The sequence below is a fragment of the Pinus tabuliformis genome, chromosome 6 (genome assembly GCF_031772625.1).
Source record: "Pinus tabuliformis cultivar Carrire ecotype Pingquan chromosome 6, CPIR1, whole genome shotgun sequence".
Taxonomy (NCBI): Eukaryota; Viridiplantae; Streptophyta; class Pinopsida; order Pinales; family Pinaceae; genus Pinus; species Pinus tabuliformis.
This window is the reverse complement of record NC_142292.1, coordinates 950,505,289-950,577,377: the sequence shown is the minus strand read 5'-3', so window position 1 is coordinate 950,577,377 and position 72,089 is coordinate 950,505,289.

The window sequence follows — 72,089 nt, the reverse complement described above, 5'->3', positions numbered from 1 at the left end:
TCAGTGGGCGAATGCGTTGAGAAGAGAATGGTGCTGCGCCCACAGCAATGAGGACAAACCGGGTAACTGCTATGTGACTAAAATCTCTGGTTCTAGATCCAGAGTCCAGGACATAACAAAACGTCAAAATGAATACCGTGAAACAATATTCATAAGGTTTGAGCTTTGGATGCAGCTTCGCAAAAGTGGCAAGTGAACCGCAGGTTGCTCCGTCCAGAATACTCAGGTTGCAACAGCCCGGTTAACATCCAGATTCACCACCTCACAACACAGGTTCAGATCTAGCTCTGATACCATGATAAAATTGGCTAAAACAACACAATTACAGAAACTCAATCATATATTATGCACAAATGGTGTATGTGCAAAGACACTCACACACAGGTTTACATTCAGATTACTCTATTAAATAGTTTCTGAGATCCAACTTATTCCTAAATTAGATAGAGAGGTTGAGAGAATTTCTCAACCATCACAAACCAACTTCTTAAATATGGAATGTAAGCATTAACTCCAACAGTATGGTTTTACATTTTTAATTTTAGTGAGAATTATATATATATATATATAATTTGAGTGGCTCTGGCTATTAAGAATATGTGTTTTTTAATAAGAGGTGAGGGGTGTAGAGTATGTATATTTTTATGGATTTTAGCAATCAAATTACTATATAGAGGTGGGTCTTTGTCTTACAGGTAAGAGGATCTCATATACCAATTAAGTGAGTTCTAATTTTATAAACAAGAAGATCGCATATACCAATTTGGTGTCTAGCTTGATGATAACATTAAATAATAATAATTATAAAATATTCATTATTAATTAACATCATTAATTTGTCATGTAGAGACACGTTCCTATCTCCTAGCATAGATGTTTACCTTTTTGCAGTCGTTTGTAATAGGAGCTTGCTCCAACAAAGCTTTTGATAATATATCAACTACCTGACCTTGTTAAAAATAAATAAAAAAAATTGTCATGTGGAGACAAGACCCTTGCTTCACAAACAAAAAAAAGTAGCATACACTAATTTAGTTGCTAACTTAACCTTAACCTTAAATAATAATAAATTATAAAATATTCATTACAAATTAATATCATTAAATTGCTTTAATATCCAATTAAATAAATCCATTCATGGCCAACCCATAATCTATGACCACACAAAAGTCTCTTAACTAAAGTTTAGTTTCTGTTAGATTAGAATTTGGTGGGAAGGTTCTCTTATATGAGGATTTGGTTGAGAAGCCAAAGGGCATTCTTTTAGGAATAAGATATGAGCTCCATAGTTGGAACTGAGAAAACCTTTTCTTTAATATCAGTACATAGAAGTTAACCCTGGTTAATGAAGGAATATAGAGTGAAGAAACTTATGAAATGGTCTCTGCTCCAAATTTATAACGAGTGGCAATCATTATTAGTCTTTACCTCACCAGAGACTATAGCAATAGCCTCGCATCAAAGTGTGTTGAATTTCCAATATTTTTCTAATTTTTTTGCAATTTTAACCAAAGTTTCTAAAAAATGCTTAATATTCTTATTTTCTCATAAATTCAAAAATATTTTTTTAATTTTATGGAAATTTTATTTCTAATTTTTTATTAGTTTTGATGCAGGAGAATTCAGATCAACATCATCATTGTATTTTGGTAGACATAGGGGGTCTTGTGTTTCAAGGAAGTTGGTTTCCTAAGTATTGAATTAATGTAACTATTTAATGCTTTGAGTGATTAATTGAATATTGCGAGGCATAATTGTAAATGTTCTCGAATGTAGGAGAACATGAGAGATTTAGGATAGTTGACTGATGAGAGGATTAAGAATTGATTGTAAATCTTAAATTAGGAGTTAGTTCATGATTTTGTGGATTAAAGAGAATCCTTAGGAATGAGGAAGAGATATAGGAATTTTGTTGAGGAGTTTATGGATCTAAACCAGAAATTGGTTTTAGAATCCCTTTGTATAAATGTAAGCCTAAAAGGCATGATCAGAGGTTAGAGAGGTTAGATAGAGAGAGAGAGAGAGAGAGTTAGCTATTTAGTTGTGTTTGTAAGCCTACGGGCAGATGATGATCAGAGGCCATTAATTAGAAGATCAGGCCGAGGGGAGACAAAGAGTCTCATTATGTGATTGTTTGTTGATATATATATGTACAGAAATTCAATTTCCATTTGTATCAGTGTGTTGTTAAGTATCAATGGCGAGTGATGAGTGAGTTAATGTATTCTACATAACAAAGTTGCAGGCAGAGTTCGGCAAACACATAGAGAGAAGCATGATGAAGGGGATCTTGATGGATCGTTGAATCCATTAGAAGGATCAAAGTCAAGCTCAAGAGAGAGTGCGCAGTGAAATAGCCAAAGGACCAGAACCCAAAGAAAACCCACGAACCACGGTAAACATTGAAGAAACAACGAAAAACCAAAGTAAAGAGGCGGACGAAAGGATGAAGTATCGTTGAACAACAACTGTTGGATCTAACAGATCAATAGACAGGATCCAATCGCAGAGAAGATGGAGGAATATCGCATCGACAAATTTATACACAAAAGTGGTATATGGGGTGGAGCAAAAGTGGTAAGTGGTATTTAGAGGAGTTCACCCAATCCCACTTATTGGTTGACACGTAGCACGAGAGTGGAGAGAGAAAACCGCTTATCGGGTGGGTATTCTCTGTGCTTGTGTCTCACCTGAAATTGCTATGGACCGTTGGATCCACTAATTGCAGATCAACGGCGGAGGACTATCAAGCAAGTTGTGTTTGTTTGAAGAAGACATCAGCCATTGATCTGATGGCGGAAGATCAACGGCGGAGATTAATTCGCATCGCAAATGTTATATGGAGTTGGATCAGAGAATGAATGCGACATGCGATGAGGGCGAAACCGAAAAGGGTATAGGCGCAATTATATAGTGTTTGAAATCTGGAATATGATTGCATATCGAAGGCAGAAGGTAGAGTGTGTAGTGTGACCGCTGAGAACCTGATATTGCGATAGCGATAAAGGGAGCCTCGGGAATTGTGCAAAGTCCGTATTAAGGCGGAAAAGGTGAGTTCACATATGTTTTATGTGTATTCGTTTATAAATGGATTAAATCGCTGATATAGGGTCTAGATGGTAAGTCCAATATAACCAAAGAGTAAAGAGAGGGGTTTGGTTATATGTGTGGGCATAAGGATTAATAAAGGTTTTGGATTGATTAAGTTCCGATAGTTGAAAGGATTTGAAGGGATAGACTATGGTCGGCTTAATAGAGGTTTCCACGTGAGTTTTAATCAAGGGGGCCTTAACCCATTGTTATTTATAATGAACCTTTGACTAGAAGGTCATGTAAATTCCTGGGGGAAAATGGTTTATGCATATGAATATGCTAACTGTGGGTAAAGCAAGGGTAACCCTGCATCATTTGGCAGTAGGGCAGACTTGCTGTTGTAGAGGATTTAGTGCAGCTCATAGTGAGTAAGTGAGGAACTCAAAGAGACAAAGAGGATGATGACCAGTGACAGTCATAACAGAGGTTTTGAAAGAAACCACAGCCAAGGACAGAAGAAAAGAGATGCCAAGGCAAATGGCATACAAAGAAAATTAAGTAAAGAAGAATATGAGAGGGAGAAGGCTGAGATAGTAGTTCAACTTGAAGTATTAATGGCAATGTTGCAGAGAAATGAGATGGACCAGAAATATGGTTATGTCATGAGAAAGAAAGTGAAGTGGCATAGGCTACAAGAAAAGAGGGAACAACAGGTGAATATGCAGATAATAAAGGAGCTAAGGGAACTTGAACAAATTATAGATGTCAAATTGAAGACAAGGAAGCTTGAAAGAGTTGAGCTATAGCAAAAGGGAGATGTTGAAGTTTCAATATGTGAACCAGAACGTGGACCATTACTTTTAGAAAGTGATGAAGAGCCAGAGGAGTTGGATCATATGAATGATTCAAAGCAGCCAGAAGACTTGATGATTGAAGCATAAAGTAAGACCAGAAGCTCTTGTATTTTTAAAATTAATGATTTTTGTATGATTGCAGGTTTGGAAGAAGGACCATGTGATGATGGATCAATAACAAATGAAGAAATGGGAGATTGTGTAAAATTTCCAAAGTTCACTCCAAGTAAAATCATTGAGTTATATAGGGAATTAGACTTTCAAAGGAGGAAGTTAGAAGAGCAGAGGATGAATGTTCAGAATAAATTGTTGAAGAAGGATGACAAAGAAGTTGTCATAAATAATAATCAAGAAGAAGTTGACAGGTACAGAAAATAGAAGCAGGAAATTGTTCTAAAAGCCAATATAGCAGCAACTGAAAAGGTGCAAGATAACAGTAAAGAAGAGGGTAAGGATGAAAAGGAGGCGATCAGGATAAGTGAAGAACAAGAAAAAAGGAGAGTTCATCAATCAAGAGATGAAAGCAATTAGTAAACTGAGGATATATTGGACAGAGAAATTGAGTTGATAAGAAGGTTAATGATGAAAGTGTCTTAGAAGAAGACAACAACAAGAAAGGAGAGGAGTGACAACAAGAGGAAGACAATAGCAGACTATGAAAGCAGGGCAAGTGGAGCATTGCAGCATAAGGTATGGAGACCTGGAGAACAACAACAGACAACAACAATAATAGAACAATGGCCAAGAAAAGACAGATTACAAAATAAAGTTTTGGATCCAAGAGGAATCAATTATCCAGACTTATGACCAGGAGGTCATAAATTTTCTTACTTGAGGAGTCTGATGCAGGAGCATTCAGCTCAACATTATCATTGTATCATTTTATTTTAGTAGACATAGGGGGTCTTGTGTTTCAAGGAAGTTGGTTTCCTAAGTATTGAATTAATGTAATTATTTAACGTTTTGAGTGATTAATTGAATATCATGAGGCATAATTGTAAATGTTCTCGAATGAAGGAGAACATTAGAGATTTAGGATGGTTGAGTGATGAGAGGATTGAGAATTGATTGTAAATCTTAAATTAGGAGTCAGTTTATGATTTTGTGGATTAAAGAGAATCCTTAGGAATGAGGAAGAGATTTAGGAATTTTGTTGAGGAGTTTATGGATCTAAACTAGAAATTGGTTTTAGAATCCCTTTGTATAAATGTAAGCCTAAAAGGCATGATCAAAGGTTAGAGAGGTTAGACAAAGATAGAGAGAGTTAGTTATTTAGTTGTGTTTGTAAGCCTACAGGCAGATGATGATCAGAGGCCATTAATTAGAAGATCAGGTCGAGGAGAGACAAAGAGTCTCATTATGTAATTATTTGTTGATATATATATTTATAGAGATTCGATTTCCATTTGTATAAGTGTGTTGTTAAGTATCAATGACGAGTGATGAGTGAGTTAGTGTATTCTGCATAACGGAGTTGCAGGCGGAGTTCGGCAAACACACAGAGAGAAGCATGATGAAGAGGATCTTGATGGATCATTGAATCCATTAGAAGGATCAAAGTCAAGCTCAAGAGGGAGTGCGTAGTGAAATAGCTGAAGGACCAGAACCCGAAGAAAACCCAAGAACCATGGTAAACATTGAAGAAACGGCGAAAAACCAAAGTAAAGAGGTGGACGAAAGAATGAAGTATCGTTGAACAACAACCGTTGGATCTAACATATTAACGGACAGGATCCAATCGCAGAGGAGATGGAGGAATATCACATCAGCGGATTCATTCACAAAAGTGGTATATGGGGTGGAGCAAAAGTGGTAAGTGGTATTTAGAGGAGTTCACCCGATCCCACTTATTGGTTGACACGTAGCACGAGAGTGGAGAGAGAAAACCGCTTATCGGGCGGGTATTCTCCGTGCTTGTGTCTCACCTGAAATTGTTGTGGACCGTCGGATCCACTAATTGCAGATCAACGGCGGAGGACTATCGAGAAAGTTGTGTTTTTTCGGAGAAGACATTAGCCATTGATCTGATGGTGGAAGATCAATGGTAGAGATTAATTCGCATCACAAATGTTATATGGAGTTGGATCGGAGAATGAATGCGACATGCGATGAGGGCGGAACCGATAAGGGTATAGGCATAGTTATATAGTGTTTGAAATCCAGAATATGATTGCATATCGAAGGCGGAAGGTAGAGTGTGTAGTGTGACCGCAGAGAACCTAATATTGTGATAGCGATAAAGGGAGCCTCGAGAAGTGTAAGAAGTCCATATTAAGACAGAAAAGGTGAGTTCACATATGTTTTATGTGTATTCTTTTATAAATGGATTAAAGCGCTGATAGAGGGTCTATATGGTAAGTCTAATATAACCAAAGAGTAAAGAGAGGGGTTTGGTTATATCTGCAGGCATAAGGATTAATAAAGGTTTTGGATTGATTAATTTCTGATAGTTGAAAGGATTTGAAGGGATAGACTATGGTCGCTTAGTAGAGGTTTCCACATGAGTTTTAATCAAAGGGGCCTTAACCCATTGTTATTTATAATGAACCTTTGACCGGAAGGTCATGTAAATCATGGGTGGAAATGGTTTATGCATAGGAATATGCATATTGTGGGTAAAGCAGGGGTAACCCTGCGTCAGGTTGAGTGAGCTCTGATGGGACATAATTCCCCTCGTGGAGGGTGTTTTATTTTTTTATATTTGTTAGTGTCTAGCAAATAATCTTAAAACTGAAAAAAGGTTAATTTTGTAAGTGGTCATTTTGTTGACGAGTGCTCTAACATTAGCACTATTATGTTACTGCTTTGCCCAATGATGCCAGAACTAGTGTGGTTGCAATTCCTTTACGTAGATGGGATGGACAAAGGGGGAGCTAAATAAATCTCCAATTAATATTATTATGTTTCCTTCTGTGGAGATTCACAGTGCAAAAGAACTTCCTCCACACAGAAAAAGCTCCACAAAAGGAAATTTATTCAGACCCAGTTAGTACATCATTCGTCAATATATTGCGATTATGGGTTGTGCAAAGATAGAGAACACGATAAAGAGTTTGTAGGTTATAGGGAGATTGAGAATGGCTACCACGTGGATTGCAAACCAGAGACACAATCTCATGTGCATACATGAAGATCATCTCAGTCGTTGTAGTTGGTAATTTATTTGGTACATATAGAGACATATGGGAGATGGGGGCTAGACCAACGGCCATAGTGAGAGCTAAAGGTTTTTTTCTATTCCTCACTTCCCCCAATACCACATGCAATGACGAGAAGATGAAATTGATTTGTAAATGATCGATATGGAAATAATGGATATTTATAGAAACACCAATTCGAATGAAAATACATGCATAAAGCGACAAAAATAACTATAAATAATAGAAAAATTTATTACACCGATAGTGTTCAACTTGCAGCCATAGTTAAGATTAGAAAATGCATGGATAGAATATGGAAATAGTGTAACGAAACAAGTGACTTCAGTTAGGAAATGGTGTATGATGTCACATGGAATTTCAAATTTGTATTAAGTCATTCAATGCAAATTTAGAATTTATATAGGCAGGATCAATTCATGGAGAAAAGACACTTTTGGTCTGGGTTGGGTTGTTTCAACATAACCATTGCGAACTACCCTAGCTGAAATAAAATAAGAGCACCATAAGCACATTGTCCTAGTTGTTGGCTTAGGTTGTGCTGACCCAGGTTCAGAGTTTACTGCGCACCAAAAAAACCCTCAACCACTGGCCCTCTCGGCAACGACCTGCAAGCAGATCATAGTCTCACACGAAGTGATTATGGGAGGTTGCAGAACCAGGTTTTTGCAGCCTAAAGGATGCTGCGATGTGACACTTTTGTATTTTCTTTACGTTTTAATACTTATAAATTGCTTCACATATATCAACTACTTCACACTTATAAATTACTGCGCAAAATTACATTCATCACATAAACATAACATAATTATCCATAAACTTCACTCTACTAAGATAAAGTGCAAATATTAAGCAAATAAACACATGAGACACATATTTTATTGTGGTTCATCCCAATGTGGGGCTACATCCACAAGAACTATTGCTTATAATATAGAATTGGTACAACAAATATTTATTCCCTATGCACACACCTGCAAATGGTCCACACACTCAGTTGTAGACCTAGGTCTCCGCACACTCAACTGCAGAGCCTTTCTCCTTTCTCTAAAGTACAGATTAATAGAATACAACTATAAAACACAGATTTTCGATTAATACCCCTCCTTTTTATTATTCATCCCTATATATACTATTACATCGTGGGATCACATTGCTACATTATCATGGACCCAATACCATGGTTTCCAAAATACAAGGGATTATGGTCCAAAACCGTCAACTTTTTACAATATTATATTCCTTTACAAAAAGGGAGGGGCTTCGCCACAAAGCCCCCATACTATGTAGTGAGTTTGTTGCGTGGTCTTTTTTGTGCTTTGGTGCTCTGATGCGTAGTCCACTTCATACCCTGCGACAAATTTTCTACAACATGCTCTACAAAACTCAGGTTTCTTGCCCAAAATCTGGCCAAGTTGGGTTGGGCCCAATAGGCCCCCAACACTCACCTATGACTCGTCCTGAGTCACTTAGTTGTTGTGCCTCTGATATTTTCTGCAATGTTATTATAAGCCTGTTTGAACTGTTGGAGCACTTTTGTCATTTGTTTATCCTCGCAGTGTGCTTCCTCCAACAATGGTTTTGTTACGTTCTCTACAACCTATGTAGTAATGTTGTCTCCTTCTGTCAAAGCTCCTGAAGCTTTTCATCTACTGTCTTTGAGAGCTAAAGGGCCTCGTTCTGCCAAGGCTGAGTTATTTCTATCAATTTCTACTCTTCCCTCTTCAACTCTTCGATCCTCTTCTGCATCACCTTCGCCTCATTAATCTTTGCGAGCTTTTGTGATATAGGCAATGTCTTCCTAGTTGCTCGACTTTCCTCTAATTTTTGTTGCTTTCGCTACATCTCCTCCTGCAGTTTATGAACATTTGGATCTTCCTATAGCGAAGTCTGAATCTGCATACTCTTGTCTAGTAGTTTGTTGTAGTCTGCCAATGCTATGGAGATGCTAACCATGACTAACTTTAAGTCATCCTCCCTCTAGTCTCTTACATCTTGTGGCATAGTGTTGTAGGGAAAAGTATCCGACTCGGATGACCCTATCCCACTCTAAGGGTGACAGTTGCTTAGCAACAACTGTAAAACAAACTACTTAAGGTTTACTTCTTTATGAAAGCAAAAGAGAATGGAGAAAGCACTAACCGTTGCCTTGCGCTTAATGTCGAATCCAAACTCTTCTCTTTGGCTGCTTGCTCCTAGCTCTTTGTTCTTCTGCTCGCCCAGCTACGATGAGATCCTGCAAAATAACAAAGAAGGAAACTACAAGAGGCATGCAATCATAATTGGTTCATGGATTAGTGTAAACCAAACATGCAATCATCACAATATATAATTGAAACAAGAGCACATATAAGAACCTCAATAGCTTTTATTAATGAAGAAATAAAGGTTCTGAGAGTATTACAACCATTGAAGGCTCCAACCCAGCAACACCTCCCAGCAGAAAGAATTGCTCTTCTTCACCTCTCTCAAACAATCACCCAATAACTCAATAGTGAAACCAACAGCATATCATTACTTTGCACAAAATTCCAGCCTCTTGAGCTCATAGGAGAGAGCTCAATATATAGATGAATTGAGAAAGGATGAGTCAGCTTTCAACTGATGTGTAGCTGCCTTGTGTCCTCTCTCTCTTCAGTTAATCTTTAGTTGATCTTCAGTTCTTGAGTCCACTTGGAGAACTTTGCTTCCACTTGGAGAAACAGAGCCTCTGACTCATCACAAGGCGAAATACATGATCCAAGTGTCATTTTTGGAAGATTCCAAAGCAATGACTCACTGTGCCACTTGTCTCTTCTCGCTCAGCGCAGGTGGCCTTTGTCCCACTTGCTTTGCAACGCAGGTACACCATGGAGCAACTGAGTTTCAGCGCAGAAACCTAGTGGAGCACCTGCTTTGATTTCAGGATTGCTTGTTTTTGAGTGTTTTCAGGTGGAGAACTGATCTGAGAGCTGTTGGTTTGCTGACCTTGTTCCTCTAGGGGTAGGAACATCATGTTTAGGGAACTTTGGATCCCTTGGATTATTGACAATTCATGCTTGTTGCTGTAAGGCACAACATTGTCTATAACACATAGTTGGTTGCAGCTTCAATTGAAGCTCACTAATTTTGTCTTCGTATTCAAAATGTACCACGACAATTTGTATTTCTTCTCCTTGATTGCAAAGTCGAGTTTTGTGACATTTTATTTTGTGGATTCCTCTTTGCGGACCTCCATGTTCAGAATTGCTTTGCAAGTTATTTCCACTGCGTCCTTCAGCTGTTGATATTCTTTTTCTATCTGATCTTCTATGACAACATGACCCACTTCTTTTCCACCTGTATGTTGAGTTGCGATGTGCACTTTTCCCTTAGCTTCAATTCCTATGTAATCTCTTCATGTAGCTTATGTAACCTTGGCAGCGGCATTGCTGCGATGTTCATATTTATATGTGTCCAATCCTTATCCTGCTACTGAATTTCTGTTGATTCGAATTATAAATCCCCTATAGGTATCTATGTCAGCGTCACTGCAAGGGTAGGCATGATTTACCTTCCTTCCGTAACCCTTTCATGTATTTGTGCAAGTTGTCTAATTCACAATTCCAAAAGCTTCAAATCTGCAATCCTTTCTTGCACACTTCTGATAATCTCGCCATAGCGATCTTCCACCATGTTCCACAATTCTGCTGTGATCTCCTAAACCTTGTCTCCAATTTGGTCCAAGTCTCCCTTTGTGAGAACCATTGGTGTGACCCCCTTTGACTTTTCTGCCTTATGCTTCTTTCTGGCCTTGGAAGCTTCACCCTAGCTCTTCCTTTTCTTTGCAGCAAATTTCTTTGTTTCTGCCTTCTCTATCTACTTCATCGTATCCTTGCCTCCTTGAGGATCCTCTTTGTCATGATGTTCTTCTTCATGGTGTTATTCTTCCTCTTCCTCTTCCTCTGCTTCCTTCTCCTTGTCTTTTCCACTGCCTTCTCCATGGTGCGAAGTGTCCATCTCTTCTTCTTTTGTTGTGTTGTCTCATGCCTCCTCCAGTGGAGTCATCCAATCTGCAGGCCATTTCTACACTACTTCTATTAGATCATCCTCTTTGACCATAAATGGAAATGCATGCCATTTCTTCTTCGCATCTTTGCGTGCCTGTATGTATAATCTATGAAAATCTACCTTGAACCTTGCCACAACATTGTACTGTTTGTGCAAACTCGGTGAGAGGCGCAAATACTGGTTTACAATCATGTGTAGGTCCATTTGGTATAGTATAAAAAATATCTTGTTTTTCTGTGCGCATGATGGTTGAGTGGTATGCCATAGCGAAGCATACCTCGCGGCCTCACTTACATCTTCTTCAATCAGAGGAAACTGTGTATCCTCCAATTCCTTCCATGTTAACATAGGAATGACCAATAATAACCAGGCATAATGGAAAGATGTACCTTTCTCCTAGACCTTGCGGTAGTCAACCAAGAATTCCTTTCATAAATACACAGTCCAGTTATACTGGACTCCATTTGCACATTGCGCGGTTAAAGCCACCACCGACGCAGGGACTTCATTTGCGCGACACTTCCTCATAATTTTGCTAGCTAGAATATGTGCCACAAAGTGGACTTCTTAGTGGCTTATGGAGTTTATGTCATAGCCGTTGTTTCCTTTCACCAGCCCATACTTATGCTTCATGCTTTTTGCCAAGGCATGGTCCTGGTCCTTCCCGAAAAACTCCTTCACAGGGTTTCACCCTTGGTATGGTAATCTCGTGATTCTCCATATTAACATTTTGTCTATGGGGATTTTATTCCCCATCCATAAGTGTCCGTCATGTACTAACATCAACAATTGTTGAACACACGTTGTGTTCGATGAACTCCTGCCGAAAAGTGATACATTTAACATATTGAGCAGTCCTGACTGTGCTAACCCATTCGCTCATCATTGTGGTTCTAATCTTGTCACTCAGCTATCTGAGTAGTGAACTTGCTACAAGTATCGGCTTTGTGAAAACTGCAGGTACTTCATCCGGTCATTAAAATCATTATCTGTGAATTTGAGCTACGGGATTTTCCTAAAACCTCTCCTTCAAACGACACATCCTCTGGAAATAGAGGTGTGAACGTCCCATACTTCGCATCTTTGGCATCCTTTACAAGCTTAGTGTTTATCTTCCTTGGCAGAAAATATGCGAGTAGAGGTGAGATGAACGTTTCGCCACCTTCCTCCACTTGAATTTCCTCTACTTCTTCTTCAATGTTGACCTTCTGAGGTTTCTTCTGAAGCTTCATAGGTTTGGTAGGATTTTTGTCATTCTTTTTCTTAGTTCTAGCTTCCTTGGGTTGCTTCTGCCTCAGCGATTTCCATGACTTCTTTTGCGGTGGTGTTGCTACTATGGGTGTTGCTACTATGGGTGGTGCTATTGGTGATGTTGCAGGTCTATCACTTGTTGTTGCGGTGACTGCTTCCATAACTTCTTCTATACCTTTCTCATTAAGAATCCACACAAATTCTTCAGTCGACGAGATATTCATGTAAGAAATCTCTGCAACTACTTCACCCTATTACTCTCTCAAGCTCTCGATTCAGTAAAGTTCTTAATCTGAGCGGGAGTCAGTTATTTATAACAATTCCAGCCTTTGGACCTCATCATTAGATTTTATTTTGTCCCGATTCTGTTCAGATTGCGTCATTAAATGCATATCTATCATTAAATTTCACCAACTGTCATCTTAAATGCAACTTGACATGTGCCTTTTCCCTTTTAATGGTCATATTTCTACTTTTCCAGTAAACTTCGACACATCCCCTACTGTAGCGCACCTCTGTCTTACATCACGGCTTCCTGCAAAATTCAACATGTTTATGATTGTAGCGAAGTAATTTCTTCATTGAGGCTCTCTCTGTAGCGTAGTTTATAGTCTTATGTCCACTTTCAACTGCATGTGACACTAAGACTTTCCTTCTTTCTTCTTTAGGGCGAAGTATTAGGGACAGGTTTGTCTCTGTACAACTTCAATCTACTACCATTTACTTTTACTTTAATTAATTCTCTATTTAGTTTTGCTAACTGCATTGTGCCTCCATCAGTGATATACTTAATAACATATGGGCCTAACCAACGTGTTTTGAATTTCCATGGGAATTTCAAAAACTTACTATCATAGAGGAGAACAAGGTCTCTACCTGAAACTTCTTTTGCTTAATGTACCTATCATGCCAAGCCTTTTCTCTTGCTCTTTTCACTTGTTGATGAAATCCTTCTATAAACATGTCTTCTTCCAGAGACAATAACTGTGACATTCTTTCTTCCATTATGTTAGGGTCTGCCATATTTGTAAAAGTTGCAATTCTTAGGCTAGAGACAATGTATTCCATGGGCATCACAACTTCTTTCGCATAAACCAACCTAAAGGGTGTATGACCTATCAAACTTTTGCATGTAGTCCTATAAGCCCATAATACTGCTGGAATTCTAAGATCCCAGTCATCCCTATTCACATTACATACCTTGGTCAGTGCATTCTTCAAAACTTTATTGAATGCTTCCATAGTTCCATTTGCCTGAGGATGACAAGGAGTGATTTTTTGGTGGTAAACTTGAAATTCCTCAGTTAATGCTTCAATAGTCTTATTTAGGAAATGTTACCCTTGGTCACTCATCAATATATTTGGACACCCAATGTTGGCTTGTTGGTGCCCGACCCAGGATTAGAAGTGATTTAGCCAAACAAATCCTGAAACTATCGGCCCTTTCGGCAACAGTCTACGGTGCACGGACTGAGGTCTCACCCAAGGTAGTATGGGAGGGTGTTGGAACCAGGTTTCCGCACCCTAGGGATGTCTTGATGAACTCTGGGAAGTTCGCGAACCAATCCTGCACGCTCGCACTACTCCACGCAGCTGTCTGACCTTCGCATAGCTCTGTAAAGAGCACAAAGTGATGTGGTCTAGATCCTTTAACCTTATTGCGTTATTATTATAGATCTTAACTTAATTTTGTGGGCCCAATATTCTTATCAATCATTCAACATTCATAACAAGTGCGCGCAATCATAAACTATAAGGAGATGCATAAACATATAACAGAAGCATAAACATATAGATCTATGAATAGATGCACAATATTTCAAAATCAACTTAGCTTTTATTAAACTTCTGTTTTGTTACAATCCCAACTTCGCCCTGCGCACTCAGCTGCAGGGGTCTGTGCACACAACTACGGACTCTACCAGGTCTCTATGCACACAGCTGCAGAGCCTCTTCCTGTTCCTACTACCCAAGACTCAGACTTATAGACTTAGAGCGAATATCACATTCAAGAACCCATACCACTTAAGATCAACACTAAAAACTGCGTTCTACACTTAGAGCCTCGCTTTATTTATACATTCCCATGTTCCGCAGACCATGGGTAGGCCGACACAATCTATATTAAATTCCAATATTTTAGGGCAGACAACCCTAGACTCTCACGTTTCATGCCCGCATTTCGCGGGGTCTTACATTACTTTTGACCAAAATTCGGGCTACAAGCCCCAAAAGCCCACTATGGGGGGATCCGCTGCCCAACAAGCCCCCAACAGAATCATCGTGACTCGTCCCGAGTCACTCGGCTGGTGTGGCGTCCTTTGCGCGAAGTCCATCCAACTGTGCCTATGTAGCATGAAGGTCCACAACTCATCATGCTGTTGTTGTCTAGATTTGCTCCCTTTCTACTTTAGAATCATCTGCATCTGACCTGATCCTCCACGCAACTTCCGTGTCATGTAGCTCCCATACAAACTTGTTTATAGTCCCACGCTCTCTTTCAACTGCTTGGAGCACTAAGACTGTGCTTCCTATGGATAGTCAGGTGGTCGCACTACTGGTGCGAGGCTTCAAGTCACCTTTCAATCCAGTCTGCAGGCCTCCCTTAGTTACCCTCACGCCCGTCAACGCCTCACGTTCTTCCTTATGTGGTGCACTTCCTTGGTGACTTTGTCTGATAAGGTGTGGTCGTAGCCATGGTAGTATAGCCAAAAACTCTTGGCGACAATCTTCTAGTGCAGTGGTAGGGTTGCCCATACGTGGCCCCATCCTTTTGTCAACACACAATTCTTGCAAGATTTTGGTTTCCAGCTTTCTTATATCCTCGTCCATAATACCCTTTCCTGCTTTAGTCGTAGCTGATATTATTCGAGTTCGCGAAGCTCAAGGTTCCCTCACTAAATGGCGTGTTGAATCTGCATATGTTCATCCTCGTGTGGCTACATAATCTCTTTGCACCGGTCCCTGCGTGTTGTCGCAATTATAGGAGTGATTGCGTGGGGATTCTTTCCCAAAGCTATGGCCTTGACTCTACTCATCATCTTCAGAACCATTTCTGTGCTCAGGTTCCTACACATGGCCCCATAGGCCCATCAGACCACTGGCACGCGTAGGTCCCAGTTGGTTCGTCTCGCCTGGTGAACTCTATTCATGACTTCGCATAGCTTTCTGAATGCTCCATCGCGGACTATTTATGGAGTGCGTCGCCTTCCCTGCTGCCGCGTCGGGTTCTGATTTTTGATCCTTAGTCTGGGAGGTATTTTCATAGCACACGTCTGCACCCATTGACACAGGTGGGCACGCAAACTGCTTCATTCTAGATGCCCGTCTCGCGTTCATCGCCGGGGACTTTCAAATCGTAAGCACATCTGTCTCCTACATTCGCGCTAGTTTCCAATATTCTTCTGGTGTGTCTTCCACCATCATGTGGGTGTCGCGCGCAATGCCCATTCTAGCGCACCATACCATCGCTGTTTTGGTACTGTACTTTCAAATTTTTCTAAGAATTCATCTACTCCTATTTACCCATCATATGTTGGCAGTTCCCTTGCTTCAGTCATCACGCACCGCAAATGATCTAATCATCATGTTGCAATTTAGCGTTGTCACTCTGTGCAACCTATTCTGCCAGCGTTCTATCTCTTCATCTGAATCCGAAGTACAAGAACTGTCACACTCCCATGAGATTCTCCCATCTGCTGTCAGGTTCACCCGATCTTGGTCTTGCGTCGTTATCTGGTAAATGAAATCTAGCTCATCGCCGCGCATAGGTTTAGTGTAGTGTGCACCTTCGGCCGGATCTAGTAGAACTACTACGCGAAGGGACTTTTTCTCGAATATCATCTTCCGCTTCTTCAGGTTGATGACTCCATTCATATCAATGGTCCAGTCTATTCCTAGCAACGCAGGGTAAGGGTTGTTGTCATCAACAATCTCTATTACCTCAAAGTCTGTCTGTGTGCTCACGCCTTCGCTATCAACTATTACCCCTTGCAACCTCCCCATGGGAAAGATCTTAGTTGGTTCGCCATCCATAATTGAATAGGGGACCACTGCAATGCGGGCCTGCCCATGCATTCCCATGTTTGCTTTGGTAACACATTCGCATCCAAACCCAGGTCTAGAATTACTTGATCCATTTCATATTCGCCAATCTGCGTCGTTAATCTCATCTCCCTCTCGGTGTGCAATGTATGCTTTCCTAGTTTCTGAACTACATGCGGTTCCCCTAACCCTGCACACCTAGTTATCAATTCATGTAGTCCTTTAACTGCCTTATTGTCACGCAACAATTTCATGCATGTCTCTAGAAAGGTAGTTAGCATAGAAGGATCCATCCCTATCTCTGGTTGATCCTTACTACCTAAAGTAGAGGCCTCCACGAAGCTCTTCTTAGCTTCCATAAACGTCTCCTTTGCGTGTTCCAAGTCAAACTCAGGTTCCTTTGTAGGAGCCTTTTGAACCCATGTATCTTCCTCGGGCTGCTTCCCCTTGTCTTCCCCTGTGGTCGCGCCGCTTCTGAGCACCATGTTCACATTGGGGTCTTCTTCGCGTGGTTCAGACCTCATCATTTGGATATTCTGAGTCAGAGTAGGCTGTAGTACCCCTTTCTCATGCATCTACGCAATCAACGTAGGACAATCTATCATCTCGTGATTAAATTGAGAACAGTACGAATAAGATATTCTCGTTGGGTTGGTACAATCGTGAGTGTAGTTCCCCGGTCCTCTGCAATTGTAACAGATTAACTGTCCTCAGCCCCTTCCTGGCCCCATTCCTCCTCGTCCTCGACCTCATCCCTGAAATCCAGCACGTGCCATCCCCACAGCTGGGTCGAGGCCTCACATTTTTGTTTGCATTCTATATGCTGGGGTCCGCTCCATCATTAACTCATAGCTGCGACAAGTACGCTTGTCATGGCCCATCGATCTACAGAAATTACAAAACAGCTGTTGTAGAGTCTGTGTATATTTCTGCAACAAATGATAGTTGTCCATCGTGTGCTTTCCTCCCACCTAACAGATCACGCACCAGAGCGTGGGTGCCGTACTTGGCCCTGCTTGTGCCTCTGGCCTCGACAGCATTGGTCCCCCTCTTGCCAAGTAGTTCGATAATACTGGACAATGATCCTTATCATGGCCCTGGCCTTTACATTTTATGCACCACACTTCTTTGTGCGCCTCAGGCCGGGGTGCCCTATCCTGCTTCAAGCTCTTCATTTCCAGGAAGAGATTCTAAAGTTGAGGGTGGATCTGTTGAACTCCCAATCCCGGATCTTGTATCAGTGTTTCATGCAACCTCATTGTCATTTCAAATGCTTCTTCCTGGGTTGAAAGCTTTTACAATGACAACGCTGTCCTCAGGTGTGGTGTCAAAGACGCCACAAACCATGCACAGTGTTGTGCATCCGTTAGCGTCATATTACCCTCGAGGATTGTACTCTTAAGTCTCTGATCCAGATCCCAAGGGGTCTCTCCTGGAAGCATCGTGATTTCTTTAAATCTGATGATTGACTGTGTCCTTGATTTTGGCCAGCTAAATTCTTTGTTCAACGCAATCTGGATCTCGGCTATTCCTTCATTTGGGTGATCATTCGAGTGCTTGATATACCATGTCAGCGCGTGATCTTGCAGTGCACTCACCAATGTGGCCTTCTTAATGTTGTCATCCGTGACCCCTTGTGCTTCCCACACTACTCTTACCACGAACTAGAACTAGTTCAGATCCTCATTCCCTACTCCTCTGAATATGGGTAGCTTGATCGCGCTTGCCATGCTGAACTGTGAGGTTGGTGGAGGTGGGGTGGGTGAAGATGGAGGTGAAGTAGGTGAAGTGGGTGATGGCGTAAGTGGAGGTGATAACTGCGGAATGTGCTACCTTATCAAACTGATCGCACTTCTCGGAGAAACCTGAGCATGCTCTTCCTCACTCTCTCACGAAGGTGAAATTAAGGGACTGTTTCCTAATCCTTCGATACCTTTGTAGATCTTTCCGCTCCACGTCATTCCAATCATTAATGTATTCTCATAACCCACTTTTCACATAACAACATCTTAATCTAGGTATTCAGGGATTTAATGTACCTACCTCGCGGTCCCTTGAGAAAACATCATTCTGCTTTGCTATAGCTCACAATTGTGTCTATCGCGAACTCAGTGATAAATCCCCCTATTATCTGGTCGAGCCAATGGTCCACGGCTCGCGTGACCTTATCTTCTGATGCCTCTAGCCTGCGCACTAACTCCGGAGTCCACACTATCGGTTGATTGAGCTTGCACCTTCCCTGGATGTCAGCTAGCCTCACGGTCCACTCGTATAGTTTCGAAGAGAAGGGCGCAAAGAAGATCTCGTGGATTTCCATATATACGTAGCAATCCAACCACATTTTCTCGGATATCTACGAATTTTTGTTTTCCTGTGTCACAAACTCGTGAAGATTTTGATCCAACCACTCTTCAATTTCCTTCTTCGTAGGGTTCCAGTGTTCCGACATCAGACATCCCTTAGGCAAATCCCGATCCTGGCAACGGAACCATTTGTTGACTTGCTAGGGCCTGACCCAGGTTCAGAAGTGATTTAGCCAAACAAATCCCGAAACTACCGGCCCTTTCGGCAATAGTCCACGGTGCACAGATTGAGGTCTCACCTGAGGTAGTATGGGAGGGTGCTGGAACCAGGTTTCCACACCCTAAGGATGTCTTGATGAAGTCTGGAAAGTTCACAAACCGATACTACACGCTCGCACTGCTCCGCATAGCTGTCTGACCTTCGCGTAGCTCTGTAAAGAGCGCGAAGAGGCGCGGTCTAGATCCTTTAACCTTACTGCATTATTATTATAGATCTTAACTTAATTTTGTGGGCCCAATATTCTTATCAATCATTCAACATTCATAACAAGTGCGTGCAATCATAAACTGTAAGGAGATGCATAAACATATAAAAGAATCATAAACATACAAATCTACGAATAGATTCACAATATTTCAGAATCAACTTAGCTTTTATTAAACTTCAGTTCTGTTACAATCCCAACTCCGCCCTGTGCACTCAGCTGCAGGGGTCGACGCACACAGCTACGGACTCCACCAGGTCCCTGTGCACATAGCTGCAAAGCCTCTTCCTATTCCTACTACCCAAGACTCAAACTTATAGACTCAGAGCAAATATCACATTCAAGAACCCATACCACTTAAGAGCAATACTGAAAACTTCCTTCTACACTTAGAGCCTCGCTCTATTTATACATTCCCATGGTCCGTGGACCATGGGTAGGCCGACATATTCTATATTAAATTGCAATATTTTAGGGCAGACAACCCTAGACTCTCGCGCTCCGCGCCGACATTTCTCGGGGTCTTACATTACTTTTGACCAAAATTCGGGCTACAAGCCCGAAAAGCCCGCTATGGGGGGATCCGCTGCCCAACACCCAAATCTAGACAATATGTATTCAAAGATGAACTTCACAGCAGTTTCTGCACTACAATCCTTCACTAGCTATGCTTTGACCCACCTTGTCAAATAATCAGTTGCATTGATTATATACCTTGCACTAGTCCTTTTCCATGGTGGATTGATAGGTCCGACAAAATCAATAGATCATTTGTCAAAAGCCTACAAAGTTACTTGTGGCACTAGTGGTATCTCATCTCTCCTCGAAGGTTTTCCTGTCCTTTGGAAGATATCACAAGCTCGATAGTACTCCTTTGCATCTTTGTGTAGTGTAGACCACCATAGTCCGACTCTTAAAAATAATTGCGCAGTATCTTTCCCTGCATAATGTCTACCAATTGCGCCACTATGAGCTTTTATTAAAATTATATGTCTTTCATGCTTAGGAACATACCTGTGCAGTATTTCATCTAGTCCCATCTTATACAAATGTCCTTCTATCAGTGAAAAATTTATTGACTTAACCACCAATTATTTCTTCTACTACGTAGTGTATTCTGAAGGGGCCATCCCTATGGTTAAGAAATGAATAATATCAACAAAGTGATCATCTACTATCTTGATTGCAAACAGTTGTGCATCAGGAAGATTATACTCTATATTCATTGGTTCTTCTCCTGTTTCTAACCTTGACAAATGATCAGGTCTAGAATTTAGTCTTCCTGTATTAACAACGACTTCAAAATCATACTCCTGAAATAATAATAGCCATCTGCAAATTTTTCCTCTTAAAACAAGCTTATTGACCAGGTATTTTAGTGCGGAGTAGTCTGTAAACATCTTAAAATGTGATCCCAACAAATAATCTCTGAATTTATGCAGAGCGTATACCATAGCTAGTCCTTCTCTTGATGTAGTTGTATAGTTTTTTTCTGCTTTAGACAGTTTCTTACTTGCAAAAGCTATAGGGTGATCGATTTCTCCCACACCAGGTTGTGTCAACACCACTCCTAAAGCTATGCATGAAGCATACACATGAACATGAAAATCCTTATTCCATACTGGAAATACCAGTTTAGGAACAGTTACCATCTTTTGTTTTAGTGTGTTAAGGATATTTTGACATTCTTCGTTCCATAGGAAAGTAACATCCTTCTTCAACAGTTTTTCCATAGGCGCAGTAATTTGTGCATGTCCTCTGATAAATTTTTTGTAATATCCTATATGTCCCAAAGTGGTGCGAAGTTGTCTCATTGTTTTTGGTGGAGGTAAATTCACAATAATAGCAATCTTTGCAAGACCCACTATCAATCCTTGCTTGCAAAAAATATGTCCTAGCAATATACCAAAAGGTACACAAAATATGCACTTCCTAATATTTAGAGAAATTTGATACTGCCTGCATGTGTCGAGCATCAACCTTAAGCTCACAACATGTTTCTTCAATAACCCAGATACAATCCAATCATCGAAGTGTACCTCTAAGAACTTGTGAATATATTATTTGAAAGCTACAACCACCACTCTTGACAATATGGCAGGGGCATTCTTCAGTTCAAAAGGCATCATTGTATATTGATATGATCCCCATTGTGTAGCGAAGGTAGTCTTATGTCTATCTTCTGGTGCAATTATGATCTGACGGTATCCTAAAAATTCATCTACAAATGAGTAGGGCTCCTATCCATCTACATTATCCAACAATTCATCTGTAAAGGGTGTAGGGAAGGGATTATGCACACATGCATCATTTAATTTCCTTAAATCCACACAAATCTCAGTTTCTCCTTTAGCCTTCTTTTCTTGGACTACCATGGGACTTACCCACTCTAATTCCTCCACGGGTTCAATGATCCCTGCTACTATCATTTTATCTAACTCTTCTTTTACTTTCTCCTTATATTTTGGATTCAATCTATAGGATCTTTGTTTGATAGGCTTCACATCAGGCTTTAAAGGAATCTTCATAACTCCCAAGTCTCCTACTATGCCCTTCATATCTGAGAACTTAGTGGGGAATAACTCCAGGTATTCATGCAAAGGAACTATCACTTTTTTGACTATTTCTTCATCCCAGTAATCTCCTATAGTTGTGAACTTCAGCTCATCATCTGATCCTATATTCACCTTCCTTGTCTTTAATGGCTGTGTTATATCAGGAATTTTTAATTCATTTCCATTCACTTCGCGGTAGCCTTCAGATTATGCTATGTTAATATTGCAAGGGTCTTCATATTCTTCTACAACAGTGTTGTAACATTCCAGTACATTATGTCGCTGCGCAGCCCAATCAGGCTGCCAAGCGAGTGGATTTTCGTTCTCAAAAATCTTCTTCTTAACCATCTCAAGGGTTGAATTTATATATGGACAGTCATATTCAAAGCTAAATGTCATTATAAATACATCAACCATATCTGCCCAACTCACTTTACCATGTCAAAGTTTTGTTTCCAAGTACCATTTTTGAGGAATTGTCTCCAATGTATGGATGAAACCATGCACCCATTCTCCTTGTGGAATCTCATTCCATGTTGTCATACAAAGCTAGATGTGCTCTCTAGGGTTAGTTTGACCATCATATTTATCTTCCAATTCTGTTTCTACCTAACCAAACCTTATCCATATCAACCTTCGACATTCCTGCTAAGTTCCTATATTCTTCTTATGTGTACCCCACCATCTAGTAGGAGTAGCTCTTCTTGCTAGATCTAGAGCTAACAATCTTTGACACTCTGGTACCTTTTCCTCATATTCTTCAAGAAAAGTATTTATATCACCCAACCCATCATAAAAATGTAAGTCACATACCTCAACTGTCATAGAACAAATTGCTTTAGTAATTTTTGCACATCGCCTTGTAGACACTTCATGTGACCTGTTTTTCCAATTTTCCAATTCTTCTTCTGAATCTAAAGTGCACGAACTGTCTTGTTTCCGGCCCAATTTTTCATCTGCAATGGGAGTAATCCATTCTTCTTCTTTAGTTGTTATCTGATAAATGTTGTCTATGTCTGTTGCGTTGTACTCTTCTTTAACTAGTTCAGTATGCCTTGCTCCTTCTGATGGATCTCATGGAACAATTACTCTCATATTGTTTCTTTAAAATATCATTTGCCTCTTATTTAAGTTGATTACAACCATGTTAGAAAATGCCCAATCTAGTCCAAGTAGTGCATGATAGGGGTTACTGTCATCCACAATTTCAATCACTTCAAAGTCAGTGGTAGTGTGCACCCCTTCAATGTCTATTGTAATGCCTGATAATCTTCCTAAAGGAACAATATTTTGTTGGTTTTCCATTCTTAGATGAATAGGTGACCATTGCAGCTTCGGTTTACCCATTAATTCCCATGTTTTCTTTGTGAGGACATTAGCTTCATATCCCATATCTAAAATAACTTGGTCCAGGTCATATTCTCCTATTTGTGCACTAAGCCTCATTTCTTTTTCAGTCCTCTTTTGTTTATGTAAATTGTTAACTTCATGCATCTCACTCTATGGTACTTCTTTAGATGCACAAGAATTTATCAATTCGCAAGTCCTTCTACAACTCTTTGATCTCGCAACAATTTCATAAAATTTTGAAGAAAATATTTTAGAGTATCTACTTGATGTGCTGCATCTTGTTCCTGTATTCTTGGAGCTTGGCCTTGTGTCAAAGATGATAGATCATAGATAATCTTCTGACTCTGCTACATGCTGGATGTCAAATCTCTTGCATCCATAAGCTTCGCTTCGCTTCCATAAAGACTTTTTTTTCCTTTTGAATATAAAACCCAAGGGCTTTTTCAGTAGTCTTTCTTACCCATGTAGCTTCGACTTCCTTCTTCCCATCTGCTTTATCATCCCCAGTCACAGCTCCACTTCTTGTTACAATATTTATATTAGGTTCATTAGTCCTTGGTTCCACAATCATCATTTGGATGTTTTGTGTCGACTGTTGGTTCCTCTTTTCTTGCATTTTTTCCATAAGTACTAGACATTCTTCAATTACATGATCAAAATATTTGCAATACTTACATGTCGTGGTAGGATTCTGAAAATCTCTCGCGAAGTGTCGTGCCTGGACACAGTTGTAGCAGATAATATGTCCTCATCCTCGACCAAATCCACCACCTCGACCTTGGCCTTGATAACCACCTTCACACTATGATGTCCATGTTCTTCATATTGCATCCTATATGCATCAACACTTCAATCCATCATTAGTTCATAAGCTCGACAATTTTTTTCATCATGTCCCACTAATTTGCAGAACTTGCAATACAAGTTCCTTGGAGTCTATACATACTTTTGTAACAGATAACAGTCTTCAGCTTGATGTTCACCCCTAGTTTTACATATCTCACACCATAAGTTGGATCTAGGCTTCAACGGATTTGGTGCTCCACTAGCCATGTAGTTTTTGAAGAGAGGACATTTTTCCTTAGAATGGTCTTCTCCTTTACACTTTGTACACCATACTTCTTTCAGAACTTCTTTACTTTTCTTCATATATTGTATCTGCAGGGTCAAATTTTCCAGCCGACTCTGGATCTGCTACATACCTGCATTGGTATCCCCTATCGGTGAAGCTTCTAACTTCATCACAAGTTCTAAGGCTTCAGCTTGAGTTTCTATCTTCTGTTGTGACAAAGACAATCTTATATGTGGAAGCAACACAACTATAAACCATTATTTATGTTGCTATGAAGCTATTTCGAAGATCACCTGATCTAATAGTATCTTGAATCTTTGATCAAATTCCCAAACATAATCAGTAGGCTTTTGTTTGATTTCTTTTAGCTCTATGATGCACTGCGACTTGGACTTCAGCTTCTTGAATTCTTTTATTAGTGTTGTTTTAATGTCTGAAAATGGTATGTTCTATTTGCTCGAATACTTCACATACCATGTCAGCGCTCTATTCTGAAATGTTGTAACAAGTTGTGCTTTCTTATATTCTCATCATTGACTTGCCTCGATGTCCATACTACTTCGCATAAGAACCATAATTGCTCCATATCCTCTGATCTAGTCCCTTTAAAAACATGCAACTTAATACCATTGACCATATTTCTTTACTGTGGGGGAGGGTCAGGGGGAGGGGGATTCATAAGGGGAGGGGGATGAGGGGTAGTGGGGGGTCAGAGGGATAGGGAGATGGGGAAAACTAGAAATACCTTGATTATTACTTTATTCTGGCTTCGAGGGAATTTAAGGTTGGAAGTGTGAATACTGAGGGATTACTTCAGGGTCCTCATGACAATTTTCTTCACTTTTAGACTCACCTAACAAAGGGTTATAGTTAGCTTCTATAAAATTCTTTGGACCTTGGCCATGAGATCTCTTTCTAGTGTCTATTCTATATCTTTTTCCACTTCATGTTGTTCCAATTTCTTCTTCAGATCTTCCCCAAACATAAGTAAGTAATAGTCTGAATGCATTTGTAAAATCCCCTTTTCACACAAAAGCATATTAATCTAAAGGTTCGGATATTTCAAGAACTTACCTCGTGATCCTTTGAAAAAAAATTGTGTTGCTTCACTATAGGGCACAATCGAATCTATTGCAAACTCAATAATGAATCCTCCCAAGATGATGTCAATCCAGAAATCAACAACTCTTGAGATCCTATTGTCGGTGTGTTACACAGCATTTTGTCACTATCCTTGTACTCCCCGTTCCTTGATCCTGGAGGATCTCTACAGTGAACTCTACATGCTTTCCATTCATGAAGAAACTCCCATTATGTCCCTCTTCATGAACCCATCAATTCCGTTTTGCACCATTTCCCCTAAAACTTCTATTTTTCCTAGTTTACAGGACCACTGCTAATGGCACTTGTCTTCCTCGCGCCGATATGCAAGGATTAGCACTACCCCTAGCATCGACCGGAGTAACTGAGCTTTAGCATTCACACACACTATGGGACATACTCCTGAACATTTTAGCATTCACTTGGAGAAGAAGGGAGCAAGCAAGGAAGAAAGGGAGCACAAGAGGAAGTTTAGGTAGCAACAAGCAAGGTCAGAAAATAACTATGGATTTGCAAGTAAAAATATGCATGTCTGATTTAGCATGATGGGATTTGATACATGGTATATGAATTAGTTTATTTTTCATGTTTGTTTTCATTGGCATGGGATTTTCTTGGATTGACAATGATGTACAACCTTTCCTTTGCCATTTCCTGGATAGCCATGATGTAGCAGGTTCCTTGTTTTGCTCAAGCTTTGGATTGGCAACAGATTTTGGATCCTTGTTGAGGTGGTCTTAAGAAAGTTCCCAAGCGTTGAGGGTGGAGATGGTTTTCTCTTGGAACTCTTGATAGGTGGGTGGAGATAGAGAAATTCCTTTGGGTATGGTGAAGAAAGTTTGAGGCATCTAATATTGTTTTGGTTTTTGTGATTTATGGATTGGTTTAGCTGAAATAACTGTGGTTGAGGTTTGAGGTGGTTTAGCTTCTAGATTCCATGCTTGATTTTGTTTTGGTTTATCCCATGTGATCAAACATCATGCTTAGAATATGGCACGGGGGTGATTGGATGAAAGAAATATTTGGTTCAGCCTAATCTATGGTAGGGTAGTACATGGAAGTCCTGAACTTGGTTGGATTTATGCATATCTAATCATTTGTTATTTCTTATTTAGATCAATGAGCACATGTATTGGTATTTGTGATTATTTTATCATTGGTTTTTCATGGCTTCATTATAGTTAAATGCAGGTCACATGCATGGTATATTTCTTAGTATATGATGTGCTCTTGTAAATGATCTTGTTTATGGTTTGACAAGCTATTGAATAGCTTATATGAATGCATGAGCTAATATGAATTTGATACAACTAGCAAGAGAGGGTAGCACGAGCCTTCTTGATTATTCTCTGATGAAACTAAAGATACAGTGAATAGATATGCATTCATGACCTACATGTACTATGTTTACAAAGTGTTTTTATAAATGATTATCATATATTTGGAAAGATTGAGAAGGAGCAAAGCAAAGCATGGTGCATAAATACTTGTGCAGGATAATGAAAAAATTCTAGAAGGATCTGGGCAGTTGGATGATTGTTAGCTTAAGTTTCTTGAGCCAAATCTTGAAACTAGGAATCGTCTGCCTCAGCTGTGATAAAGATGGGTCATCCATGCAGCTCAACAGTGGGGAGAATGGGTCATCCATGTGGCTAGAATCTTTTGGGCGCACTAACTTCCCTTTGTGCGTGTGGTTAGGTTATGAGTTAGGTCAAGGAGTGGTCTAGCCTTAGGGAAAAGGTCACCAGTGAAGTTAGGAAGTTAAAGATGTGACTAGGTGTCCCCGAGTGTTTCAGTAAGTTTGGTACAAGTTGGTAAGTTAGGTCCCATTTCCATATTGAAATCTTGGAGGTCAGGTCATGCATAGTAACTCTCAGCTCATATTTACCTTGTTGAGCTTGTAAAAGTGGTGGAATGTGGGGTGGGGTGTTACACAAAGCATACATAAGTGTGCTAGAAGTTAGTACAATAGTGAGAAATCAGTAGGAAGAATATTTGGCAGTGGCAATACATCTTGTGAGGAGTTGGTTGGTGTCTATAGAAATTAAGAAGGATGAGTCACCCACCTTTGGTGGTGAGTTGAAGAGAAATAAGGGAGCATCCCCAAAATCCTTCTAATATAATTAAGAACTAAATTAAAGGTCCATGATAGGATTATAAGATTTAATAACTAACAATGCATATCTAAGGTAATATACTTGCATAGGAATATAAGTGTGAGGGTTCCTCTTGAACCATTTAGAAAATTTTTGGAATTTTAAAGTTGCTATAGACCTTAGGAAAGACTCTAAATAAATTTTGTGCTTGTGATAGTATCTTAAGAGCCATTGCTATAATAAATTAGAGGGAATATTTTGAATGGGTAAAATTAAGTTATACATTGAATTACAAAACATCATAAGCATGGGAAGGTTTGTTTTGTTTCAAATATATAAATATATAGTTGACATACTGAAATCAAAATTTAATAATATTGAATTGGTTGTTGAATTAAGATGTTATAGATCATGCATAAATTAATTGAATTACAATTGATGTGTGTATGAATGCCATGGAATATGTGAAAGTATGAAATATGCATGACAAGTACATGTTTGGGTCCAGATTGAAGGCATTGTTTGAATGCATGAATTGGATACAGAGTGTAAGTGCCCCTTTTGAATATTCATTTAAATTTGTATGTAAGCACATGAAATAAAGTTGTGACTAACATGTGAGATTGAGCTAGTTTTGGGAGTTGTTGAGTGTTGCAACATCAAGTATGGTAATGTAGTCACATGAGAATAGACCTAATGGAAATTATATTGAGGGATCACAATTATGAATGATGAAGATAATGATAATAGATACAGGTCAAGAAAATCATAGTTGGAGCTAGTTGGACTCCTTGAAACGATTTTAGCTAAGAATGCATGTTGATGGTAGCTAAGTAAGTAGGGAAAACAACAAATGAAGCTACAATGTAAAGAAATTGGGTAAGAATTATTTTTAGCTGAATTTAATATCTTTTGTTCATTCCATTTAATGCATGTATTGTGTGGATGACCAAGAAGGGGTATGGTTAATGCATAAAATTGTTAGCACATAAAGATTTAATAAAACCTTAGTAATATGTGCATGCATTGAGTTTCCTTGTTGAATAGAAATTAAATGAATGATAATACACTCATAACAAAGTTACCAACTTAACGAGAACTATACCGAGTTCTCATTTTTTTAGAGGACACAAAAAATCATATGATTTTGAAAAGTGTTGATGTAGCATTAACCTTTTTTTGGAGCATATTTTTTACATTTTAAATTTCTTTATGTATTAAGTATGGACATTTTTTTAAATGTTAGTGATTTTCATGCTGATTTTGAAAACTATTACTGTAACATCAACCTTTCTTTGGGGGGGCATATTTCTGACACTTTAAATTTTATTATGTATTATGGATGAACATTATTTTTTAAATGTTGACAATTTTATGTTGATTTTGAAAAGCATTGATGTAGCGTCAACTTTTTTTGGAGGGCATATTTTTTACACTTCAAATTTTCTTATGCCTTAAGTATGCACATTTTTTTTAAAGTTGGCTATTTAACCATTTTTCAAGTTGTTTTCTTCTTCTTAGTTTTTATTCCCAAGATGTTTGTTTTCTAAGTGTTTTTCAAATTTGTCTTTTTTGGTTTTCTTTGCAATTTTTTTTTGTAATAAAATTTCAATTTTTTTTGCAAAGTTTAAATATATATATATATATATATATATATATATATATATATATATATATATATATATATATATATATATATATATATATATATATATATATATTTTGAAGTTATGATTTTTTTTATATATATTTATGTATCATTAATTAATACTTCAATACACATACAATATTTGTTACTAAAAAATAGTAATTTAAACATGTCACAAAAAAATACATATTTTGCATATAAATATAGTTAAAGTATATAAATTTCAGGATCTTTTCATTAAAATAACATGTCAAATAAATGAAAATATGGAATTTTTTTTTTTTTTGAAAAAATAACAAAATTTATTAATTCTCTATGAATTTTATGTCCAAAGATCATAATATTTGAAGTTTTTTTCCAAAAATAATGATTCACATGAAATTTTAAGTAAACATAACCGGAAAAAAGAATTGCTTAAAAATAAATAGAAATAGCTTTAATATATATATATATATATATATATATCAAAATTACAAAATAAAACTAAATTGTTAAAAAAAATGACTATATATATATATATATATATATATATATATATTTGAAAAAAAGACATTAAAAATCATTTTTTTTAAACTAAACAAACAGTTTCATTATATAACCTCGTTTGCATGGCCAGAACCATTTACATCAGAAAGAGCAAGACTAGATTCAATTCCATTTGTTGATCCTATTTCGAGTATATCCAAATTGGAGCTTGCTTTATTCTATTATTTCCATGGGCTATAATCCTACAATGAAATTTCCCATATGTTTTTCAAAATTACCCAAGAAAAAATAGATATTTTCAGTACATGAAACAACATTTTTAGGTGTTACTGGATGCTTTGGCTTCTTCACGATAGGCCTTCTTCCCCTTGCTTGCCTTTTTCTCCTCTGCGCCTCTGGTTGGGCTCCTTTGCTGCTCGGGGGGCCTATGGATAGTAACCTATCCAATACTTCATTGACCTACTCGAACAAGCTACCGCACACCAACTCCGAGCCACTCTTCATCAAATTCACTTTCATTTTAATTATCTTCCTATCCACCATCGCTTCTAGGCTTTTTAGGCGAGCCTCCACCTCATCTAATTTTACCATCTTGTCTTCCTCCAACAACTCAATTCGACGTGTCAACAAGTTGAGTCTTCCCATGAGTAGTTTAAATAGAAACTCCACCACTCTCCCCATCATTCCTCCACTGATTTTGGAGGTAGTCCACCCAGTGGAACCATCACCACACACTCTAACAGGAAGCGAGAGCATAAAATTTGCCTGAAATCTATGAGTGTTTCCCAATCTCTTGGTCAAGGGTGATTACATATCATCTCTCTTGTCATACCTCACTATCTTCTCCCATATATCTCCATTAATTTCTGTTCCTTTTCGTTGATTATTCCCTTCATTCTGTGGTCCTTCCCAAGATTGCACTTTTATTCTCCTTGCAAACGAGCTGCCAATGTTCAATGTAGGGTATGAATGTTGGCTCAATTTAGCTATACTATTGAGCTTATGTAGCACACCTTCTAATTACCTGTCATTATGAGTTCATCACACATGATCACCAAACTTAATCTCCACAGATCACCACACTCCAATTTAATATTACCAGTTGGTCTTTTCCTTGGTGGGTAATCCAATATGTCCTGTATGATATGGTTTCTTCGCCTTGGATTAGATATGTTGTCAACACTATTAATGTTGGCTCCTCTCTTCATGGCCAGGCACATCCACTTATGGCGGTGGGGCATAACCAACTACAAATCCATTTAATTATAAGGTCTCAACCTCGAGTTCTAACCTGTGATTTACTAGCTTGTCTACCTCTCCGTTGAGGTGTTACCAGACATGGTAAGAGGTGATGACAACTAATTTATTCATTTGCGACAATATTCTTTTAGCTACATATGGGCTGACATGGTCAAAGGATGATTTCATTTTTACAACCATTCTTACAACTAACATTGAGTCTCTAAGGATGATAAAATTGTTATATCCAAACATTTCCAAAGTGCCAGGAATTCCAACTTATTGTTGGTTGCTTCTCCCAATCCCCATGAAAATATGATGTTCTCTTGTTCCTTGGGGAAAATAATTTCCCCTATCACTCCTACCACCCTGAAAATCAAATTTTATCAGGAAAAAAAACAACAATACAAAATAAAAACAAAATGTTAAAAAAAAACAAAATAAAAACTAGAACTAAACCAATTGAAAAAAAAAAGGAAATACATAACAAATTTTAAAAAACAGAAACAATAAAAAAACACAAAAAATTGAAATATATATATATATATATATATATATATATATATATATATATATATATATATATAATATTAATAACATTTTCATTATATTAAAAAAAATAACTTTAAAAAAATTAATAAAAACTTAAAAAAAAAAAATTGAAGCAAAAAGCTTCAAAAAAAAAAAGTTTTAAAAGGTTTGTGAATCGACCCTCGCCCAGTTGTGATGCCTAAGTGGTTGCTTGAATGGTTGTTGGAGCGGTGAGTGCTCTAGTTGCCATGCCAATGACGCCTTGGCACTGCAGTCGGGCGGGGGCATTAACCCCGACCACAGAACAGGAGTTGCGTCGTTGCAACTCTTGTTGTGTGGGTTGATGCCCCCGCCTTGCCACAATTCCTACGGGTCGTCGACATGGTAGTTGGAGTGACAGTGGGTTGCTCCAGTCGCCATGTTGGCGACTCGTTGCTAACATAGTCCGGCATGGGCTTCGAACCAACCAACAATTTTTTTTAATTTTTAATTTTTTTAATTGTTTTCTTTTTTAATTTATTTTTTTAATATTTTTTTAAAAAATTTAAAATTATTTTTTAGTTATTTATTTATTTGTTTTAAGTTTTATAAATTAAACTTTTAATATCTTTTTATTCTTTAAAAATTTTAATTATTTTAAAATTGTTTCATATTTTGTTAATTTGTTTTTTATGTAATTTTTTTATTTTTATTTTTTATCCTTTTTTTTAAATTTGTTTATTTTTTTTTCTTGTTTATGTGTTATTTTAAAAAAATATCATGTTTGAATTTTTTTTATTTGATTTTTTTTGTTTGAATTATTTTTGGGTTTTTTTAATATATATATTTTTTTTTTGCTCATTATTGTTTTTTAAACCCTTTTTTTGTAATTTCTATTTTAATTTTCATAATTTTCTAATTTTTGTTTTGTTTTGTTTTGTTTTTTAATTTGTATTTATTTATTTTTTTTCCATCTAACAAGCCGAACCTATTATGTGTCAATTTTTTGTTGCTTTTAAGTTCTCCTTACATTGAATCAAGCTTGCCCCTATTGTGTCTCAATTTGATGGTCAATTTTAAGTTTTCATTGCAAAGGATCAAGTTCGCACCCACTGCATGTCAATTTGATGGTTGATATTCAGGTTTTTGTTGCAATGTGTCATGTTCTCTCATGAAAACATTTTAAAATTACTATACTTCTAGCATTCAAAGAAAAAATCTCTTGGTATAATCACTTTTTGATGTAGGTATTCATTTTTAAGGTTTTTTCTTGTTCATGAAATTTGGTTTTGAAATATGTTGAAAATTTAAGGTTTTTTATGGTCATGATATTTGGTTGTAATTACATGGCTGAAAAAGGTTGAAATTTTAAGGATTTTCGGAGTTGTGATATTTTATCTTTAATGTCATAGTTGAAATATGCCAAAATTTTAGCGGTTTTTAGAGTCACAATATTTATCTTTAACTCCATGGTTAAAAATTGTTGGAATTTTTAGTTTTTTTTTTATTCGTGATATTTTATCTTAATGTGTTGTTGAAAACTATTAGAATTTTAAAGACTTTTGGAGTCATGATATTTTATTTTTAATGTCATTGCTAAAAAAAAGTTGGAATTTTATCTAAAAAAACACGTTGATGTTAACATCAACACTTTTTTATTTCAAGGTGTTTTTTTCATGTTTTTTTTTTTTTTTCCGGGGAAAATAGAGTTCGTAATTTCTATTAAAAAAGAGATAATAGAGATTACATGCTGTTGATGCCAAGGCATATGCAGAAGTGTGGCATAAAACCACTTACAATAACCAATACTTCAGGGAAGTATGCAGATAAAGCCCTCGGACAGGGCATCCAGAAACAGGGTATGTAAACCCCAACAGGAGTGTACGCCTACCCAACAAGCTAATAACTAATAATAACAGTAAATAAACGTTGACTCAAAAACCCTCAAAACAGGGCAGCAAGAGGAATGGATCTGTATACCTCAGCAGGAGGATACCACAACCCATCTCATACTAAAAACAGAAAAATAGCAAGGCTCCTGTAGATAGAGCAGAAAATTCGAATGACCGCCAAGACAAAGAGGAGAGGCACGAAATGGAAATAGGGCAGCCAGTTAGCCACACCCCCCATCCCCTCAACTCTCCTGCTGTGAGGAAACCAGAGGAAGAGACCGCCCATGTCCAAAGAAGCCATAAAACAAGGCCGTCCAGTACAAGCCATTGAAGAGACGGCACGAATCGGTGTAGAGACAGATCCACACCACAATCCCTCAACGCTTCCAATAACTGTCCAGGTAAGCCAGCGAAAAACCAAAAAAAGAACCCCATAGCTCAGCAAGTGAACCCATCAGGACCCAACAGGAGCTATGGAGCTACGGAACCGGGGGCAGAGGCGGCTGGGGCAGCCACCTCGCCCCCATAAGGCCAGTCAAGCCCCGCTCCCGCTCCAAGGATTAACACTGGTTAGGAGGAACCCTCAATATAGAGGTTCCGAAGAGGGCCGAAAAACCACCGAAGACCAGAAAAGGATGAAAACTGCTCCGCCGCCGCCCAAAAACGGAGGACTAAAAACCGGATCTCTGTTTTATAATATGCAAAAACAGGATCTCAGAGGATGTGCCGAAAGCCGCCGAGATTTGTCTCACTCCGCCGCCGCCCAAGCTCAAGGCAAATACCGTAACCAGAGATGCGCTGTCCGCAGGATAGAGGGTAGCAGTGACCGAGATTGAAACCTCGTCACAAGATACAGGAGCCGCAGGAACTTCGATACCCCACCAGGTGCAGCGATCCTGTCTGGAGCCCAAGCAAAGTCTGAAGGGTGACGGTCTGAAACCCAAGGATGCCCCGCCGCCGCAGGCGCTCACAGCCCAGAGCCGAAATGGAGAAACCCTAGCCGCTGGCACTCACTCCACTCCTCACTAGTTGGTCATCGGCAGCCCATACTTGTATTTGATCCAGGTGTTTTTTTCATGTTAATTGCACAAAGATTTTATGTTTTTAATGCTATTGTTAAACGAAAATGAAATTGTAACCCCGAAAAAGAAAAAGCGTTGTTTCAGCACCAACACTTTTCGTTTTTAAATTGTTTTTCATGTTTTTTGGGAGTTTTTGTACTAGAATTCTCATTTTGAGGTCACATTTCTCATTAAGTCGGTAACTTTGTTTCATGAGATAAAATATGTTTAGTAATGCATTGAGAGATTGCATGAAATGTAGGAGGTATGAAGTAAATGTAGGCATTGCATTTTGTTCATGAGTCCATGAGTATTGGCCCAATAGTTTCTAAGCTTAAGACAAGTGATTCCATCATATAATGTTGAGTTTGTTGATAATGAACAAGTAGTTAAAAGATTAGTTTTCCCTAGTCAATCATTAGGGGAATTTTAAGTTCAAAAATGATCCTCAACACAAAAAAATGTACTATCAAAATTAATTTTATAAGAACCAATATGATTCAAGATGATGATGTCATCCCTAAGGATAAATATTTTGGAGGGAAAAGAAGAAAATTGTTTTTTTTTAATTGTATTTTTAGCTTATCTCCTTACAAGTTTACTCAAATTTCAAGTGTAAACACTCATTGGATGCATAATTAAATTCCACATCCAACGAATACCCACTTTGTATACATCTAAGTAGACCCACATTGGAAAAAATGAAAATACATAAAAAAAAATGTGTGTTGAATATGCTTTTTTCATGTATTTTCAACTTTTTTCGATGTGGATCAACTTAGAAGTATGTAGAGTCAGTACTCATTGGATGTGGAACTCAATTTTACATCTAATGAGTGTCTAGACTTGACATTTGAGTAAACATGTAAGGCGATAAGCTAAAACTACAATTAAAAAAAAATAGTTTCCTTTCTTTTTCTTTAAAAAATCATAACTCTTATTTTAATATTTTCCTTATGATGCCCATTTTAGACCTCAAAATTCCCCTAATGATGATAATTGTATGGAATTGTTGATATATGAAAGCAAGTTTGTCATGACAAAGGAAGGAAGCTTTAAATGAGTAAAGATTACTAGAATACTTGTGTTGCGTCCATGAATTATTATGATATGATTTGATCATGGCACTCATATTATGAATCATGATGGTACACATGCTTGGTGCATTGAGTGCATGCATGCTTGTATGAAACAATCATTTGCATGATTAAATGTCATGAAAGGAAATAACTTCTAATACACTTAAGGAATTATTGAATAGTCAAATGAGTGGAATGAATCTCTCATTTTGCAAAACAAATTGGAAGGCTAATTACTCATGAATTTAGAGATATGTAAATTAGTGGAGAAAGTGGTCACTGTAACTCTCAATTTTGGCAATTTGGTTTGCTGGAATAAATGTTTGATTGCATTATGAAATAATTAGAGTGGTGGTGATGTGAATATATAATGCAATGATAGATTCATTTAAATATATCTGAAATCAGTTAAAAGTGATAGAATTATTATGTGTGTAATAATTTTGAGATCACTTTAACGGATGTTGTAAATTTTGCAATGAAAATCTTTTAGGTATGAACACTTACCTCTATTTGGCTAATTGAAAGTTCATATTGTAGGTACAGCGTTGGAATGGGGGTGTGAGGTAGAAGCCACTATCACAGATAAAAATATCACCACCTACAAAGTAGCCCAACATCATAACTAAAAGTCTTATGTTTGTGAGATTTGGCTTTTGAATGAAGCAAATTTGTGCAATTAAAATTTCTGATTTTAAATTTTTGAGTATATCCAATGGGAAATGAATGTTATAATACAAGTGAAATGATGAAGCAAAGAGCCTAGAAACAAGGCCACTGTGGTGACATTGAAACCCTATGACACACTTTGATTACCTCATGGTAGCAAGTCATAAAGGGAGCTTTGACTATAAGACTCCATGACCAATGTAGCGTAATTTATGTTAGAGCATGCCAGAAGGTAACCTGTCAATAATACTCTAACAATCCCTTCAATAATCCCATACAGGAAATCCCTAGGAAATGTAGATCACAAGACGATGGGGGTTGTTGGGTCGAGAAGTATGAGTAACTGATGGGAGAAAAAAACTGTTGCACTCTCACAAGGATGTGATGAGTATGGGAGGCCCTATCCAATGTATACAGTGAGTTGAACTTGTTACTTGTGGAGGAAAAGGGGGGAAAGAATAACCATACAGATAAGTATTGGTTTGAAACCTACCTATTAGAAAATTCAACTTATTTTGGGGAAAATTCCATGTTTCTTGTAGAACGATTACTGGATGAGCAAAAAAATGAATTGTAACACATATGTGATGCAGATATTTTGGTGTAGGTACTAAATGGAACAATTCTAGAAGTAACCAGATTGATATGCATGAGTAGAGAGACATTGTGTGACTAAGACTATAAGTAATGGCACAATGGTTTTCACATCTAAAACTTATGATTTTAGTCTAGAATACTGAACACTAGTAATATATTTTATTGTAGGAAAAGCTGATCTTGTACAAGGAAACTATATAAGGTCCAGAGGTAGTTAAATTGAACATAACATACATAGTGATAAAAGGAAACAATTGAAGAGAACTACATTTTTTATGTAGCTGAGGAAAGGATGAATAATGTTGTTGCAATGAAAGAAAACACCTAGGCTAGTGTTTCTATAGCCAAAGAAGGTCTGAGATCAATGAGAAAACTAAGGTCAATGTTCCTTTAAGGAGGAGGGTATTGTAACACCCCTATTTCATTTCCCCAAAATTTGTAATGTAATTAATTACTTGTAATGTTGGGTTACTAGGATTTACATTATGTACTAAAGTTTATTATGTGGTGTATTATTATATTATATTAATAAAAATGTTGAAGTTGAAGGAAGGGAGAAGCCAACAAATCATGACTCCTTAGGGAAGAGGGAAAAATTGACTAGGGAGTGAAAGATACAAGGGGTTTGGGGGTGGGTGAAATCGTAGCCCTAACTCAATAAATATTATTTTCCCTTGATGTGATGGTTGGTATTCCTAAGAAACTTCTAACAAAGATTGACAAGATGAAGGGTCAAGGTGTGATTATAAAAATGCGAGGGACAAACCATAAAGGGAGGTTCTTATTTTGTCCTTATCTTTTCTCCCATATCTCTCATTCAGAAATTCAATTTGGCAAGAGAAATGGTGGCATAACCTAGAGAGGTTTAGACCTTTTGACTTGTTAAGAGTTGTGAGTAACAACCTATGTGATAGAGACTAAGTTTTTATTATGTGTGAAGGAAAGTGGCCTTCACCTTTTATGATAAATATGGTATGAAAATAGTGTGATAAATCCCTAAATTTATTTCTCCCTCAAGCATCAATATTTGACACAGGGGTGGCCAACTATGAGAAAAATTGCAACACAGTTGAGCCTAAGGTGGAGTGGAACATGGCTCACCCTACTTCAGTTCCAATATTTTATGGTTACAATAAATAGATGTTTTTGTATGTTATTAATATTTATTGCATGAATGATTTAGTGATATGTGAAAATTATTGTTGTTGTTAGATTATTCTTTTATGATCATTGTGCTAGTTATGATAATTATGATAGTAAAGTCTAGAGTAGTGGGTTTGAATTCACTTGGCCGTGGAATTTAAATGAATTGGGATGCATGGAAAATACATGATAATATTTTTTAATTGTGTTTCTTCCCTATTAATTGCATGTTTTCCTTATTAGCCGTATGATTCATTTTCTTTAATTTCATCTTTAGGTTATAAGTGATTTGATGGAGTTTAATGGTGGAAGCCCAAAATGTGATTTATGGGGTAAACATTTCATCCTAGAATTTTCATTGTAACTTTTCCTCTAGGAGGTTCCATAGGTTAAAACTTGGATCATGGTGATGAAAAATCCCATTGATAATTTGGTTCAATTTTTATATCTTGGTTCAGTATATTGTTGGATATATGATCTAAGGAAGTCGAGCTTCCTGATTTTTTTTTTCAAATGGGTCATCTTGGCATTTTCGATATAAATTTTCTTCTGATAGGTTCCAAAGGTTTTAACTTGGACCATAGTGAGAGGAAATCCTACCGATGATCTAGTTCATTTTTCAGATCTCGATTTGCTATATTTTCAGATTTATGCTCTAAGAAAGTCAACCTTCCTGAATGATCCTAAAATAAGGTTAATTTGGAATTTTTGCTATAACTTTTCTTTGTGTAGTTTGAGAGGCTAAAAGTTGGATCATACTTAGGGGAAACCTTGAGGAAATTGAAGTGGATGTTTAGATCTTGGTTCGCTATATTTTCATAGATATGATTTGAGGAAGTTGGATCTCTTGAAAATTCCTAAAATTGGACCTCAAAACATGTCAACTTGGCATTCTTTCCATAACATTATTTCTAAGAGGTTCCATACTATGAAAATTGGAAGAGACAAAGAAAAAATCTCAAGGTACATGTGACAAAAATTTCATATTTGGTCCTTTATAATTTCCGAGATATACGTTGTGGAATATTAGGGTTTGAGAGAAATAAACAATGCACAAAAACTATTTGATGAAATGCCCCAACAAAGTGTGGTTTTGTGGATAGTGATTAGACAATGTGTGGCAACTATTTGGTAAAATTATTTAGAGAAAATGTGATGCCCCACAACTGTAATGAAGGATTAGGGGGATGGGTGTGTTATAAAGTGGTATAATAGCTTATTTTTAAGATTGTGAAGAAGAAAAAAATTTGATACCCCATATCCTTAATTGAGCATTAAGGCACCTGGTATGTTACATCATTATTGAAAAACATGCTTTGAACAATATGGTGTAGTGAATCATCCTAAAGTATGAAGAGAAGTTATGCGTTTCAGGGAGGACAAAGACAACTGTGAAGGGGATAAAAAGGATTTGGTCAAGAGAGAAGGGGGTGTCAAATAAGGAAGGAAATGGTGGTGTGAAAAGAAGGATGGTGGCTAGTGAGGAGTGTTTTTCCTTTAGATGTTCCTTGATAGGGAACTATGCCAAGGCACCAATTTATCAATATTCTTGATATGTTCAGGATATTTATATATAACCTCCTCTTTAATCTTAAGAACAATATAATTACAATCACTAGTCTTCAAGTAACCATTCAATTCTGACAAACAATTATCGCATAAAATGGAAGATAAGAAGAATGAAAATAGAACAAATACAAGAGGTATAAAGAATTAAACTAATACTCAAAACATCTACATGATGGAATATGTGCTAATCATATGAATTTAGCAATCAACATGACATACTTTATCTTTGTATATGAATTTTGCTTCAATAACTCAATGAAAAAGAAAGTTTTTCTAGATACAAATCGTATCATTCATAAAACTAGCTCTTTCATAACATATGTAGTTAGGTGTGACAAGGGAAGTAATACCTAATTGTCACATCAAGTGCATAAATAAAAAATGTTATGATTAACAAGAGGACACATTGCAAAACCTTATATAGATTGTCACCAAAATAAGGGTTGAATCTTATAGACTGATAATAAATAATATTATCCAAAATTATAATCTTTAGAAAAAATACAAAAAAATATAGATCCCTCAGTATTAATTCTCTTCTTGTTTTCATAAAAAAAAGACCATAACAAATTTAATTGCAAATAACATTTTTTCTAGACAAAAACTTAAAAAATAAACACTAAGTACAAAAATATAGGAACTAATTGTACTATTATCAAGTGTTAATTTTTGTATGCTTCTAGTAACAAGTTATTTTTGAGTCATCATAAGAAAAATCAAGAAAGAAATATCCAATATTCACCCATAGGATAATTATATGAAGCCATCTTTGTAAATGCAATGTCCAATTTAGTATTGCTATCATAAGTTGGAGCTATAAAAAACAAGTTTTTTTTATCTTCCATAAAAGATAAAAATCATCAATTAACTTATCCACAATTGTTTTACCTCTCAAAGCTCTAGTCACATCTAGAAACTTATCCATATTATTTATCTCTTTTAGTAGAAGTTATTTCTAAGTCTCTTGTGGAATCAAATTACTTTTGTTTCCCCAACAAGAGGGTAAACCCATCCCCAGTAAATTGTTAACATGTTCATGAATTGCTCTACATTCCTTTCTATTACATTGCACTTTCTTTTGGCCCATGGTGTCAAATCCTTCTTGGTCAAAACTTTATTGGTCTCCATTATTAATGATATTCTAACATAAACCCTCACTGCATTCAACTCTTCCCAAGACTTGTAATTGGGAATTTTTCTAGTCTTGTTTCCCATCTGAGGTTTATTTCCCAACTCTTTCAATGTTTTTTGAATGGTTTTCTATGACTAGTGTTCCAATGTAGACTCATTACCAATCAACCTAAAATGATTACATAGATTTGTGATTTCTTCTATGATTTGATCCCATAAAATGTGCCTAGCTCTAATTAACTATGATCTTCATCAACTTATTTTGCATCTCTTCCCATTCTTACTAAAGATTGGCTTTAATTTATTGATAAGTTGTAATATTATCATCTTTTTTCAAAATGTCCAACTCATCATTCTTGACTATAATAATTATTTCTAGGTTTTCAAGCTCGACCTCCATTAAACTCAAATAATCTAATATTTACTAGTTCTTCTGAAGGATCTAATGGCATTGTAGATACAAATGATGAATTTTAATAGACATATTTTGTCCTTTCTTTGTTTAATACTTCAACTTTTTACTCGTAATTTTCAATTTATTTGTTCATGTGTATAATTTGATTCAATAACTTGTCTTTTCCCTATTGCATTGCTAATAGCTTGGGGGTTTATACATGCTCTATGTCTGCAAATTTAAGCCTTTTCTTCAATGCAAGGATATCAATATACTTGAACTTCACTAATGCTTGAATTAATTAGCATCCTTAGGATTGGATCTCAATTCTATTATCCATTGTTTTAATTCATCAATCCTCATATTTTTTATTTTATTGAGCAATGTTTCTTATTTGAGTTGGCTAGAAATTTTACATGTTGTATTCTACACTTTCGATATACTTAATGAATTTTATATCAGGTCTCTAAAGACCATGTCCCATTTTTGTCTATGTAGATCCATTTTACCCACCATATTAATATGATCCAAATTCATTGAAAACTTCACTACTTTGTAATCACTAGTTGTATTTACAGTATGTGCATTTGGTTCTAGAATAGCCACTTTTAACCACGCCTTCTGAAAATCAAGAGCTAGCAATAATATTTCTTGAGATGGCCCTTGTTTCCGCAACTATGAATATAAATCCTAATGGATTTTGAAATTCTTATTCTTTATTTCCATATATTGAAGAACAAAATTTCTAGTTTTGTTGGCTTTGTTGATGATGTAGCTTCCTGAATATCTTAATTAATAGGAGCCATTATAATTGTTGATGGAACATACTCTAAATAAAATATAGGCTCTTTTGATGATGCCTCTTTTGTACTATGTATTTACAATTCTCTATCCACTTCATGTTCCTATGTTCTCTGTCTTTTGCCTAATTGTTGGTCATATTCATCCATCTTTGAAATTGTTTAAGAAGTTTCTTAATGAATCATATTATGAGTTCTCTCTGTTGAATAATCTAGTGAAATTTGGTGTAGAGTGATTCTTCGGGACTAGATAAAAATTTGTGAAGTCTTTTTACAATTTGTCTTTGTTATCTTAATCTTTTCTTCTCTTATTAATGCATGTGTGTGTGCTTCATCAAAGTGATATCAAAACATAAAACAAGAACAAAAGATGTTGGCTCTCTTCCAGGGCCAAAACCTCTCTTCTCTTGAGTGGAAAACCCTTTGGTAAGATTTCTCTTATTGAAGCTTCTTTCTTGGTCAATGCCAAACCCTAGACCCTTGACTAGAAAATTCTCCAAGCAAACTTCAAGTCCTTCCTCTTCTATGCACTATGTCTCCCTGACACTTTGTCCACCTTCTTCTGGTACTTCGTTCCCCGGCACTTCATTCTTCCTTCCACTATTAGTAGTCCTTCTAGGAGAGACACTTATATTTTGTACTTAGTGAGATCCTTCTCCTAAGGATGCTCCTTCCTTCTCTTGACCAATAGAGTTCCTTCTTTATGTGTAGTTGTAGGATATGTGTGACAATATTGTAGCCCTAATTCTCGCATGTATGAGAGGTCTTGTTGATGTTATATGGATCCTCTTTCCTTCGCTTGAGGTCCTTCCTTCTCGCTTGGATAGGATGCCTAGTAGGCCTAGTTTGTAGCCCAAACTATGTGAGATGAGAAACTTTGATGTTGCTGATGTAGTGACTGTAGAAAACCCTCCTTTTCCTCGCACATGTGACTGCAGTTCACCCTAAAACAATCCTTTAGAATTTAGTTATATCTCTTCCTTCTTCACTGCACTAAAGGCTCCTTTAAACTCGACTTTTGCACATTTTATTTGACTTCACTTTCTCGCTGATTTCATATATTATCGTGTCATATTTGGATGAGTGGAAAACCTCTATATATAGAGGATTATCCCTCCTTTAGGCTGACTTGTAGGCTAACTTGCTGACTTGAGGCCGACTTGACTTCCTTTGCTTCGATGGGTGCTTTTAATGGTGCCATTGCTTATTTTGATTGTGTCTTTGCTAGGAGGATACTTGACTTTGCTTGGAGGTGACTTATTTGACTCTTATACATAATTTAACATACCCTTAAGGTCTTCAACATAATTCTTTTGACTCTTTGACTCACCTATAGCACTTTAACATGTGCTAGACCTACTTCAATGAGCAAGAAACTCATTGACATACACTATAAAAATAATATTTCTTTTCTTAAATAAATACAAATATCAAAAGTACATTTATGAAGACCGAACCTAGTTAAATTTCCTTCAACACTCCATCTTAACTAGGGAGGTATTCATACAACATTACAAGGTGTTTGTCTGTTATCAATCTTGAAGAATTCACATAAGAGAAACTGTATTTGCAATCCATCTATTATAGCATCATAATAACCAAAATTGTTTTCCACAAAAAGGCCTTGATTGATAGCTCTATCTCTTAATAGATCAGAGCACAATGTTGGCGAGACCAATGACTTATAGACACCTTAGTCATTGTCTCTCAAGGTACATACCCACCCAGGCATTCACTTAGTATGACCTTCTAGGACTATTCTTATCTTGGGTTCCTAGCCCTCAAATAATATTGGTCCTCTTGCCTACTCTTGTCTTGGATTCCCTACACATCCTCAAAGAGTATCAGATGCCAAATGATTACCCAATCCTCCCATTCTTTCTTCCCAAGTGAAGACAAGAATGTTGTGTCTATTACTCCCTCTTAATTGAGGAAGACATGCCCAAGTATCCTCTGACAAGGTACTTGTACAAGTTCCTTTGTAATTTGGAGTGTGTTATAACTCCCTCTTAGCTAGGGACTTGTATCAACAACTTATTCCTTGTGGGTCGTCCAGCTACTTGATCTCCTTCCTTCCTTTGATGTCATGAAGTCTTTGTTTGAACTTCTTCTTGGTAGGGCACCATCCATCGATCACTTTCCTTCCTTCTTTATCATGTCATTACTTCCTTCATGGAAAGTGGCCTTCTTGTCACATATCAGGTTCTCTATTGATCTGCTTATTCCTTGTAATCTTGTCTATGCTTCGGACTACTCTTCACATGGATGCTTCTTTGTTCTTGCTTGTTCCCATGCTTTGATTTAGTATCCCTTCATAACTTCATCCTGATATTTCTTCAAAATTAAATGGTACATTTTTTGGATGGCTTATTCACCATGACATCTTCGTAGATTAGAATCAGTTGTCTTCACCTTTCATATCTCCAAGGCCTTCATAGGTGTCAAGGGTCCTTTGATATTTTTCTTTTCTTAGTCAGAGTTTTCCTTCCTTCTTTCGGGAGATGTCATCAATGGATCTTTGTTAGATAGTGATTCTTTGTGATCATGGTGTTCTTCACATGCTTGATCTATTTCTTCATTTTCTTCTTCATGGATAGATTAATCAACCACCTTATGCTCCTTGTGGGATCACTTCTTCATTTCTTGCTTCTATGACTAGCCAGCATTCCTTCTTCACTTGCTTCTTAGTCAACAATCTTATACTCCTTATGTGAATATTTCCTTTTGGTGACCTCCATTGCATTGTAGTACATGCCTCCGAGCATGTCATTGGTGAAAGATATTCCTTCATACTTAATCATGTCATAGAACTATTTCCATGACTCAATAATATACAGATAATAACATGACTAAAATTTGATGCATATATACCTCATCTTGATTCTATTTTGATCATCTTAACTTCATTTGGTTGTCCTCGATGTGGCCCTTCTTGATTCATCTTAGCTTTCATGCATATCATCCTTTTCTTGAATCCCATGAATGGGATTCCCAATGAGACATCTGCTTTTGTTTATCAATCTTCTTTTGAAGATTCCATAATAGGATCTTGAAGAAAACCTTGGAAATGTTTCTTTCCTTTTGATGATGGAGGTCTTCTAATATTCTTAATCATGATCAATTTTATTTCATTTTGGATGAGGTCCTATACTAGGTATGCTCGTTCTACAAGAATATCTTGAGCTATGTCTACCATGTTCCTATATTCTAGAAGATATTTCTAACCATGCATTTTATTTTATTTATAAATTCTCCTTCTACATGAGTATCTCAAACTCTATGTACAACATACTTCTAGATTCTAGAATATGTTTCTAGCCATGCAATTTTATTCTATTCCTACATGCTCCTATACTACTCAAAACTTTGAAAAATGACTGTAAGTAAATAAGTAGACTTAGTCATAGTAGAGATCCGGAGGAACTTCCTTATTTTTCTTCTTTTCTTCTTATTTCATTTCTTGAGTCACATGAGCTTCTTCCCTTTTTATTTTTTTGTTGTTTTCCTTATTTAGTTTAGGAAAATTCCTTTTGTAGTGTCCATATCTTGGCATCCATAGCATTATATTTTGGACATATCTTTGTTGTTTGATCTTTGTGGACCAAATTTGCCAAATTTTCCCTTTCTCTTGGTCATGGTAGAAAATTCTTTCTCCTTTGATCCCACATATTCCTTTGCTTTAAGTCTTGTTTCCTCTATCTTGCATAGAAACCACATTTCACTTAGTGGGGTGGCTTCCTTCTTAGCATAAATGTTTGATGTGAAGTTGCCCCAATCCTTAGGTAGAGAATTGAGTACTCTAGTTGACATTTCTCTGCCATACATGACTTCCCCTAGCTCTTAAAGTTTATCCCTCATCTTAGAGATCTTCATGAAGTAGGGAGCTATTCCTCCTTTGATATATTCATCTTGTATAACTCATTTCGAAGAGATATCACTTCTCCAACTATGCTTACCGAGAATAGCTCTACTAGTTTATCATAGATTTCTTTTTATGTTTCAAGTTTGGAGACATAAGGAATGAGAGAGTCTTTGATGGATTCTATTAGAATCCTTGGATCTCTTGCCTCATCCTTATTGTACTTGGCTAAGTCTTGAGTTTTTTCCTTAGCAGGAATAGTAAAATTCCATTTGATGTGTTCTAGGAGTTCATTCTCCTTGAGAAGTAAATCAGTCCTCTTCTTCCATGCAAGAAAGTTATTGGTACCTACCAATTTATTTCCTTCCTTGCAAAAATACATTGATGTATATTCAGAAGCATACGTATACTTACCTGATATACTTTGAGATGTATTAGACTTTATTTCTCCTTGAAGACTTGATGGCTGGACTTCCTTAGATCTTGATGTTCTCCAAGTTGCTTTCTCCAAGTGGGCTTTACTTGATGATGAGATTTGCTTGATGACTTGTAGCTTGATGTAGGTCCTTCTTTGATTTTCTCTTGTTGTAGGTGCCTTTGTGTAAGGTTCTTATTCTTTCTTTGTAGTCCTTCTTGAAGAAAGATATATGGTATAAATTCTTGTCCTTGATGTGATAGCAAATTCTTGGCTTGATTCTTAAATTTTTGTAGATGTCCTTCCTTGATGAGTGTTCTTGAGATTCCCTTTCCTTGATGTGTCACCTTAGCACTGGTTCCATGTTGAAGAATCTAGGGCAATTTGGTGTAGAGTGATTCTTCGGGGCTAGATAACAATTTGTGAATTCTTTTTACAATTTGTCTTTCTTAGGTTAATCTTCTTATTCTCTTATTAATGCATGTGTGTGTGCTTCATCAAACTGCTATCAAAACATAAAACAAGAACACAAGATGTTGTCTCTTTGCTAGTGCCAAAACCTTTCTTCTCTTGAGAGGAAAACCCTTCAGTAAGTTTTCTCTTATTGAAGCTTCTTTCTTGATCAATACCAAACCATAGACCCTTGACCAAAGGATTCTCCAAGCACAAGTCAAGTCCTTCCTTTTCTCTACACTATGTCTCCCCAACACTTTGTCCACCTTCTTCCGACACTTCGTTTCCTGACACTTCATCCTCCGTACGACACTTCTTTCTTCCTTCCACTGTTATTAGTCCTTCTAGAAGAGACATTTATCTTTTGTACTTAGTGAGATTGTTCGCCTAAGGATATTCCTTCCTTCTCTTGACCAATAGAGTTCCTTCTTGATGTATAGTTGTAGATTTTGTGTGACAACACTTCAGCCCTAATTCTCGCACGTGTGATAGGTCTTGTTGATGTTATATGGTTCCTCTTTCCTTCGCTTGTGGCCCTTCCTTCTTCGCTTGGATAGGAGCCGTAGTAGGCCTAGTTTGTAGCCCAAATTATGAGAGATGAGAAACTTTGATGTTGTTGCTGTAGTGACCATAGACAACCCTCCTTTTCCTCACACATGTGACTGCAATTCAACCTAAAACAATCCTTTAGACTTCGATTATATCTCCTCCTTCTTTGTTGCACTAGAGGCTCCTTTAAACTTGACTTTTCCACCTTTTATTTGACTTCACTTGCTCATTGATTTCAGAGATTATTGCGTTATATTTGGAGGAGTGGACAACCTCTATATATAGAGGATTGTACCTCCTTTAGGCCGACTTGGCTTCCTTTGCTTCGATGGGGTGCTTTTAATGGTGCCATTTCTTCTTTTGATGGTGTCTTTGCTAGGAGGAGACTTGAATTTGCTTGGAGGTGACTTCTTTGACTCTTATACATAATGTAACATACCCTTAAGGTCTTCAACATAATTCTTTTGACTCTTTGACTCACCTATAGCACTTTAACATGTGTTAGACCTACTTCAATGAGAAAGAAACTCATTGACATATATTAGAAAAATAATATTTCTTTTCTTAAATAAATACAAATATCAAAAGTACATTTATGAAGACCGGACCTAGTTACATTTCCTTCAATACTCTCCACAGGGGCTTCACCGGGGGAGCAATACCATACCATCTGTGTTCATATTGGGGGATATATATTTAGAAAAAAATGACATAATATATTGAGCATATCATAGGGGTAAAGGGGTTTTATATGTTGTGTATAAAAAATGGAACTCAAAGTTAATGAAAAATTATAAATGGGTATTAAAAATGCCAAATGAAAAAATGGATACCTACAATATCTAGTGAAAGTGGGGGTTTTTAAAATTGGGAAGGTGAATTGGCTTTGTATTGGTAGGGGGTTAAATAAAGAGATTTTTAGAGGTATTTTCCAATATGTAGACAAATTAAGGGTATTTATTAGTATGTCATGAATGCACGTGCTATGTCAAAGGTTCATTGAGTGAAGCCCCCGTGGTTCTCTCTTGCTGATATGTAGTATCTAAAATTGGAGGTTGCAAGCACTGCATTATTTCTGGAACCTGATGTTGAAGTACCAATAGTTCAAGTTCCCATTTTCCTTTATTTTCCAACCTCTCTATCTTCGGTTTCTTTAGGTGACTGTATGTATTTCAACCATGTTTTGAACTTTTATTAAGGGGCATAGGTCCACAATTCTCCCTATGAGAAATTCATCTCCTTAAGAATTTTTTCTGCCTCTTGCAAAGCTAATATAGCATTGACTATAAATGTTCCAACTTCCTTTTTCAGTGTAAAAGTATCTTGTTGCTTCTTTGAGACAAAATGAATTTGGTTGGTCTCCATTTTTTTCCTAATATACTCTCGAGCAAATATTCTCTTAGTAAAAAAGGTTGGAAATTGATATGGTGAATACTCAAAACAATTAACTATAATTTCAGTTTGGAGTTGGAAAAGATATCAATTACCTACTTTAGTATCTAGACCCAGTTGAAGAAGTTTCTTAATTTTAGGAAAAATCCTAGGAGGTGACTCTTCATGAATTGCATAATAGAAAGAAAAAAACATGAAGTGGTTATTAAATTTAGAACATCCTACATTTTGTGGCTTTTCCTAATTAGAGGGTTTTAATGAATAACTAAAGACGGATTCCCATAATCATCTTGTAGGTTTAAGTGTAAACTTGAAAATTGATCAACTTGAAAATATATAATAAATGCACAAGATAAGACTGAAATATTAAATATCTGGTTGCATTGAACTTGGTTAATTGGAATTTTATTACATTTTCTAAGTTTTCACTGTAATGAAAATATAATTAAGGGTTTGTTAATAGGGAAAATAGTAAACATGAAACCTAGTGTTGCTTCATCTACTATCATCTCATTGTCAAAACCCAAAAGTGAACATACCATAGAAATAACTTGTTTCAACATATCTGGAAAAAGTTTGGTTCTGTATGGTGGTGGGTTTTTAGGAAGGATGACATCTAGAGATAAATATCACTGAATCAAAGTTTCCTTTTCTTTAATTATTAACTCATGGTAGGATGAAATTAATGATTCTTCCTGTAACAACTAAGTTTTAGGGGTTGTAGTTACTTTTAGCATTTCAAGAATTGATTCATAATTTATCATGAAGAGAGTGATATTATTCCTCAAAATGAGTATTCTTGTTTGGAACATAGTTTTGTGTACACCACATTACAAATTTGAGGAAAGGGTAGGTATGAGGAATGTTAAAATTGGCTGAATGGGATTCCCGTGCATGAAAGTAATAATGGAGGTCATGGAAGTTAGAAAAATCTTGTTGATGTAAGTCGTATAGGTAATACTAGGATATAACATTGAAAAAAACATTAGTATCACGGTCTACTAGGCTCGATTATTCAATAGTTAAGGTACTGGTGGTTTCGAAAATTATAGGGTTTGAATTCTTCATTTTCACTTTGCAAAAGAAAGGAAAATGATATGATAAATAATTACAAAATTGATGATGATGACTGGAAAATTTGTATTTACTTTAGTTTAGTGACAACTTCCTGCACATAATTTGTTATATTTTCTCTCACAAAGTCTCGTCTTCTTGTTAACCGCAAATTGTGACAATTTACCTACCTTATTACCCTTTTATTCTCAAAGTTGAAAGTTTAGATACATGGCAGACACTGATTGGATGAAAAAAAATTGAAATCTACTTTCCCAAAAGTTTGAGGGTTATGTCAGCATATATCATGTTGACGTCATCTACCATGTCACATGCCTTGTAAACTACCACATCAGGTGCCAGGTCAGTTGTTGTAGCTACTATGTTTGCTAACTCATCATCTTTGTTAGCACCTACCCTAAATTTCCTATCACTTATCCTGACCACTGCATGTCCCATTGTCCATTCCACAATAGTGTTTTCTGACACCACCCTTCCATTAGCAAAGCAGTTTCCGGGGGGGTCCTATGGTGGTTTTGGAATCATCTGTGGGGAGGGGGGAAAACCCAATACTTTTTTGACACGTCAAGATCATGATATACTAATCAATTTCCATTTCAAACCCCCTTGCCCTATGTCTCCCCCTCTCTATTAACCACCGATAAATAAAAACCATAGATCGATGAGCTCTTCATTACATATGTGCACCAATATAAATAAATAAATAAATAAATAGATATATAATTATAATTTATCAAAGAAATTAAAAACTAAACCCTTACTTTTCAAATATTTAAAAACTTTATTTATTAAAAGCCTATTAAAAAGTTCCTTACTATTTTTGATATGTTATTGAGTATGATGATCATCCTCTTTCAACTCTTTAGGGGTGAAACCCCCATTAATATATGCTACATAATATAATTATATAATACCATTAGAATATATGTGTTTTGGATAGGCATAAGTATTTAGGGAAATAAAAGGTTGTAACTTGAAGATAGGAAGGCCTTATCAAATCCACAAAAATTAACTGAGATGATAGAAGAATCTACGGTCAGTAAGCATGCCATTCAAAAGTATTTAAATATTATTTAAATGCAATATTTTATTAACAACTACTTAAATTAATTTATTTTCTTAAATATGCATTCAAGTACCTAAATATCAGAATGACATATAGCTATGACACTTAAACCCTTTTGATAATGGCTTATCTTAATTATATTCAAGTGAATGCCACTAGTCATATCAAATAATATTATCACTAGTCATATCAAATAATATTATTAGATATGATGATAGTATCAGTTTATCATCCCACCAATTAAATACATTATTGCTGGCATGGAAATCTTTGTGAAAACATATTCCAAGATTATGAAAATAAGTCTCTGGTCAACCTAGTGGGAGGGTTTCTATTACATCAAATGTTTCTTTTCTTCAATGCATTCTTATAAAAATGTATTGAATTTCCCAAACATCTTATGAGTCGACAATGGTCATGGGTTCGGTGACATAATATCAACGCAATTAGTAATCAATGATACTCAAAATGAAGCTAAATCAAATGTCTCCCCGTCCTTTGTGGCTTCCAAAAATCAATTAATTAAAATATTATGTATCTCATATTCAAAATAGTAATTTTTTACTACATGAGAGATTCTTGAATTATAAAAACCTATATATTAGCAAAACACTTTTATCATTGTTTGGAAAATCATATGTATAGTGTCATTTAATAAATCCAACTAGCCAAAATATTGTAGAGCAAGTCAAATTGATGCCCTTTTCATTTCATTTAGATTTAAAAGACTCGACATTAGCAATAAAATCTTCCAAAATCATCTACTACATGCATCTTTAAATTTTGTAGTAGAATTGATTTGGTGACTTATGTTTATTGAATTAAATATAATAGTTTGATCATTAAATGTCATAGAAACAATTTATGTAGAGAATTCTCCACCATCTTTGTATGGACACATTTGGACTTGAGTTCACACATGCCAACACTCACAACACAATCAAACAATATTTTTTTTTTGCAAAGATGAGTCAACACAATCATGAAACATCACTACTAAATAAATTGGTAAAACGGATAGCATTCCATCCACACTTATAAATAAATGCTTTATTTTGTATGTTAAAAATACATGAGTTGAACTATGTATTGTATACAAAATTGACCACTGCGAGAACTTATTACTTTGATTGCATATGACCTCTTATCTTAAAAATAAGTGTGTATAAAACTTGCTTTCAAAAAGTTTACATTTCTCCACACTTGAAAGTGAGTAAAAATAGGATTAGGATGATATTTTGAGTTGACAAAGTGTAATGTTTTTTATTAAAATGTAACTGAGGGGTTGGCACTCAAGTGTGAAATTTTCTACCCCTAAAAAAGTTGTTTGGTTATGGACTTGGTTATGGACTAGGTGATGTTGTAATAAGTTATGATCTCATGGGGAAAGTTCATTAAAGTTTGATATTTTTGATAAATATATGAGTATGTGGATCATGAAATTTTAGAGGCAATAGTTAGGCTATGCCCTAATATATCATCTCTTTGTGAAGGGTTGGATAATCTTAATTTTTCAGTCTATTAAAGTTGGGGAAATGATTTTAAAAGGCAAGTACTATTGAGATAGCTCAATTATGACACTAAAGGACCAAAATATATTGTTTGACACCATGTAAGAAAGGGAAAAGATCTAGGGCCTTGTCAATTAAGCTACATTATATGCCTTTGGAACTAGGGTTGCAAAAGGGCTCTTACCTTGATAGGAAACATGTTGTGGAGAATTATGGACATTAATGAGAAAACAAGGTCTTTGGATAAAACATCCATGGCTAAGATTTGTGTGGAAATAAACTTAGGTGATGGGTTGCTACTTGGACTTGAAATTTTTAGAATAGGTAGATGACAAGGATAAACTATGTCAAGCTACTCTTCATATGTCCCATTGTCCATCTCTATAGCCCTTTTGAAGAACGTTTCCGAAAAAGGAAACTCTAGATGAAGAGGAAATTTTCAAAACAAGAATGGAGCAAGATGGCCAAGCCACCTTGAGACATGATGAATTCATATAATCTAGGTAAAGGTTAGCCATTGCAAGAGGAGATAGATAATTTCACATCAAAAACACCTTCTTCCTCTCGTGTTGTAAAAAATATTTAATTATATTTCCATATTAACATATACTTCTCCTTGTCCTAGGAAAAGACATATATTTGGGGTTGATTGGGGTTGATTAAGGGGAGAGAATGATGTATGGACATAAATATGTTTAGCAAGTTCTAAATTCAAGAATAAAGAAATTACATTCACTAAAGTAATCCAAAAAGGTAGTCTTATTTGAAAAAGATAAAAAAACACACAATAATGCAACTGCATAGTGTGAGCAGTGTGGTCAGCAGTGAGAGAAGCGAGCAGTGTGAGAACAAGGAGCTTTTATGTAGCAGAAGTATCGAGCAGCGAGCAAGGAGCAACGATAACCTGAATAGCAAGGAGTAGTGCAAAGTAATATTGGCATTTTATAGACCTACATATTTCTCGAAATAGGTTGGATGACAAATGCATTCAAACATGACAAAGGAACAAGAAATTTTAGAACATGTGGAGACAAATGATTTAGGACAAGTGAAAATTGCCTCATACGCCAAAGTTGGGAAGTGGTTTTAGGTCAATGCCAAACAATATCGGGGCATTTTAAAACAAAGAATAGCCCGTCTAAAATGGGAGCAAACAAGATAGAAATGGCCTAAAAAGAAAAGTACTCGAGCCCTTCGGAAAAAGCACTCAAACAAGTCTCCTCTAAAAGCACGTGGCAACAAGAAGTCCAGAGGAAAAGTCATTGATGATTCTGCCTTATCTAGTCCCACATCCACACCTCTCACCTGGTCATCTGATCTTTATTTGAAAGAATTGTTAAATGAAAAACAAAGGTTGGAGGTTTTGGAAGCTATAGGGCAGTAAAGAGATCATAAAATTCATATAATAATAGCTGAGAACAACATTTTAGCAGAAATCCATAAAGTTTTAAAAGAACAAGTGGCATTGCTACAGGAATCTCTCCTAATAGGGAAGACAGAATGGCAATGCATGAAGGCAGATGTGCAAAACATAAAGAAATATGTAGTGGAAAGTACAAAGGTGGTGAATGTGAAATCATCCCAGGATAAAGGGAAAATGATTGCCCAAATAAACAACCATGAAGAGAACGCAAGAGAAGAAACGAAAGGAGATTCCACCAAAGTTTCCAAAACTTGGGCTCAAGTTATTAGCAATTCTTCTAATAAGGAAGGAGAAACAAATATTCAGGTTGACAACATGCAAGATAGTGAAGTCAAGGAAAGACAAAATAGGGCAGCAAACATAATTATTAAAGGGGTGAAAGATTATGGGAAAAATGAATGTACTCTTGACCTTGCAAGAGACTTCTTGAAAGACAAGTTGCTATGGCAAGGACAAATATGCCAAGCATGGAGGGTGGGTAAGTTTAACAGGGAGAGAGCCAGGCCCATAAAATTCATTATGCCTAGCTTGCATGATAAATATATCATTCTAAGCAAGAAACATCTCTTGAGGGGTTCTCATTTTTTCCTAGAAGAAGATTTAACTGTAAAACAACAGGAGGAAAGAAGGGAGGAAATTTTAAAGGTTAGGGCAACAAGAGATGAAGGCAAGAGAGCATGGATTTATAAAGGCAAAGTTGTGATAGTGCGATTTGGACCTCCTTCCAAAACAGAGTAGCAAGATGGTAATAAAGAAGAGGAAACAAACTCTTCAACAGGAAATCAGAAAGCAAGGTCAGTATGGGAAAGCAGGGACAAAGACTCAAATGTGAGTCTTGCATGTCAAAATAAATAATGATCAAGTCATACCCAGGTTTCCTTAATATTAGTTTGTTTGGAACTGTAGAGGTTAACCATGGAGACGAGAACCTGGGTTAGGGCCTATTGCGGAAGATAGAGACATAATTTGCCTCATAGAAACACATGAGCATGAAGGGTGCAAGACACTTGTGTTTGAAGGATACTGGAAGATGGTAGTGTGGAACAAGGAAGCAGGGAATGGCAAAGGGTACAGGGGCATAAAGGTTTTAGTAAGGGAGAAAGAAGGTCGTCTCATTCAGTTACAAAAAGAAGACTCAAATAAGCAATTCATTTGGTTTAAAATATCGGAAAATGGAAACCACATCAGAATTGCAGCATGTTATTTTGCGTTGCGGGTTTCAAAAATCTACAAAGGTAGAGGGCTTGACCACAAAGATCCATTTTCAGCCTTAAAAGTATATATTGCAACATATTTGCAGCTAGGTGAAGTCCTTATAGTGGGTGATCTCAATGCTAGGACTACAAGTGAGCAGGCTAGCATTCTTTGTTGTAAATATGATTGTGACCCTATTTGGCTTACAAAAGAAAGTAATCATCAGTGGGAAAGAATTTCAAAGGACAAGGGCTGCAATCTCTTTGGTGAACAATTTCTTACTCTATGTGGGCCCTTTGATTTAGTCATTTGTAATGGCTTGACTAGAGGGGCAAAATCTGGTAATTTCACTTGCAATACTTACAATGGAGCAAGTGTGGTAGATTATGTAATTTTCTCACATGGTTTGTGTGATAAAATGGAGGAATTTTTTATTGGAGATCAGTTGTGGGACTTGAAATCAGATCACAAGCCAATTTATTTATGTTTCTCTTGGATTGGAAAGAAACAATTAGAGTAAAAAATTCAGCATGTCCAACAAAGTCTCCCACAGGGCAGATTATTTTAACCCCAGAAAATTGTAATACCTTCGAAATGATGCTAGAGAGGCTCTTCAAGAAGGAGAAAATTACAATTCACAGCCTTCATAGTCATGAATTAACACATTTAATTCAATGCGCACTTGCAAAGTGCAAAAGAGAAAAAATTAAGAAGTCTGAAACAAATTGCTTTCCAGTTAATGCTTGGTTTGACGAGGAATGCAAAAAGGCAAGGAGAATGTGGAAAGAGTCAAACAAGGATAACATAAAGCTCAAAGCTTACAAGCAGTTATTAAGCAAGAAAAAGGTCGATTTCATGGTTTCAAGGAGGGAAGAACTAATCTTCCTTGGGAAAAATAATCCCAAATTATTTTGGAAGGAGCTCCAACCGAAAAAGATACAAATTGGAAATAATATTACAGCTTCTAAATGGTTTGACTATGCAAGACAACTCTATGAGCAGGTTCCCAAGGTTGACCCTCCCCCCTTGGTCAACACTAATACTGAACTCTTCACGGTACAAGAGGTAGAGATGGGTATCAAGAAGTTGGGTGTTGGAAAAGCAAAAGACTTAGTTGAACTCCAAGCAGAATATCTAAAGTGGGGCTCAAAGATTCTTTCACCTCACATTACAAAAATCTTCAACAACATCATACAACAAGGCTCCCCACAGATTGGACAACTAGTCTGGCAATACCTCTTTTCAAGAGCGGTGACATCAATAATCCCTCCAATTATAGGACCATCATGATAAACCCTTTGTTTGCAAAGCTATTTGGAAGCATGCTAGAAAACAAAATTAGCAAGTGGGCAGAAGAAAGAGATAAGCGTGCTAAAGGGCAAGCAGATTTTATACCTAAACATTTCCCAGTTGATCATTGTATAACTTTAAGGCACATCATTGAAAAATTTTGGGAGAAAAAGGAAGAAGTATTTTGTTGCTTTGTTGATTTCAGAAAAGCGTTTGACTCGGTTCCTAGGGATAAGCTTTGGCACAGAATGGAGGAACTTGGGGTTCCTAAACATTTGAAAGCAACTAGGCATAGGCTGTATGAAGAGGTGAAAGTCAAAATTGAAACTTCAGCAGGCATTTTTGAAAGTTTTAGAAGCAATATCGGGGTCAAGCAAGGTTGCCCACTGTCTCCTACACTTTTTTGTTTATATATCGACAAGCTTGAGGAGTGGTTAAATTCGCAAGGGGGTGATGGTATCTATTTGGGCAAGTTTTTTATAAGGCTTCTTTTGTATGCAGATGACCTTATTCTGATTGCTAAATCAGCTCTTGGTTTGCAAGAGCACTTACTATCCCTTGAGCATTTTTGTAGAAGTTGGGGATGCAAGTCAATATCAGCAAAACGAAAGTAGTGGTCTTCTCTAAGAAAAGAAAACATAACCAACATAAGTTCTACTTTGAAGGCAACATTCTGGAAGAAGTTTCGGATTACAAATACCTCGGAATTGAATTAAAAAAAATCTAAGTTGGAATGGTTGTAGAAAGAAAAGAACTTTGGGGGATTGGAAAGCATTTTATGCTTTTCAAATTAGGTGTAGAGAGGCAGAGTTATGGGACTGGAAAACCACTCAAACTCTTTTTGGGCTTCTAGTGATTCTGGTGATTCTCTACGGTTATGAACTATGGGCCAGCAGTACATCCGACATGCAGTGGAGATAAATTGAGAAAATTCAGAAGCATTTGATTACAAGCAAATTTAATATTAAAAGTGCAGTTCCTTATGGTATCTTGTTAAGTGAAACAGGGATGGCTCCTATTGAAGCAATTGCTATGGTGCGAGTCATAAGGTATTTAAAAAAAATTGAGCAAATGCAAGAGGGTAGATGGCTTAAGGTTGTCTTTAATGATAGATTGTGCAAGAGCAAAAAAACTTGGATGCAGCAAAATAACAAATGGTTAAGTAAATGGGGTATTTTCTTGAACAATTGTATTTTCTTGGATGCCTCACTTCCTCTCTCTGGAATCATGACTTGAGGAAGGGACGCTTAAGCAGCCCCAAAAACACAGTTTTCAAGAGCGATGACATCAATAATCCCTCCAATTATAGGACCATCATGATAAACCCTTTGTTTGCAAAGCTATTTCGAAGCATGGTAGAAAACAAAATTAGCAAGTGGGCAGAAGAAAGAGATAAGCGTGCTAAAGGGCAAGCAGCTTTTAGACCTAAACATTCCCCATTTGATCATTGTATAACTTTAGGCACATCATTGAAAAAGTTTGGGAGAAAAAGGAAGAAGTATTTTGTTGCTTTGTTGATTTCAGAAAAGCGTTTGACTCGATTCCTAGGGATAAGCTTTGGCAAAGAATGGAGGAACTTGAGGTTCCTAAACATTTGAGAGCAGTTGTGCATAGGATGTATGAAGAGGTGAAAGTCAAAATTAGAACTTCAGTAGGCATTTCTGAAAGTTTTAGAAGTGATATCGGGGTCAAGCAAGGTTGCCCATTGTCTCCTACCCTTTTTGGTTTATATATCGACAAGTTTGAGGAGTGGTTAAATTTGCAAGGGGGTGATGGTATCTATTTGGGCAAGTTTGTTATAAAGCTTCTTTTGTATGCAGATGACCTTATTCTGATTGCTAAATCGGCTCTTGGTTTGCAAGAGAACTTACTATCCCTTGAGCATTTTTGTATAAGTGTGGGGATGCAAGTCAATATCAGCAAAATGAAAGTAGTGGTCTTCTCTAAGAAAAGAAAACATAACCAACATAAGTTCTACTTTGAAGGCAACATTCTGGAAGAAGTTGCAAATTACAAATACCTTGGAATTGACTTCAACAAAAATGTAAGCTGGAATGGTTGTAGAAAGTAAAGAACTTTGGGGGGTTGGAAAGCATTTTATGCTTTTCAAAATAGGTGTAGAGAGGCAGAGTTATGGGACTGGAAAACCACTCAAACTCTTTTTGGGTTTCTAGTGATTCTCTATGGTTGTGAATTATGGGCCAGCAGTACATCCAACATGCAGTGGAGACAAATTGAGAAAATTCAGAAGCGTTTGATTACAAACAAATTTAAGATTAAAAGTGCAGTTCCTTATGATATCTTGTTAAGTGAAACAAGGACTGCTCCTATTGAAGCAATTTCTATGGTGCGAGTCATAAGGTATTTAAAAGAAATTGAGCAAATGGAAGAGGGTAGATGACCTAAGGTTGTCTTTAATAATAGATTGTGCAAGAGGAAAAAAACTTGGATGCAACAAAATAACAAATGGTTTAGTAAATGGGGTATTTTATTGAACGTGTGTCCCATAAACAACAAAGAGATAAAAGCTTTTGTTATGGAAAAGTTCCACAAGCGTACTTGGGATAAGGAGCTAGGAAGAAAGAAAAATTACTATATTGAAGTGTTTAATCCCACTCATAGTCATCAACCAAAAGCATACATAGAGGCAAATATCTCTTGGAGAGCCAAAATTCTTATTGCTCAGTTAAAGACTAATTCTCATCAACTCCGTTGTGAAACAGGGTGTTGGAAAAGGCCAAAGGAAGTGTGGGAGGCAAGAGTATGAATTTTTTGTTCTTCTCGAAAAATGGAAACAGAAAAACATTTCATTTTAGAATGTGAGGCCTTTAAAGACAACAGTGAAAGTTATGCAGATATGCTGGCAGCTAGCTCTTGGGATAATCTATTTAGCGAGGGGTTTGTCGAGAAGCTGGGAGCATTTATTCGAAGTTTCACAGAAAAGGCGCCGAATACATCAAGCAGATGAAGAAGCAATCTGTTTCATAGGCTATCTTTAGCCTTGTGGACATTAAAATAATTTCTTTCTTCTTCTTTCTTCCTTCTAAGAAGAATGTAACGAAGAAAAGGTATCTATGAAGATTACTTTACTGGAAAGTCAACAAACTACTCCTATTGAGAGGAAAGGTTAAGACAATAAGAAAAATGTAACTACCAATAAATTAATAAATTACCCCTATTGGAAAGAAAGGTTGACACGGTAAGAAAATAGTTACTATCAATGAATTAATCTCAAACAAAGCTTAACAAACAAATTTTATAACATATTTGAAACAACAGTGCCGATGTTTCTTTTATCAAAGCTATACCGTTATTATAGATTAAAACACTAGTTCACAATTACAATCAAACATTATACGATGAGAGTATAATGTGATACTCTCATAGCTCTTTGACTTACATTATACGATGAGAGTATAATGTGATATTCATAGCTCTTTGACTTGTGCTTACTCTTGATAGGATTAAAAAGCATAGTTCATTTTTATTGGCCACTCCTTTCTTATAAACAAACTTTGTTGAGCATAAGCCTTACACTCATGAGCCATTTTGGCCCTTGCAAACTAAGCATACTATATTTGCAACAAAGTCGAGCACAACGAACCAAATGTTATTTATAAAAATGCCGTTAAAACTTTATTTATTTATGGCATTTTCACTAAATTTATATTGTTATTTATTTAATTAAACAACCATCAAACACTAGAGTAAAGTTTAATCATTTTATATTTTTTTAATTTAATAATATAAATGTTGATTATATATATAAAAGCTTAGTTTAATTTAGGTGTGAAATAGTTGATCATGAACTCGTCAGACATCTCTGCCTCCATATGCATATGCACCTGGCATCTAGAAAATGTAATTTCTTTATATCAATAGAAATTACATCTTTTTCCATGGGAAAAAAAAAAAATTAGACAACCATCAAACACTAGGGTAAAGTTTAATTATTATATGTATATTTTTTAATTTAATTATATATATATTTTGTTTAATTTCGCGTAGTCTAACGAGGCGGAGGAGTTGCCCAGAAAGTTATGGGAATTCCAGCGATATTTAGAGAAAATCCGGCAAGGATTTTTGTAAATCCAAGTTATAGTTGTTAAACTTCAAAATTTTACCTATCCTAGACATTTTTGATGGTGTTGAATCCATTTCCACCATCAACAACACGATTCAAACACTGCCTCTACAAGAATTTTTGAATTTTTCCATCCGGGCAATTCCTCCGCCTCGTTAGACGACTCCCTTTAACTTATATGTGAAATAGGTTTTTTCGTTGGAATTTATTAAAATTTGGTAATATAGTTTCAAGTTTTTGGTTGTTGTTTAAAATACATTTTTAATATATAAATGGATTCAACATCTTTGAAAGCGCGTGGAGCACTCAAATTATGCAGACTAAACAATTTAAACTCAAGTTTTACAAATCTCTATTGGATTTCAACTAAAATTAACCAAAAAAATGGTCGTGAAAAATGTTATTTTGTTTATAAGTTAGACTACAACTCTCTCTATATATGTAAGTTTAATTTTTTTTTTTTATTTGATCCTATTGGCCTGTCTTGATGGCCAGCCTCATATGTTATTTGTATTCGCTCATTATATTCCTGAATATAATATCATCATGTTTTTTTCCTCTGAAAAAAAAAAAGTTTAATTTTTATTTATTTTTATAAATTGTAATTGTTTAAATTTATTATTTTAATGTTTATTGGTTATAAAGTAGATGGCCACAAAGTATTTTATGAAAATATTTTATGATGTGAAATTTATTGGTTCTAAATTTTATGGGCAAAAATCCAACCATATTAAAAGTTAGTGTGACTCAGATAGTATGCGATCCATAATAATTTTTGAAGGCTTAAAATTTCATGGCTTAAAACTTCATTGATTGTGAAGGCTTAAAATTTCATAGACAAAAATCCCCGATCTCCGAATAATTTTAAAAGTTTAAATGCACAAAACATTTAAATTATATTAATGTTGGCTTAATTTAACATAAATGTATTTAGAGTGAATAATTTTGAATACTTACGGACAAAAATCAAATCATGATAAAAATTGATATGACCGGGATTAGATGCGATGCCTACATGAATTTGAAAACTTCATGGCGAAGCTAGGAAAGAGACAAATAATAATATAATATAAATGGGGGAATAAAGAGTAATTTAAATTAAAGGGCGAATAAGGGGTGGATAATCCAAGTGGGGAATAAAGAGCGAAATAATTTATATTATTTATAATATTATAAAGGGCCAATAACATAAATGGGAAATAAGAGCGAATTAACAGTGAACAAAATTCGAGCATTTATTTTATTCGTTCCGTTCACAGAGCCTATAATTTCATTTCAGATGATGAGTTTACTCAGAATTCAATTTGCAGGCGAAGTGCTGCTCTATATTTCTCTCCCAGGAAAGCTTTTTCAAGTGTGATTCAGTTGTTCAGAATGTGGGCGTTCTTCGTATTATCGATCGGCGTTGCCATCATTGGAGCGGCCCTCCTCTCCGTGCGCTCTTCTGAATTACAAGGTTGCCCTGTCAGGCAGCAGCCCCAATATGTATACGAGGACTGTTACAAGAAAGATGAGTCTGATAATGATTCTGATGATTAGTGTTCTGCAGATTCTAGATGAGTAATTAAGATTCTATCCTTTCTTCACTTGTAATACGTTTGAAGGTTTGAGGCATCACCGTGCCTTAAATTTTAAGTCTCTATTATTTTGGGTTTTCTTGTTCACTACATAAAGTGAAGGCAGAGTAGAATAACCTTGAGCTTGACATTGAACAAATGAATTACTCTACTGAATAATATTGGTCAAAAAGTCTTCATTGAAGAAATACCACTTCAATGTATTTTATGTCAAAGCTTTAACAGTGAAGAAATTAATTTGATATGCAGATATATGTGTATTTTATCTAAGCTTATCTTGGGATCCAATTTTCCACTTGTAACCTCAATGTTGCTTTTATAGTTCAGATATTTGATTCGAAGAATCTGTAATGGATAAGTCTGGTTTTATATTTTTTAAGTGACAATTTCGTAATTTTGAGGTTTATATACAATTTTATAACTTTAAGGTATATATATATATAATTTTATAACTTTGATCTTTAAGTATATTGATCTTTGCGGAAGAAATGTTAAAATATATGCATGTATTTATGTTTTTTTTTAAATTTTATTTCTGTAAATAATTTTTATTATAAAAAAAAAAGAGAGAAAGAAGTAGTTACATTGATATCTATTAAGAAAAAAAAAAGGTTACATTGATATGTAGTATAACCAGATCTTGACTTACCAAAACCCAACCAGCATGTATTTGTGTAGCATATGCATGCATATAATACTTCTGTAAAAAAAACGGTATGCGCATTTGATTTTGTTGGAAAGTGTGAATTGAAGATAGAGAAGTGGTAGTTGTTGATCATTTTTTTTGGATTCGTCGGTGTATATGTGACTTATAAAATTATCTAAGGGTTCACACAAACTCCTAACAAACTTAAGACAGGGTTGTTTTTTTTTACTATTAACCAAATTATGACAAACTCCTAACAAACTTAAGCCATGGTTGTTTTTTTTATTAATAACCAATTTATCACAAACTCTTAACAAACTTAAGACATGGTTGTTTTTTCTTTATTAACAGCCAATTTATTAAAAGCTGAGGGTAAATATTTTATTTTTTTTATTAGAAAGCTAGTAATTAATTTTTTATCCTTTCTCCACTTGTAATATGTTTAAAGGTTCGAGGCATCACTGTGTCTTAACTTTTGACTTTGTATTTTTTTTCGATCGTCTTGTTCATTTCATAAACTGAAGGCAGACTAAAATAATAATCCTGAGCTTGACATTGAACAAATGAATTACACTATTGAATAATATTAGCAAAAAAAACTTCATTGAAGAAATATCACTTCAAAATATTTTAGCTCAACTTTTAATATTGAAGAAATGAATTTGATATGCAGATATATGTGTATTTTATCTGAGCTTATCTTGCATCTAATTTTCTACTTATAATGACGTTGTTTTTGTAGTTGAGATATTTGATTTAAAGAATTTGTAATCAGATAAGTATGGTTTTACATTTTTAATTTCAGTGAGAGTTTTATAATAATTTTATATATAATTTGAGTGGGTGTAGTTATTAAGAATATGTATTTCTTTATAAGATTAGGTGAGGGGTGTAAAGTATGTACAATTTTATAGATTTTAGCAATTAAATTACTACACAGAGGTGGATCTTTGTCCTATAACCAAGAGGATCTAATATACTAATTAAGTGAGTTCTCATCCAACAAACAAGAGGATCGCATCTACCAATTTGGTGTCCAGCTTGACGATAACATTAAATAATAATAATTTTAAAATCTTCATTATTAATTAATATCATTAATTTGTCATATAGAAATAAGACCCTTTCTTCACAAACAAAAAAAGTCTCATACACTAATTTAGTAGCTAACTTAACCTTAACCTTAAATAATAATAAACTATAAAATATTCATTACAAATTAATATCATTAAATTGCTTTAATATCTAATTAAATAAATCCATTCATGGCCAACCCATAATCTATGACCACACAAAAGTCTCTTAACTAAAGTTTAGTTTCTCTTAGATTAGAATTTGGTGGGAAGATTATCTTATATGAGGATTTGGTTGAGAGAAGCCAAAGGGCATTCTTTTGGGAATAGGATATAAGCTCAGTAGTTGGAATTGAGAAAACCTTTTCTTTAATATCAGTACATAGAAGTTAACCTTGCTTAACGAAGGAATATAGAGTGAAGAAACCTATGGAATGGTCTATGGTACAAATTTATAACGGCTAGCAATCATTATTAGTCCTTGCCTCACTAGAGACTATAACAATAGCCTTGCATCAATGTGCCTTGAATTTCTAATATTTTTCTGATTTTTTTGCAATTTTAATCAAAGTTTCTAGAAAATGCTTATATTCCTATTTTCCCATAAATTCAAAAATCTTTTTTAAATTTTCTGGAAATTTTATTTCTAATTTTTAATTGGTTGAGTGAGCTCTAATGGGATATAATTCCCCTCGTGGAGGGTGTTTTATTTTTTATATTTGTTAGTGTCTAACAAATAATTTAAAATTGAAAAAAGGTTAATTTTGTAAGTGGTCATTCTATCGGTGAGTGCTCTAACACTGGCACTATTATGCTATTGCTTTGTTCAATGATGCTAGAACTAGTGTGGTTGCAATCCCTTTACATAGATGGGATCGATGAAGGAGGTGCTAAATAAATATCCAATTAATATTATTATGTTTCCTTGTGTGGAGCTTCACAGTGCAAAAGAACTTCCTCCACACAGAAAAAGCTCCACAGAAGGAAAGTTATTCAGGCCCACTTATTACATCGTTCATTAATATATTGCAGTTATGGGTTGTGCAAAGCTAGAGAACATGATAAAGAGTTTGTAGGTTATAGGGAGAGTGAGAATGGCTGCCACGTGGAAATGCAAACCAGATACATAAGCTCATATGAATACGTGAAGATCATGTCAGTCGTTGTAGTTGGTAACTTATTTGGTACATATAGAGACATATGGGAGATGGGGGCTAGACAAAGGGCCATAGTGAGAGCTAAAGGTTGTTTTCGATTCCTCACTTCCCCCAATCCAACATGTAACAACGAGAAGATGAAATTGATTTGTAAATGATCGATCTGGCAATAATGGATATTTATATAAATACCAATTCAAATGAAAATCCATGCATAAATTGAGAACAATAACTATAAATAATAGAAAACTTTATTACACCAATAGTGTTCAACTTGCAGCCACAGTTAATATTAGAAAATGCATGGATCAATTCATGGAGAAAAAGCACTTTTGGCCTCGGTTGGGTTGTTTCAACATAACCACTGCACACTGCCCTAGCCGAAATAAAATAAGAGTACCATAGGCACATTGTCCTAGTTGTTGGCTTAGGTTGGGCAATGACCTGCAAGCAGATCGCAGTCTCACACGAAGTGATTATGGGAGGTTGCAGAACCGGGTTTATGTAGCCTGAGGGATGTTGCGATGTGTGACACTTGTGTATTTTCTTTACGTTTTAATACTTATAAATTGTGTCACATATACCAACTACTTCACACTTATAAATTACTTCACAAAATTACATTCATCACGTAAACATAACATAATTATCCATAAACTTCACTGCACTAAAATAAAGTGCAGATATTAACCAAATAAACACATGAGATATAGATTTTACCGTGGTTCGTCCCATTGTGGGACTAAGTCCACAACAATTGTTGCTTATAATATAGAATTGGTACAACAAATAGTTCTTCCCTGCGCACATAGCTGCAGATGGTCTATGCACTTAGCTCTTGACCTAGGCCTCTGCGCACTCAGCTGCGGAGCCTTTCTCCTTTCTCTGAAGTACAAATTAACAAAATACAACCAAAAAACATAGATTTCTGATCAATACCTCTCCATTTTTATTATTCATGCCTATATATACTATTACATCGCTATATTACCATGGACCCGATACCATGGTTTCCAAAATACAAGGGACTATGGTCCAAAACCATCAACTTTTTACAATATTATATTCCTTTTACAAAAAGGGAGGGGCTTCACCGCGAAGCCCCCATACTATGCGGATAGTTTGTTGCGCGGTCTTTGTTGTGCTCCACTGCTCTGCTACGCAGTCCACTTCATACTCTCCGACATATTTTCTACTGCACACTCCACAAAACTCAGGTTTCTTGCCCAAAATCTGGCCAAGTTGAGTTGCACCCAACATGCCCCCAACACTTACCTATGACTCATCCCGAGTCACTTAGTTGTTGTGCCTCTGATATTTTTTGCAATGTTGTTATAGGCCTGGTTGAACTGTTGGAGAACTTCTGACATTTTCTTATCCTCGCTACGTGATTCCTCCAACGATGCTTTTGTTACATGCTCTGCAACCTTCTATAGTAATGTTTCCTCCTTCTTTCGAATCTCCTGAAGCTTCTCATCTACTGTCTGCGAGAGTTAAAGGACCTTGTCCTACCAAGGTTGAGTTATTTCTATCAATTTCTACTCTTCCCTCTTCAACTCTTCGATCCTCTTCTGCAGCACCTTCGCTTCATTGATCTTTGTGAGCTCTTGTGATATAGGAAATGTCTTCCCAGCTTCTCGAATTTCCTCTAACTATTGCTTCTTTTGCTGCATCTCCTCCTGTAGTTTACGAACATTTGGATCTTACTGCAGCAAAGTCCAAATCTGCATACTCTCGTCTAGTAGTTTGTTGTATTCCGCTAATGCTACGGAGATGCTAACCATGAATAACTTTAAGTCAACCTCCCTCTAGTCTCTTACATCTTCTGGCATGGTTGGCTGCAGCTTCAATTTGATCTCATTGATTTTGACTTCGTCTTCAAACTGTACCACGAAAACATTGCCTTTCTACTCCTTGATTGCAAGGCTAAGCTTTGCGACCTTTTCTTTTGCAGATTCCTCTTCGCGGACCTCCATGTCCAGAATTCCCTTGCATGTTGTTTCCACTGCATCCTTTAGCTACTGATATTATTTTTCTATCTAATCTCTCTCTTGTATTGTTTGGTCGAGTTTCTGTGACAGCTTGACCCATTCCTTTTCCACCTGTATGTTGAGTTGCGATGTGCGCTCTTCCCTTAGCTTCAATTCCTATGTAATCTATTCATGCAGCTTACATAACCTTGGTAGCGGCACTGCTGCAAAGTTCATATTTATGTTTCCACTCCTTGGCCTGCTACTGAATTTCTGCTGATTCAAATTGTAGAGCCCTTGCAAGTATCAATGTCAGCCTCGCTAAAAGAGTAGGCATGATCGACCTTCCTTCTGCAATCCTTTCATGTATTTGTATAGGCTGTATAATTCACAATGCCAAAAGCTTCAACTCCACAATCCTTTCCTACACACTTGTGATAAGCTCGTCATAGTGATCTTCCACCATGTTCCACGATTTTGCTATGATCTCCAGAACCTTGTCTCCAATTTGGTCCAAATCTCTCTCAGTGAGAACCATTGGTGTGACCTCCTTTGATTTTTCCACCTTATGCTTCTTTCTGGCCTTGGAAGCTTCGCCCTGGCTCTACCTTTTCTCCACATCAAATTTCTTTGTTTTTTCCTTCTCTATCTGCTTCATCATATCCTTGCCTCCTTGAGGATCCTCTTCGTCATGATGTTCTTCTTCATAGGTTCTTCTTCCTCTTCCTCTTGCTCTATCTTTTCCACTTCCTTTTCCATGGTGCGAAGTGTCTAGCTCTTCTTATTATGTTGCGCTATCTCCTGCCTCCTCCAGCGGAGTCATCCAATCTGCAGGCCATGTCTACACTACTTCTACTAGATCATCCTCTTTGACCATATATGGAAATGCATGACATTTCTTCTTCACGTCTCTATGTGCCTGTATGTATAATCTATGAAAATATGCCTTGAACCTTGCAACAACATTGTATTGTTTGTGCAAACTCGGCGAGAGGCACATATACTAGTTTATAAGCATGTGTAGGTCCATCTGGTATAGTATAAAATATATCTTGTTTTCATGTGTGTGCGATGGTTGAGTGGTATGCCATAGTGAAGCGTACCTCACGGCCTCACATACATCTTATTTTATTAGAGGAAACTGTGTATCCTCTGGTTCCTTCCATGTCAACATAGCAATGATCAATAGTAATTGGGCATAATGGAAAGATGTACCTTTCTCCTGGACCTTGCGGTAGTCGTCCAAGAATTCCTTTCATAAATGCGCAACCCAATTATATAGGACGCCATTTGCACACTACGTGGCTAAAGCCACCACCAATGTAGGGAATTCATTTGTGCAACACTTCCTCATACTTTTTATAGCCAGAATATGTGCCACGAAGCAAAATTCTTAGTCGCTTATGGATTTTATGTCATAGCCCCTATTTCCTTTCACCAACCCATACTTATGCTTCATGCTTTCTGCCAAGGCATGGTCCTGGTCCTTCCCAATGAACTCCTCTGTGGGGTTCCACCCTTGGTATGGTAATCTCGTGATTCTCTATATTAACATTTGGTCTATGGGGATTTTATTCCCCATCCACAAGTGTCCATCATGTACTAACATTAACAATTGTTGAACACACGTTGTGTTTGATAAACTCCTGCCGAAGTGTGGTACATTTAACATATTGAGAAGTCCTGACTTCACCAACCCATTCGCCCATCATTGTGGTTCTAATCTTGTCACTCTACTATATGGGTAGTGAACTTGCTGCAAGTATCGGCTTTGTGCAAACTGCAGGTACTTCCTTTGGTCATTAAAATCATTATCTGTGAATTTTAGCTGCGGGATTTTTCCTAAAAGCTCTCCTTCAAATGACACATCCTCTGGTAATAGAGGTGTGAATGTCTCATACTTCGCATCTTTGGCATCCTTTACAAGCTTAGCTTTTGGCTTCCTTGGCGAAAAATATGCGGGTAGAGGTGAGATGAACGTTGCAACACCTTCCTCTACCTGAATTTCCTCCACTTCTTCTTCAATGTCAGCCTACTGAGGTTTCTTCTGAAGCTTCATAGCATTGCTAGGCTTCTTGTCTTTCTTTTTATTGGTTCTAGGTTCCTTGGGTTGCTTCTGCGTCGACGATTTCCACGGATTTTGTTGCGGTGGTGCCACTAATTTGGGTGTTGTTGCTATGGGTGGTGCCATTGGTGATGTTGTGGGTCTATCAATTGTTGCTGTGGTGGCTGCTTCCATAACTCCTTCTATACCTTTCTCATTAAGAATCCAAAAAAATTCTTCAGTCAACAAGATATTCATGCAGGAAATCTATGCAACTACTTCACACGATTAATCTCTCAATCTTTTTTGATTCAACAAAGTTCTTAATCTGAGAGGGATTCAACTATTTATAATAATTCGAGCATTCAGAAATCATCATTAGATTTGATTTTCCCCTGATTATGTTCAGATTGCATCATTAAATGCATATCTATCATTAAAGTTTTCCAACTGTAGTCTTAAATTAAACTTGACACATGTATTTTCCCCTTTAATGGTCATATTTCTACTTTTCCAGCAAACTTCAACACATCCCCTACTGTAGCACACCTTTGTCTTACGCCACGGCTTCCTGCGAACTTCAAAATATTTCTGATTGTAGCGAAGTAATTTCTTCATTGAATCTCTCTTTGTAGCATAGTTTATAGTCCAATGTCAACTTTCAACTGCATGTGACACTAAGACTTTCCTTCTTTCTTCTTTAGGGTGAAGTATTAGGGACATGTTTTTCCATGTACAACTTCAATCTACTGCCATTTACTTTTCCTTTAATTAATTCTCCATTTAGCTTCGCTAACTGCACTATGCCTCCATCAGTGATATACTTAATAACATATGGGCCTAACCAAGGTGTTTTGAATTTCCCTGGGAATTTCACAAACTTACTATCATAGAGGAGAATAAGGTCTCCTACCTGAAACTTCTTTTGCTTATTTTTCTTGTCATGCCAAGCCTTTTCTGTTGATTTTTCACTTGTTGATGAAATCCTTCTATAAACATGTCTTCTTATAGAGCCAATAACAGTGACATTCTTTCTTCCATTATGTCAGGGTCTGCCATATTTGTAAAAGCTACAATTCTTAGGCTAGGGACAATGTATTCCATGGGAATCACAACTTCTTACCCATAAACCAACCTAAATGGTGTCTGACGTGTCAAATTTTTGCATGTAGTCCTATAAGCCCATAATACTGCTGGAATTCTAAGATCCCAATCATCCCTATTCACATTACATACCTTGGTCAGTGCATTCTTCAAAATTTTATTGAATTCTTCCATAGTTCCATTTTCCTGAGGATGATAAGGATTTATTTTTTGTGGTAAACTTGAAATTCCTCAGTTAATGCTTCAATGGTCTTATTCAGGAAATGTGACCCTTAGTCACTCATCAATATCTTTGGACACCCAAATCTGGACAGTATGTATTCAAAGATGAACTTCATAGCAGTTTCTACGCTGCAATCCTTCATTGGCTATGCTTTGACCCACTTTGTCAAATAATCAGTTGTAGTGATTAGATACCTCGCACCAGCCCTTTTCCATGGTGGATTGATAGGTCCAACAAAATCAATATCCCATTTTTCAAAATCCTACAGAGTTACTTGTGGCACTAGTGGTGTCTCATATCTCCTTGAAGGTTTTCTTGTCCTTTGGCAGATATCACAAGCTCAACAATACTCCTTTGCATCTTTGTGTAGTGTAGGGCACAATAGTCCTACTCTTAAAAAAAATTGTGCAGTAGCTTTCCCTGCATAATGTCTACCAGTTGCGCCACTATGAGTTTTTGTTAAAATTATATGCCTTTCATGCTTAGGAACATACATGTGCATTATTTCATCTGGTCCCATTTTATACAAATGTCCTTCTATTAGTGAAAAAAATAGTTGTGCATCAGGAAGATTATCCTCTATATTGTTTGGTTCTTCTCCTATTTCTAACCTTGACAAATGATTAGGTCTAGAATTTAGTCTTCCTATCTTAACAACGCCTTCAAAATCATACTCCTAAAATAATAATATCCATCTGCAAATTTTTCCTCTTAAAATGGGCTTATTGACCAGGTACTTTAGTGTGGAGTAGTCTGTGAACATCTTAAAATGTGATCCCAACAAATAATGTCTGAATTTCTATAAAGCATATACCGTAGCTAGTCCTTCTCTTTATGTAGTTGTATAGTTCTTTTCTGCTTTAGACAGTTTCCTAATTGAAAAAGCTAGAGGGTGTTTGATTTCTTCCACACCAGGTTGTGCCAACACCACTCCTAAAGCTATGCATGAAGCATCCACATGAACATGAAATTCCTTATTCCAATCTGAAAATGCCATTTTAGGAATAGTTACCATCATTTTTTTAGTGTGTCAAGGATCTTTCTACATTCTTCGTTCCATAGGAAAGTAACATCTTTCTTCAGAAATTTTTCCATTGGCGCAATAATATGTGCATATCCTTTGATAATTGTTTTGTAATATCCTATATGTCCCAAAGTGGTGTGAAGTTGTCTCACTGTTTTTGGTGGGGATAAATTCACAATAGTAACAATCTTTTCAGGATCCACCATCAATCCTTTCTTGCAAACAATATGTCCTAGAAATATACCAAAAGGTACATAGAATATGCACTTCTTAATATTCAGAGAAATTTGATATTGCATGCATGTGTCGAGCATCAACCTTAAGCTCGTAGCATGTTTCTTCAATAACCCAAATACAATCCAGTCATCGAAGTATACTTTTAAGAACTTGTGAATATATTCTTTGAAAGCTACAACCACCACCCTTGAGAATATGGTAGGGGCATTCTATAGCGAATGTAGTCTTATGTCGATCTTCTGGTGCAATTATGATCTAATGGTATCCTAAAAATCTGTCTGTTACCGAGTAGGGCTCCTGTCCACCTACATTATCCAACACTTCATCTGTAAAGGGTGTGGAGAAGGGATCACGCACACATGCATCATTTAATTTCCTTAGATCCACACAAATCCTGATTTCTCATTTAGCCTTCTTTTCTTGGACTACCATGGGACTTACCCACTCTGATTCCTCCACAAGTTCAATGATCCCTGATGCTATCATTTTATCTAAGTCTCCTTTTACTTTCTCCTTATATTTTGGATTAAATCTATAGGTTCTTTGTTTGATAGGCTTCACATTAGGCTTTAAAGGAATCTTCATAACTCCCAAGTCTCCTACTATGCCCTTCATAACTGAGAAAATAGTGGGGAATAACTCTTGGTATTCATGCAAAAGAACTATCACTTTTCTGGTTGTTTATTCATCCCAATAATCTCCTATAGTTGGGAATTTTAGCTCATCTTCTAATCCTATATTCACCTTCCTTGTCTTTAATGGCTTTGTTATATCAGGCATTTATAATTCATGTCCATTCACTTCGTGGTAGCCTTCATATTCTGCTATGTCAATATTGTCAAGGTCTTCATATTCTTCTACAACAATATTGTAACATTCTAGTACATTATGTAGCTGCGCAACCCAATCATGTTGCCAAGTGAGTGGATTTTCATTCTCAAAAATATCCTTCCAAACTATCTGAAGGGTTGAATTTATATATAGACAATCATCTTCAAAGCTAAATGTCAATATAAACCCATCAACCATCTTTTCCCAACGCACAGTACCATGTTGAAGTTTTGTTTCCAAGTACCTGTTTTGAGGAATTGTCTTCAATGTATGGATGAACCCATGCACCCATTCTTCTTGTGGAATCTCCTTCCATGTTGTCATACAAAGCTAGATGTTCTCTC